The sequence below is a fragment of the Neovison vison genome, chromosome 2 (genome assembly GCF_020171115.1).
Source record: "Neovison vison isolate M4711 chromosome 2, ASM_NN_V1, whole genome shotgun sequence".
Taxonomy (NCBI): Eukaryota; Metazoa; Chordata; class Mammalia; order Carnivora; family Mustelidae; genus Neogale; species Neogale vison.
This window is the reverse complement of record NC_058092.1, coordinates 178,926,383-178,998,471: the sequence shown is the minus strand read 5'-3', so window position 1 is coordinate 178,998,471 and position 72,089 is coordinate 178,926,383.

Below are 72,089 nucleotides of genomic sequence, written 5' to 3'. Positions count from 1 at the left end.
TAGTTAGATTTGTAATGCATAGTGCTTTAGAGAGATAACACTTCCCCTTTTTAAAATCTTCCAGATAAGGTATCTCATATATTTGGCAGATGATTTCATCTGAATCTGGATCTCTTCCTTTGTAAAGAGGAAACAATACACTGTCATTTTTGCACTGATTCTTCCTTTTTCCAGTAAATGGTAGGTGTTACACTCCAATCATATTACTTAATATTTAATATTTACTACTGACTCTTCAGATGCACTATATTGTTTTACACAACTGGACTTCTGTTAATGTTCCTTTCTGTTTTTATTGTCTTCAACTGGCTTGTCTTTATGGCCAGCTAATGCATAGCATCTGTTTTCTACTATAATAAAGAGATTAAAATAATTTGATACGGTCCTGTCTGGGAGATGAGGAACTTCTGTAAGCTAAACATTTCATATTTTTATTTTAAATCTTTTTTAAAAGATTTTATTTATTTACTTGGCAGAGAAAGAGAGAGAGAACAAGTAGGAGGAGCAGTAGAGGGAGAGGAAGAAGCAGGTGTCCCACTGAGCAAGGAGCCCAATGTGGGACTCAATCCCAGGACTCTGGGATCATGACCTGAGCCGAAGGCAAACCCTTAACTGACTGAGCCCCCCAGATGCCCTCATATTTTTATTTTAAAAGAAGAAAGTAATCTTTTCAAAACTGTTTTTATAATTTCTTTATATTGAAGGGGAAAAGACACTGAGACTATTTTATTACCATACAATTTTCATGAGGGAATTTTTTGGTCACTTACAGTGACCTTACCATCAGAGCAAAAGAGAAGCATTACTTTTGAGCCTGGGTTCCCAACAACCCATATAGTCTCTACAGTTGATGAGACAATATCTATCCTTTGAACCAAATTACATTAATTTTAGGTGCCCTATTTCAATGTCTTAAATCAATATCAAGTCACAAGAAAGGTAAAGAAATTTACCTTTGCCCTCAATACAACCAATTTTCCTTAATACACCTTATACCCTTCTAGTTCTCAATGATGTTAAATTATTGGTGGAAAGGGGAGATTAGATTCTCTGAGAACCAAAAGGCTTTAAAAAAAATATATAGTTCATATTTGTTCCTTTTATGAATCTTAGAACAGCATAGCCTCTTTACAATTATCAATCAATTTATCCATCAAACAAATGCAGAAAAATCATAACCTTTAAAATTGTGAGGTCTCCTTGATCTTTAAAAAAAAAAAGTTACTCATTCATATTCTTTAGTTCCTGAGTAAATACCAAAATGTCTTCCAAAGAAAAAGAAAATAATAAAGAAAAGGAAAATGTTCTCAATCCTATTCTATGACTACACAAGGAAAAACAACCACATTTTAGAAGAGAAAGGACCCATTTGTTATGTGGGATGTTTTAATATTCAAACCACCCACGATTTGCTATTAAGCTCTTATCCAAACCAAAACTATAAACAGTTGCAAGAACTAATTAAGGCAGAATAAAGTATCTGATCCAAAGCCTCATTCATTGATTCAAAAAACATTTGATTACTAAATATATGTCAGCTCCTACATTAAGTATTAGGAGTACAAAGACGAGTAAGATGCTACCGCATTTCCCAAGACTTACCAATTCCCAGTCCTGTCTTCTTCCTTTCTCACTCCCTTATAGGGAACACTATTATTTAGAAATAGGATATCAAAACCAGTTCCAGCCCAGTTCAGCATTGTTTCCTGAATAGATCTCATTAAGGAAAGGCCTGATTTCTTCACTTTCCAAAAAAGACTAGAGGATTTATCACCTCAAGGATAGTTTTAATGGACAGATTTCTTTTGGTGCAGCTTTTAATGTAAGTTGTACCACTTACAGGATAATAGAGTACAAAATATTATAATCATTAATATTTAAGGTGACAGTTTGGCACTCAGCTTAAAATATTTTTTTCAAGGACACTTGAAATAAAGCCTTAGAAAGATGACAAGTGAGGCTATGACAAAATCTTTACAAGAAAAAATTGGCATCAATGTTAATCAGCAAAATCAATTACTTTTAGTGACAAGACAGTGAGCAAAGACAAGCAGTGCACACACATGCTGAACTTTTGAAAGCTGTCAAAGGCATGACTTTGTAAAATTGACTCTAAACAGAACAACTGAAGAAACCATGCCCAAATGTCTGAATTTCTATGGATTTGAGTTTTCCGGGGCAAGCCTGAAGATATGTCATAATTCTCTTGGCACTACTTATCAAGTTGATTAGTACCTTCTATTGAGTCCCTTATCCTTCTAGTGATTAAGAGTGTACATTGCAAACATTATCTCATGCAATCCTCCTAGTGATGATAGGAATTTTATATTAATTTTCCCATTTTACAGATAAGGAAACTGAACATGTCAATCTAAGAGTCTTGTCCACAGTCACACAGCTAGCAAATGGCCAGGCTGAGATTTAAACCCAAGGACATCTAGCAGCAGAACCCATGTTCTTCACCTACATGTAAATTATGGGAGTGCAAACCATAAGACTTGTTTTACTCCCTATATATAGACTCACTAAGCACACAAATAAGTTCGTTTTACTTCACTCCTTAATTTAAAAAGCATCATAGCTTACATTATTCTAGACACTCTCTTAAGCACTTTACTTAAAATATATTATTTAATATTCACAAAAATCCTGCAAGGTCAATACTATAGTCAACATCTTATAAGCAGGAAACCAAGACTCTGAAAGGTTAAATAAAATGACCAATTTCATGGGTAGAATCAGATTAACACTCAGATTGGTTGATTCCTAAATCTGTGTAATTCACATGACACTCAACTACTCTTGCCACCAATAAAGAAAAATAAAATAAAAGTACAGGTAATAATTACAAAAAACAAAACAAAAAAAAAACTAAAAGTTTGAGACTTCACAGCGGTTAGCTGCCAAATTTGGGTAAGGAGACATTCTGTTGGCAGAATTATGGAAACCCCAGGCATCTCTCCAACCCAGGCCTATGTGAAAAAAAACAAGAAAAGTCAATAAAGAATTAGTATCTTCTGATGAGCTCACACAGTATGGCAGGAACTTCACTTACATGGTAACATTTTATCTTCACAAAAGAGGAGTGTCTTCACTCTTATTTCCTTTTTGGGGAGGTGTAGAGTATTTTATTATGTCCTGACAGTCATGTGAAGTTAGACAAAGTATTAGCTTTCTTCCTCTGAGAAATGACCGGGTTAGATCAATGATATTCAGTCTTCCAGGTTTAGAATCCTGTCATTAGAATCAGGAGTATCCCATCCTTCCAACTTACTCAGCTAGTGCGGGCTAGGTTAGTGATGTGAAAGCTGAGCATCTGCTGGAGAACTAACTGAGGTGCTAAAAATCGAGTGCTCATGTGAAAATAACATAAAAAGCGAAACCATTCTGGGTGCTATGTGTAATAAATGTTCAATAAATATTTTGATGAATTTCACTGAGAAAATGAATAAACAAGATAGTGTTTTTTAAAAATAGTGTTTATAGTTATATGATTATTTTTAAATAAATAATTATATAAATTAATCAATACAAGTATTCAAGAAGCTGGGTAACTCTCTCAGAGATGCAATAAAAAATTTTTTTTTCATTGACATATTCCAATAGATTATATTTACTTAGAAGATTATTCATTTTATTCAGGTTTCACACTTAGAGCTTGCACAATTTAATCTTTTAATTTCCTCTGAATTATGTAGTTGCGTCTCTTTTATAATTTTTTAGTTGCTTATTGTTGCATTTACTGTTCTTGTATTTTTCCATTCTCTTGATTATATCAACTAATAGCTTATTTTATGATGTAGTTTCAAATAAATTGCTTTGGGTCTATTTATTGCATTTATTTCTATTTTCTAATTTATAGATTATGCTTTTTACTTATTCTGTAGGCTTCTCCTGGTTTTATTTTGTTGTTCTTTTTCTAACTTTCTGTGTTGAATGTTTAAGCCATTTACGATCATCTTTGTTTTTTGGGGTTTTTTGTTTTGTTTTGTTTTGTTTTACTGTAAGTATGGAGGGATGTTCATTTTCTCTGTGCAATGTTTGAGATAACTGGCAAATCTATGATAGATTGCATTCTCACCATCACTATTTCCTAGGTATTGTGTGCTTTGTGTTTAGATTTACCCTCTGATCAAGAGTTATTCATAAGAAGATTTGCTTAGTTCTGTTTTTAATTCCCAGCTAATAGAGTATTTTTGGTTTGATGATTACTATTTATTTCCTACTTGATTGCATTATGATCAGAAAATGTGTTTTAATACTCCTAGTATTTGAGTTCACTAAGATTTTCTTTGTTGTCTAATACATGAAGAATGTTTTGTGACTATTCCTAAGGTACTTGAAAATAAAATGTATTTTCAGGGTACACAACTTGACATAAATATGCTATATAAAATCACATAAATTATATATATTAATTAGGTATTAGATATTTCTTTAATAATATTTAGATACTCTTTGGTCTTACCTTTTTTTTTTTTTTAAAGATTTTATTTATTTATTTGAGAGAGAGAGACAGTGAGAGAGAGCACGAGCGAGGAGAAGGTGAGAGAGCGAAGCAGACTCCCCATGGAGCTGGGAGCCTGATGCGGGACTCGATCCCGGGACTCCAGGATCACGCCCTGAGCCGAAGGCAGTCGTCCAACCAACTGAGCCACCCAGGCGTCCCTGGTCTTACCTTTTGAAAAAGATCTATTTATTTACTTGAGAAAGAGAGAGTGTACAAGCAGGGGAAGGGGCAGAGGGAGAGGGAGAGAACAATTCTCAAGCAGACTCCTGGCTGAGCACAGAGTCCAGCAGTTCAGCAGCTCAATCCCAGGACCCTAAGACCATGACCTTAACCAAAACCAAGAGTCAGACACTTAACCAACAGAGCCACCCAGGTGCACCTAGCCTTACTTTTTAATCATCTTCATTGGTAATGGGCTGAGATGAATGAATGAAAGTATCCTACTAATAGTGTTTTGTATTTCTCATTTTACTTCATAAGTAAAATGGTGCATTGATCCATAGACCTGTACCCCTGGGGCAAATAACACATTATATGTTAATAAAAATAATTAATTAAAAAATATTTTAAAAATTTTAAATGGTGCATTGTTACTCAGAAAAGTTATAAATTAATCATGAGTCATACCCTTTGGTTATAATACAGTGTCATTTTTCTTTAATTTCTATATTTGGGGCATAAAACAACTTTAAGTGGCATTAAGATCATAATCCCTGCCTTATTTTTGTTTATATTTAGTAAGCTTTTGCCCATCCTTTTGTTGCTTTCTTTCAGTAACTTTCAGTTACTTTACATCTTGTTGTAAAGTACAGAATTGGTCTTTTTTGTAGTCTCATCTGAAGATCATTTTATTTTAATAACCTTTCTATATTTTATAACAAATATAACTGGTCTTAATGCTGTTACAGAAATCCAACTTTCCTTATCCACAACTTTGAAATCTAAAAATTTATACTTCTAAATTCATTTTAAGGTACCTAATCTAAAGTATAATGAGGTTAGTTATAATACTTTTAGCACACTTCCCTTGAAAATGTTTCCCAGAAAAAGTATTAATGTGTGCAATCACAGACCACTCCTCCAGATTTCACCAAAGATGTTGAAAAATATGTTATATGCATCATACTGTCTTCCTAACATCCGAACAATTCTAAAGCCTAAAATATAGTGCAGCCAAGGGACTTCGCATGAGAGAAGGTACAAATGTATAATCTTTATTTTCACCTGAAGCTTTAAAAAATAGTTTTAGTCCCACAATAGCCAAACTATGGAAAGAATCTAGATGCCCATCAACAGATGAATGGATAAAGAAGATGTGGTATAGATACATAATGGAATACTATGCAGCCATCAAAAGAAATGAAATCTTGCCATTTGCAATGACATGGATGGAACTAGCGGGTATTATGCAGAGCGAGATAAGTCAATCTGAAAAAGACAATTATATGATCTCTCTGATAGGAGGAATTTGAGAGGCAGGGCAGGGAGAGGGTGATTGGATTATGGACACTGGGAAGGCTATGTGCTATGGTGAGTGCTGTGAAGTGTCTAAGCCTGATGATTCACAGACCTGTACCCCTGGGACAAATAATACATTATATGTTAATAAAAATAATTCAATAATAATAAAAAATAGCTTTATTCTGTGGTCTGTTTTTGCATTTTTCTTTTGATATTTAAGACATATTTTTGGTCTAGTGATCACTGTTATAACTTGAAATAATATTAATCTTGGTCTCTAGATCATACTCATTAATTTCATTCTAGGATCAATGAAATTAGTGTATCTCCTCTTTTCCAGCTTTATTTGAGGTATAATTGAAAATAATTGTATAGATTTAACATGTACAACACGGTGATTTGATATATGTATACACTGTGAAATGAATACTATAATCAAGTTAGTTAACATTTTCATCATGTCACACAGTTGCCATTCTGTGTGTGTGGTATACACTTAAGATCTACTCTCTTAGCAAATTTCCAGGACACCATACCATATTATTAACTATAGTCACTATGTTGTACATGTGAACTCCAGAAGTTTTTCAAAACTGACAGTTTGTACCCTTTGTCCAACAAACATTCCCATTTTCCACAGACTGCAGCCTCTGGTATCACCATTTTATTCTTTGGTCTATGAGTTTGTCTTTTTTTGATTTCATGTAAACGTGTTGTCATACAGCATTTGTCCTTCTCTAGCTTATTTCACTCAGTATAATATCCTTGGGATTCATTCATGTTGTGGCAAATGGCAGGATTTCTTTCTTTTTATGGCTGACTAATATCCCTTTGTAAATATATACCACATTTGTGTTTCCATACATCTGTCTATAAACACTTATGCATGTCCATATCTTGGCTGTTGTGAAAAATGCTACAACAAACATAGGAGTGCAGATATCTCTTCAAGACACTGATTTAATTTCCTGCAGATGTATACTAAGAAGTGGCCCTGCGGATCATACGTAGTTCTATTTTTAATTTTTTGAGGAAACCCTATAGTGTTTTTCATAATTGCTATAAAATTTACATTCCTATCAATAATGTGGAGTTTTCTTTTCTCTACCTCTTTGGCAACACTTACCATTTCTTCTCTTTCTGATAACCGCTCTCCTAACAGATATGAGGTTATATCTTATGATGGTTTTCACTTTGATTTCCCTGATGCTGACTACCTTTTCATATACATACTGGCATTCTCTCTATATCTAATCTATATCTATATCTATATCTATATCTATCTATAGATAGATATAGCATCTCTCTATAGATGATGATATATACTTATCTCTTATAGAGAGAGATGTTATAAACTAATTTCTTAGACTGCCTCTGCTGCATCCCATAAACTTGGTGTGTGTATTTTCATTTTTATTGATCTTAAGACATTTTTTGATTCATCTTTTGATTTTGTCTTTGACTCATTGCTTGTCCAGGGGTATGTTGTTTAATTTCTGCATATTTGTGAATTTTCTAATTTACTTATTATTGATTTCTAGTTTCATACCATTTTGATTGGGAAAAAATGCTTGATATAACTTCAATCTTATTATATTTAAGGCTTACTTTGAAATGCAACATCTTATCTATCCTATAAAATGTTCTGTGTGTATTTAAGTAAGGTGCTATTGGTTAGAATATTCTGTGTATGTCTGTCCTGTCCACTTGGTCTTTGGTGTTATTCAAGTCCACTGTTTCTTTATTGATTTTCTGTCTCAGAAACCTATCCAAAGTTCCAAGTGGGGTATTGAAGTCCCACTATTGGTGCACTGCTTTCTATTTCTCCCTTTAGAGAGGACAATGTTTGCTTTAATTATTTAGGTAATCTAATGTGGAGTGTATGTATGTTTAGAATTATTATATCCTCTTAATAAATTGATCTATTTATCACCATTTAGTGACCTTCTTTGTGCTTTGTGACCCGTTTTGGCAGAAAGTCTATTTCATCTGCTATAAATGTAGCCATCCTTGATCTCTCGTGATTATCATTTTTGTGGACTAGCTTTTCCCATCCTTTCACTTTCGACCTATGTATGTCCTTAAAGCTAAAAGGAGATTTTTGTCCCACATTGTTGGATCTTGTTTTTTATTCATTAGGATGCTTTGTCTTTGATTGGATAATTTAACCCATTTGCACTTCAAGTAATTATTGATAGGTAAGGATTTGCTATTGCCATTTTGTTCCTTGTTTTCTGAGTGTTTTACAGTTTCTGTTCCTGTCTTCCTCTGCTTCTGGCTTCCTTTGTCATTTACTTTTCATAACAGTATGCTTGAATTTCTTTCTATCTTTCACATATCTACTAGATGTTTCTTCTTTGTAGTTACCATGAGGTCTATGTAAAAGACCTTATAGTTAAAAGCAGTCTATTCTAAACGGATAACTACTTACTTTCAATCTTATACAAAAACTCCATGCATTCAGGATGTGAAGCATTCAGGATGTGAATCATCAGTTATCTCTCCAAGGGATCCCCCCTAGTAACCAAGGGTAGCTTCATTCTGGAGAGATTTTCCCCAACATCAGGAGGCTACACTTCTTGGAAACATGCTGTGTAAAGGACAGTTTCTGCCACCAGCTGGTACACCATTCACCCTCTTTACAATAAACATGGAATTTAAGTTATGCATATCTTGTTGTGCCACACACTATGAAAACTGTGATTTCTTCTAGCTCTTTCTGAAGGCTTCTGAATCATCACTCTGCCATGCCTTTCTTGCTTCCTCCTGCCTGTTTGCCTATCTCCTTTATCTCAACCCATGTATTTTGGTGTCCAGAGTTTTAGTTTAGCTAAAAGTAGTTGCGATTTTTATTTTTCATTTTTGATCTTTTATCAGTTTTCAAGGAGAAAAAAAAAGGGAAATCGTGATTTGATACTATAACATTCATATTGAATGCCTCAGAAAATTCTGTTAAATATTGCCAACACATATGCCTATGTATATGTTTGGCAAGAATGAAGCAGATCAGTGTCCATCTGGTTCACTGCTGCATCCCCAGTACTGAGAATAATGCAAGTAAAAGATATTCAATAAGTACTTGTTAACATAATAACGTCTATGTACATATAAGCTTCTAGTCATTCATTTAAAATATCATCCTTTCTGGTGTCTTAATACAAAAGCTAAAAAGAATATGGCAAATATGTGCATATGAATAGAGCTCACACACTTAAAATTGAGTAAAATAAGACTGCTAAACATTACATGTAAGATTTACTTTAGGTTTTAAAGGAAAACCCAAGAAAATAATAGCTAATATCTACAACCACATAGGGATGCTTATGCATTTTTTAAAGGTTTGAAAAATGAGATTAGAGTGTGATCAAAGGGGCCTTTAGCTTTCCCTATCATACATCTTTCTAAAAAATGAGACTCGGTTTATACTACACTTGTGTAATTTGGAATCAACTTTAAAACCATATCCTATTTTCCCAGGAAATCATTCAGCTTACCTCTTTCTCTCTAGATTTTTGCCACAGATCAGATCTCAGAAGCAGCCTCGCTGGGAGAAGGAGATCTGTATGATGAGGTTTATGAGAGAATGCTCTTTGAGAACAACGTCTACTGGGGTGTGGAAAGATTTAAGCAAAGGGACAAGTTTGATGTGATGCAATTAGAGCACAGGCCTCAACCAGTCCCACAGATATTCTGCAGCCAGGATGACTGTTGAGAGTTTCCCTCCTGAGGAAAGTGGGATAGGTCATTAAATCCCAGCTTCAACCAGTCAGTGTAAGTGGGTTATGACTCTTTGGCTAAGAGCAATTCCCAGAGAGAGACTCATCTAAGAGCCGTCCGTCACCAAGATTCCCAGGAGCTAGGGCCGAGGTACTGGAATGTTCTAATCCTGATGTGGGAGTGAAGAAGAATCTGGAAAGCATCCACCAGTATGTAAGCTCTTAGAGAAGAGCAATTGGGACTTCACGGTCATTTTACCCCCAGCCTGTTGCTTACTTTCTGGCACATGACAGAGATTCAGTGAAAACTTCCTGGATAAATGAGTGAAATAACATGTCTGGTAACTATAAAACTCACTTTTATTTGAGTATAAAGAAAGAGATGAGTGATGAAAAATGAATCCAAAAGAAGTAAATAAGTAAACAAGTAAGTAAGGTTCTACTATGGTTAATGTTATCTGTCCACTTGACTGGGCCGTGGATGACCAGGTAGCTGGTTAAACATTACTTATGGGTATATCTATGGGGGTGTTTTAGGAAGAGATTAGCATTTGAATTGATGGATTGAGAAAGGCAGTTTGTCTTTCCCACTGTGGGTGCTAGGCATTATCCAATCTGTTTAAGACCTGAAGTGAACAAAAAAATAGAGGAAGGTCAAATTCTCTCTCTCTGCCTGACTATAGGACCTGAGACATAGGTCTTCTGCCCTTGGACAAAAACTTACATCATCACTGTTCCTGGTTCTCAGGGCTTTGGAATGAGGCTAGAATTTATATCACGACTTCTCTTGAGTCTCCAGAGTATAGGCAGATCACAGATTATGGAACTTCTCAACTTCCATAATTGTGTGAGCCAATTCCTTATAATAAATCATACACATATAGTGTCATACACAAACACACACACACACACACATATATGTATATCCTATTGGTTCTGTCTCTCTGGAGAATCCTAACTGATACAATAATTGATACCAAGAAGTGGGGCAGCAAATAACTAAAAATATGGACATGGCTTTGGAAGAGGGTGACAAGGCTGGAAGAAGTTTGAGGTGCATGCTAGATTAAAGTTGATATTGCTGAGAAGGAACTGCTAGACAATTCTGGTGAGAGCTCAGAAAGAAAAGAGGAAAGCTGGAGAGATCTTCCACTCTCCTAGAAAATACATAATCATGCACGCATTGGTGCAAATATGGACAGGAAAGATCATCCTGATGAGATCACCGATGGACATAAGAAACATGTTACTGGACAATGGAGAAAAGGTGATCCTTCTTATAAAGAACTTGGCCAAATTATATTGTGTTTTATTGTTTTGTGGAAGGTAGAACTTGTGATTTATGAAATCAGATATCTAGCAGCAAAGATTTCTAAAAAAAAAACATAGAAGGAGCAGATTGGTTCCTTCTGACTACTTACAGTAAATGCAAGAAGAAAGAAATCAGTTGAAGATAGAACTGTTAAGCAAAAAGGAATGAGAATATAAAAATTCTCAGCCTGTCCAGATTGCTGAGAAAACTCAAGGTATGGTCTCAAAACCACCAGGTAAGGAGACAGGATTGGTGTGAACCATGGACCTAACCATCCACCCCAGTAGAAACACTGCCAGTTTGTTAGAGACAAGATGAAATGAAGGAAGACTGCCAGACCTCTTAGATCCTACAGAACTGGAACATAGTGCTATTCAACTGCAAATATGCATTATTCTTTATGATAAGAGAGGAAGGACCCCAAACACAATGTAGAGATCTTCAAGGCTCTCATTCCCACCACAGGCCCAGAGGGTATGGGCCTGGTTGGGGGGAGGGGCTGCCTCCAGTTCAGTTTCAAAGGGCAAGATCACTGCCAGCAGAGCTGAGGGAGCACAGTCCCTACCCCAGTGGGTCCTAGAATTTGGACTGCCACCCTGGTGGGCCCACAGAGCACAGCATCAAGTCAAAGAGGATTGTTCTCAACTCGTACTATTTAACAGAGCTTGCCTTGCTAGATTTAAAACCTACTTGGGACTCACCACCCTTTTCTACTTTCTGATTTCTTTCTTTTAGAATGTCTACCTATGCCTGTCTCACCACTATATTGTGAAAGCACATAATTTAATAGGTCTAACTTTATAGGTTCACAGTTGGAGAAGAATTTTGCCTCACAATGAATTGTACCTGGAGTCTCATCCTTATCTGAATTAGATGCTATTTAGATAAGACTTTGGACTTTAGAGTTGATGCTGGAATTGATGAGGGAGTAGGAGGCTGGCTGAGGAGGGAGCAGGGGCTGGCGCCTTGCACCCCCTCTCCACCCACTCCCCTTAGTAATATGTGTGACATTCCTCAGGCACCCCTGACTGCCCTGAAAGAAGAACAAATGGTTATATTGCAGAGATCACAGTCCTGTAAGGCAGGAGTCTCCCTTTGTTTGCAAATGTCCCTGAGATTTACAAACAAAGAAGCTACCTTATCAGTAGCCCAATCTCCAAGGACACATAACTCAGTTCCTCAAGCCCTAATGCCACCCTCCCCTCCATAAGAAACCAAAGGAGGCTGAGGTAAAAAGAAATGTAAATAAAGTTAAATTTCTTCTAAACCCAAATCTCACTAACTAGGACACTTGATAGGAGAAATGTGAAGCTTTATCTCTAGATCTCCAAGATAATGTTGAGACTCATTCCCAAGCATATGGCCCATTGATACACATCTAAAGGGACTCACAAGAAGATTTTTATTACTAGTAATAAATAACCTTTCTCCCAACAATAACTAGCCCCTCAAGGTCCTGCAGACCTTGCTTCCAAAATTCCTAAGAGACTAACATCACCCCCTTTGTCCTCACCTACCCAACTCCTGTGTATATAACCAGACACTCCTCACAGGCTCGGGGCAGCCGCATCTCTGCCTGCCCACGGGTCCTGTCCCCGTGCTCTAATAAACCACCTTTTTGCACCAGAGACGTCTTAAGAATTCTTTCTTTAGCCGTTGGCTCCGAACCTCACCCCACCGAACCTCACCTAGGTTCGAGAACTTCATCAGAATGAGTTAAGACTTTGGAGGCTGTTGGGATGTACTAATTGTATTTGGCATGTAAAAAGGCCATGAATTTTGGGCAGCAGGGGTGGGATGCTATGGACTGAATGTTTATTCCTTTATAAATCACATTTATATTTATAAATCATATAAATCATGTTGAAACTGTAATCCCCAATGTGATGATATTTGGAGGTGGGACCTTTGGAAGGCTAATTAGCGTTAGATTATGCCCTGAGGGTGATACCCTCATGATTGGATTAATGTCCTTAAAAAAAAGAGGAAGAGACATGAAATTTTCTCTGGTATGTGAGGATACAGCAAAGAGGTGTTCATCTTTAAACCAGAAAGAGGGTTCTCGTCAAGAACCAAATGGTCAGTGCCAGATCTTGGTCTTTCCGCCTCTAGAGCTGTAAAAATTAAATATTGTTTAAGTCACCAGTCTATGGTATTTGTTACAACAGCCCAAACTGAGAAAGACAGGCCCCTGTAGCACAGTGATATTTATAGTCTGTGTTTAGCCCCAGTAAAGGGCATAGACTATATTTTATGCGCCTCAGGAATCCTTTGAAGGGTGTTAGCCAGTCTTATAATCAACTTTAGATTTTGGATTGATCACTTTGCCAACAATATAGATAAGAACAAAACAGAAGGAAACAGGATGATCCACAGCTTTTGAAATAGTTTGGATAAAAGTAAATGAAGCTCTGAAACAGAACAGCAGTAGTAGAAATAGGAAGAATTATTTTAAAAATAGTACTTGGTTCTGTGGAGGTGATAAGTTTTAGAATACAAGCAAGGTTCGGAGCCAGCAACCAATAAAGAATTCTTTTTTTTTTTAAAGATTTTATCCATTTACTTGACAGGCAGAGATCACCAGCAGGCAGAAAGAGAGAGGAGAAAGCAGGCTCCCCGCCGAGCAGAGAGCCCGACGCGACGCGGGGGCCGATCCCAGGACCCTAGGATCATGACCCGAGCCGAAGGCAGAGGCTTTAACCCACTGAGCCACCCAGGCGCCCCAATAAAGAATTCTTGAGGTGTCTTTGATGCAAAATGTAGATTTTATTAAAGCACGGGGGCAGGACCCATGGGCAGAAAGAGCTGCCCACGGGTAGCTGGTAATATAATATGGGGTAGGGGGAGGTCAGGAAAAGGATGGTTTCAAAAGAACTTTCATATGCTAAAGGAGACCTACAGGACACCTGAGGCCTTGCTGTTGTCAAGTTAAGGTTGCTTCCTCCCCTCTAGCAAGGCATTAACATTAAGATAATTGGAAACTTCCTGGAAGAATGTCACCCATGTCTCACCCAAGAGTGGGGAGTGGGGGAGGTTGCAGGGTGTCAGCTTTTGTTTTGTCCTCAGCCAGCCCTCTGTTCCCTCTTCAGAGGGGTAAGAGAGAGAGAAGAGTGTAAAATGAACCCCAAATTTTCCAGCTAGTGTGACTAGGTGCTGGAATTAAGTGAAATCTCAAACACAAGAAGATTATTAATTTTGGAAGAGGAAGTTCACTAAAAAACCCTTAAAACCAGAGAATGTCTTGCTCACCATTTATCCCTAGCCCCTAGCATAGTGCCGAGCATGAAGAAACATTATAAACAGAGAGATCATTAGGAGAGTCAGGAGAGCGGGTGAAGTGATATTTGAGGTCCCTTTCTAGTATATTATTGTATTAAATAGTAAGTGAGTCCTGCACAATATAAACTCTGGTCCTCTGAAATCACTTCTTACAGAAGTACCTAATAGTATGCCGGGCCCTTCAGAGGGAATGCTCAGAGGACATACTACAGAGGCCTTTAAATTTCAACAGAAATGCCTTGGGCTTCTGCAAAGACTTGATTCCAATAGAATTTGTCAAAAATGCTTTAAGTATTTTTAAAGCTGTACTTGAAAATACACACTCAACTGTGAACTAGAATCATATCTGAGCACTTTAGAGACCACCAATGTACTTATGTTTTTGTTTTTGATGGTGAGAGTAAATGTTATAAATTTGGACTTAAAGGATAAATCTACACTAGCATAATAACACTTTTATTTTTTATTTTATTTATTTTATTTTTTAATATTTTAGGAGTTGCTTTAAAATACAGAAAAGCACCAAGTTCGCCTTACCTCTTCATCTCACAAAGAAATTAAGGCTTGGAGAAGTAAAACAGTATGATCAGCACACATATCACATCAATGGAGGAGACAGAGCTGGAACCCAACTGTCCGAAACAAGAGGGCTTTTCACTGCACCACCAGGCTGGGAAAAGGTGGAATTTTCATTCAGAGAACTTCCTGCTACCGCTGTTAGGTAATTACCCTACCCCTGGTAGATAAAGTGATTGAGTGATTCCAACACATAAAGGTCCAGAAAGACCATACCACTTATCTAGGAAGCAAAAATTAAAGTCTATAAATTATACACGAGGGTAATGACTCTGATATAAAGAAGAGTCACAGTGAGCGAATTAAATTCTTGAGTCTGTAGAAACAGATTGATTACAAACACATTATTGAGGTGAAGGCCAGGCTGCTGAATAGAGAGGGAGAAAAAAGAGAATTTTTCTGCTTCTTTTCTTTTCTGAGGAAAAAATGCCTCTATTCTCAGTGTCTTTTGTAACCTCTGTTCAGAGATACCTTCCTTTTATCAGCCAAGTGTCATTCACCAAAACGTCCATGTGGAACATTCAGTCAGGGGGCAGGCCCTGAGCACCCTGAGCACTGAAGTCACAGAGAAGAAAAAGGCAGGTGCTTGCAGAGCTCACACATGAGAGCAGGGGAGGTCCTACCTCTCCCTCTTTATAACTGAGCCATTCCTATTTACCTCTGACTTCACTACTTTTTTCAGGACAATAAGAGGAATAATCAGTGAATGGATTGCTTCATTAGGCATAGTAATAACTCATTTATTTTGATCTATCCACAGTTTTTATTTTCAATTTCACTAACTCAACCAAGTCCTTCAACCACTGAGTACTATAATCTCAATATACTTTTTTTTGTGTTAGTTTGATTCTTCTCTACCTTTAAAAGATACTGTTTTTCTTTCTTCACAATTAAAAAAAAAAAGATTAAATTAGAAAAGGATAAGTATACTTTTTCCATAGAGAACCAGATAGTAAATATTTTAAGTTTTGCAAGCCATATGGTCTCTGTCGGATCTACTCAATTTTGCCATTGTAGCATAAAACTATAAAACTATCCATAGACAGGGGCGCCTGGGTGGCTCAGTGGGTTAAAACTATCCATAGACAATATGTAAATGAGTATGTCTGTGTTCCAATAAAACTTTATTTATGGACACTAAAATTTGAATTTCAAATAATTTTCACCTGTCACAAAATATTCTCTTTTTTCCCCCAACCACTGAAAAATGCTAAGGCATTCTTAGTTTGCACATTATACAAAATAGGCCAAATTTGGCCTGTGGATAATAGCTTGCCTACCCCTAAATTAAAACTTCAGCTTCATTAGCAAATTCTACCTACAGTAAAATTTTGATTCAAGGATTTTAGGGCAAAAACAACTATCTTAGAACCTACATGACTCCATGGAGGATTGAAACCACTTCTTATTTGAGCATGAGATGGTCAAGACACAGCATCTTTAGAAGGAAAACAGTCCAATTCAGGAAGAGCCCAGTACAAATGGCAATCAATATTGATTATGTTAAAAATAACCTTCAGTGGTTCTTTGTCCACATTTTTTGTCAGTGTAAAAGCAGCAGATTCTTGCTCATAAGGTTGCCAGCCTTGCTCATAGATCATGAGCTATGCCATCCTAGTTCGGAAATGGTTTCCTTAAATGGTTACTTGGTCAACTGCTGCTCATCAATTCATGGATTTAAAATAATAATAATAATAGTAATTCACTTACAAAATGAACAAACCTATTTATCACTCATCTACTACCTTGACTGCACCAATAAGAAACTTATACTATGGAGTTCAAATCAAAATTCCATCTTGGTTCACATAAACAGGATTCACAGAAAGAATAGCTCACACTTTGATAGACAGTTGTTCAAGTTTTAATTTCATAAGCCATGCAAATATCTTCAAGTCTTATCTAAGTTCCCACATTTAGGGAAGCTAGTAAAGATATGTAGGCATGCCTAAGTAAGGTACAGCTAAAGTCCAAACTCCAAAAACATCAAAATATTTTAATCAATGCATCAAGGAGAATTCATATATCTTGAAGAAACTAACAGAAACCTGTTATGCCATTCTCTCTAATTAGTACTTTGGAAAACCAGGTGTTGTTAGCACTTAGAGGAAAAGACACATATCCCTAAGCCCTGCTAATAAACCAACACTCGATTGGCTCTTTGAAAGATTTAACATCAACCAGCTGTTCAATATTAATGTCATCTTGCTTTATCTCATCCTTGGCTCGAATTTAGACTTTGAGTAGAACATTAGTTATAGTGATCAATCTTAAAAATTTAGAATCAGTTCACATTTGGGTAAATGTGATTTTCCCTTCTTCCTACAGCCAATGCATCAAAAGAAATATTCTTCTGCTTCAAATAAGTTAGGACCACCAAGGAGCTTGTAAATTGCAGAGCTAGAGTATGAACCCAAACCAACTGACCAATCTAGTGCTTTTAGCCATGCTACCCCAATGCCCCCTCTCTCTACCAGAGCTAGTTATCTTACATAAAAAAGCAAGAATAACTTTTAGGAGGATTTAACTCTCTAAGACACAGATTGGAAGCCCTGAGGTTGGCCTGTGATTGCAGAAATTGTGAAGAAGGGATGAAGTGAAAAATATTCCTGTGGCTGAAACAACCAAACTTGCTGGTTAGATTGAAGGCAATGAAAAAAGAAATGACAGAGATAAGAATAATATCTGTATTGATTACTATTGCATTCTACAAATATTTATTGAGCACCTACTATGTCTGGGACTGTGCTAGATATTAGGGAAGACACTGAATAAAATAGACCATGGCCTTGCCCTTCTGAAGCAAGATATTATTATTAATAGAAAGCATATTTTATAAACATAGTCTATGTCCAGAAGGGTATACTGAAAATTGATAACACCGTTGCTTAGGAGGGGCACAAGGTGGATGGAGACACAGGGACAGGAAGGAAACTTCATCAATACCTTTTCATACCTACTGAATTTTAAAATGTGAATCTATTATCTATTTTAATTTTTTTAATCAAGCAAAAAACTTTGAAACTTCATTCATATTCAGTGTTTCTCAAGAAATTATGTCATTCTGGGCATTCTTTCACCTGAAAAAGAATGTTTTTAGTTGTATCTTTTCAAGAACATTTGCTAAAATATTTCATCTGTAATACTTGGGCCTCTAAAAATTTTCAGTTTACTTTTCAATTTTTAGAGTAATTTCTGACCATTTATGTTCTGGCTAGTAAAGACTGAAATGACAGGCCTGAAATGACAGCTCAGATTGAGGGAAGAGTAAAAACTATAGAGAGTTTTATATGTGACTCACTGGGACCCACACCACCAGAGTGAGGTTTTCCCGGGGCCAGTAGGAGAATGTGGAATTAATACTTCAGCAAGACTGTTGCCCAGAGCCAGAGAGCTAGTAAGGCCAGGTAGGCTTGGTAAAACACAGAAATGAAAAACAGACCAAACGTGATACAAAGACTAGGAGGCAGAGGGTAAGCTGTATATCACAGAATCTACAAAGACAAGCTCAAGAGCTGATAGGGAATGGAAAAGTGGGTACAGGATTCTCCAGTGATTCCCATGAACACTATCAAGATATTATATGTTCACAGTTGTCTTTAGGGGCCAATGTGCACATACATCCAGTGAGTTAAGCTAGGGTAGAGAAGACAATTTTGCTACTAGAGATCTCAAGTTTCAAAGGGTGGAACACTATACAAGATCTCAAGGGCCATGGGAATAATTTGCTTAGCTTACTATCACTGGCTTTATTTAAATGTGCTATATGCTATACCATATGGTTTTATCTCCATCCTAATATTGTTAGGGTTTTTTTTTTAATATGTTATACTTTCCACCACTTATTTGTAAAACCATTATATATCACAAACACCTAGGATAACATGCAAAATGTCGTCAGGACTATATATTTAAATAAATACATTAACAGTAAGAAGCACACAGCCTCTTTGCTCTGTCAGACACAATGCTTTTTAAAATACTTTTTTTTTTAAACTTGAGTATGATTATTTTTGAATGAAACTTTTGTTTTGCCCATGACTAAGGTAGTACATGCTTATTAGTAAACAGTGAGAAAAAAAGAAAAAAGAAAAGGAAGGAAGGAGGGAGGTAGAAAGCGGGTAAGGGAAGGAAGAAGGGAAAGAGACAAAACATTTCCTGGTACAATGTTTGTGTTGTTCATGTTACTGTTTATATAATTTTTTACATTCATATACAGAATTTAAATGAATCCATGGATAGATGATAGATTATGCATCTGTGTGTTTTTTCTCCTAGACCTAGATGATTTCCTATTTTACTATAAACTTTCCTATAAAACCATTTTAATTTCTACATTAGAGTCCATTAATTATAGATTTGTAGAGGTTATACATATTTATAGTAGGCTGGCTTCCCTGGGAAGCACACTCTGACTCAGCTTAGGGTGCAAAAATTTAGGGATGAGTGCCCTTGAAGTAAACACTGCATGGCAAGGAGGGAGAGGAAGAAGGCAGGACTGAGCAGAGAGAAGTCAGGCTGTCATGGCCGCCCCACAGCAAGCTTGCACAACCCCACAGTGAACTCTGGCGCTGAGACTTGCCCCATGTTTGGCCTTTATACCCCAAATTTTATGTCATGTTACATGGGCTGTCTTGAGAAGGGTGTGTGACCTTCAGCAAGGGGGCTTCTGCAGCTACCTGGAGTCCTTCCGAAGAAAGCACTGTCAGTGGACACTGTCATTGTCTGTTGACAAGCAGCTAGGGCAACAGGTTCCTCCCTGTGGGGATATTTGGTCAGTGGATTACCACTTCCACCACAACATTCTATCTAATATAACTTATCATTTTTGTATTTTATATTCTCACCAATTTCTTTTATTAAAAACACCCTGTACCTATTTTTAAACATGTATTTAGGATTATTTCTTAGTTTATATTCTCAAATAAAATTCATTTTTTTATATTTTATATTATGTTTTATATATTTTTTACATTTATATATATTTTAAAATTTTATTTTATATTTTATATTTCTTAGTTTATATTCTCAAAGCCAGAATTACTCAGTTAAAATATTTTAACCATTTTAAGGTTCTTGAAACACACGACAAATTGCCCTCAAATAGTTGTTCCAGTTTGTATTCAAGCCAGTGGTACACTAGAACTGCCCATGTTCCAGGTTTTCCTGCTTAGGATATTTTAATCTAAACGTGATAATCTGACACAGGTTAACACATTAGGTCTTTCAAAATTTTCTTTCTATAGATTATTAATGAATTTTAACATTAATTGATGTTCCTTCAATCAATAATATAACCTCTGTTGCAAATTGCCAGTTCACACTCTGCCCACTTTCTTAACAGAGTATAGTATTTTCACTATCATGGATAGAACTTTTTTTAAGTTTTTATTAGATTCCAGTTAGTTAACATAGAATGTAAGATTACTTTCAGGTGTACAATATAGTGACTCAACACTTCCATGCAACACCTAGTGCTCATCACAAGTGCCCTCCTTCCTCCCCATCACCTACTTCACCCCATCCCCCACACAGCTCCCCTCTGGTAGCCATCAGTTTGTTCTCTGTGGTTAATAATCTGTTCTTGGTTTGCCTCTCTCTTTTTCCTTTTGTTCCTTTGTTTTGGTTCTAAAATTTTTCATATGAATGAAATCATATGGTATTTGTCTTTCTCTGACTGGCTTATTTTGCTTAGCATTATACTGTCTATCTCTATCCGTGTCATTGCAAATGTCATGGATAGAATTTAGAAGGGTTCACTCAAAAAAATATTCTAGTTCCAAAACTTGAAGTTAGTTAACTCAATATCCTCAATTTTTCTTCTCTTTTACTCAAACCACTTCATTCACTCATTTATATTATTTGATACTATATATTTTCTATCTTCCCTTCTGGCTAGCAAATTGGAGGGGAGAAAAGTATAACGCAAAATAGCATCATGCACAGTATAGTACAAGAGCATAAACCACAGAAAAAGTCTTAGGGAGATGCTCAAGGAAATTTATGGAAATACATTGATTTGATAGATGAATAAAAACATAGACAGATACCATCTAACAATACAGTATTTTCCGGTAGTTAAAATATAAACTCAAGAATTAAGTGATTTTCTTTTAAAATATAAGAGCAATTTTGGGCTTGTTATTAACTGACACAGTGTGCTTTGGAAATCAAGAATAAAAAGGCATTAGTAGATATTTATTTTCTCTGTGTAAGATTTTCATATCTTATTTTGCCACAAGAGCCTATTTGCATGGGGCCTCTACATTTTAATTCAATCAGTTGCAAATTAATTATCTAGGGAACAAAAAGTATTCCTGAGAGATGTTGTATGATTTCCATACTGCTTTTATTTTCATCTTTAAGTTTAAAAAAGAAAACAAAGTTAATGAAATTGTTAGTAATAATCCTCCTTTCATGTAATTTTTTAGACCTAATTATGAATTTTTTAGGTTTTTTTTTATAGTTAAGGTTCACTGCTATTCAAATGAACATCAATGTATTAATCATGACCTACACAAGTGGATGCGATAAACGCTAAGAATCAAAGAGAGCTGTAATAAGCAGTCTCCATACATAATATGATTTACAAATATTAAACGCAGCCCAGGCTTGCTTTCTTTTGGTGTCCTGGGCTTTATTTCTTCCCCTGTTATCTATCCTTCCCACCGAAAGTTAACTTTTACTTTTATCAATTTTTCACAATGGAATTCATTCCAACCACATGTCACTTTATTACAGGGTTATTGCTTGCAACTAAAAAGGTGCTGATTACAAAACGACTAAAATACTTAGCAAAGTAGGGACCCAGTTTACGTAGGCTTAGCAGAGTATCAAGGTGTTACTGAGCTCTCACATTCTTGTCAATGCTGTACATTTGCCAATGATTCAGAATCCATCTGCCTAGAGCACAGCTAAAAATGGGAGTTCAGAGGCTATGGATCTCCAGTCCCTGACAATAGTAATTTCAACCAGTTTTTCGGGGGGGGTGCTTTTTCATGTCTATTTATTATTCATTGCTCAAGTAACATAATTGTTTATTCGAACACTGGAAAGAAAAGAAGGGTGGTACAGTCAGTCATTAGGCAACAGGGAGGTTCTGATATTCCACAACCATGCAATGTGATGACTATCACCAGTGGTCATAAAACCTAAGTCAGAGACAAAGATGACAGTATCATTAAAACCAAAAGATTTCAAGGGAACAATAGACTCTGTCTCCCTTTCTCTGAGAGATCTGTCCAATTTCTCTGTAGCCTAAGAAATGGAAGCATTTTTCCTGCTTGCAAAGACATGCTGGTACTGGGATAAAAAACAGACTTGCTGCTCTATCTTGAAGTCTGTATGACAAATGCCCTGTGCACACATACATGTGTAAGAGTGTGCCTTGTCGTTTTGACAGTTCCCAGGCTTTACTTGCCTGACTTCCCAAACCCCCACAATAATGTCGAACTCATAGTCCGGACAATAGTCCAATGGTGGTAGATTCTTCCTACCCAGCTGCAGTCTTGGAGAAGCTGCCTCTGACAGCCTTAACTGAAAGTTCATAGTTTTCAGCCTTAGAAATAAACCAGGCCTTATCCTCCTTGAAATCAGAGATCAATAAGACTATTTGCATAGTGGTCTCAGAAAGACAGCAATTTTTTTTTAAAGATTTTATTTATTTATTTGACAGACAAAGAGCACAAGTAGGCAGAGAGGCAGGCAGAGAGAGGAGGAAGCAGGCTCCCCGCCTAGCAGAGCCCAATATGGGGCTTGATCCCAGGACACTGGGATCATGACCTGAGCCGAAGGTAGAGGCTTTAACCCACTGAGCCACCCAGGTGCCCCAAGACAGCAATTTTTTTTCTCTCCTCTTTGTTTTTAACGTGGCAATTTTACTGGCAGCTTAGCATTCTGTAATCAGAAAGTAGTTTAAAAGCATTCAAGATTATCTTTGATATTTAGAACCTTTTTCCCAACTGTATATCCCTTGGGCATCTGAAGGGCATAAGCCACAGCTATAGGGTTCTTTCTTGCTGACCCAATCAGAGCCCTGGTAATGAGGGAGAGCTCTTCAAGAAACCTTATGACCTATACCAGCTTATCTAATAAATGAGTATTAGTAACAAAGTAATTGATTCCTCAGGATACAAGCACATAAAGCATGTCAGCCTAAAATAAATTCTCCCTTTTGCCTTACAAAATATAAAAGGTATAGGGTTGATTTTAGAAAAGAAACAAATCCATGAATATAATATATAGCTGACATTATATATATATATATATATCCATCCCTATAGGAGGAAGTAGATTTATGGATTGCAATCCAATGGATAAGGTGACTTGAATGAAAAATGAAGGACATCTTCAAGGGCCAACCACTTAGTCTCAATTCTGGGACATAGCTAAGACCCAATAGCCATAAATCATGAGATGGAACAACAAATAGACACTCTCTCCACCATCGCCATACAGCAAATTCTCAGTAGGTGATGGGTTTCTTTTTATGTGTCTCATCCACCAAACCACAGTGAACTAAATGTAAACGTTCTGATGTTAACCCATAGAATGTGTCTGCTTTGAAATTGGTGGCTGCTTAATGAGCGCTTCTGGGCAATTATGATCTTCCTTTCGTGTAATTTTTTCAAATAAGGGAGTAGATTAGCCAGTTCTTATTAATATTTGTGAAGAGGATAGAGCCCTCTCTCTCTGACATGGTTCCCGCAATCACTTTAATTGACTTCTCATCTTGTCTGATCAAAACTGCTACTCTTAGTAAAGAATATGCGATGTAAGGGTCTTGGGTCTTGGTGAAGTTTCTCTTCGGAATGGCTTCAATAAGATAAGATGAGTATTTGGGGGGTCTCTCTACGATTATGCCACAGAAAATCCTGTCTGTGATTAGACAATGTCAAAAGGATCACAGTGGTGATAAAAGAGCGGTAGGCCCTAATCTGCTCTCCCTTTGTCTCAGAAAACTTCAACATTTCCCTTTTGAAACACAAATCCAATTTTGTCACTACGCAGCACAACAATGCACACACATAAAAATGTCCCACGCAATCCCCTTATATCACTGCTTAAAGCCCTTCAATGTCTTCTCTTTGTTTACATTACAAAATTTAAAATCCTTAATGACACCTCAGGATCTTACTTACCCCTCCAGGCTGATCTCAACCCAAATGCCCTGTTCTCTGTATTCCAGCCACACTTACCTTCTCTGAGTTCCTCAATGGAACACTCAGCCTCTCATCTCAGGAAAAATGACTCGGGAGAGCAGTCACCTTCCTTTTCCTACCATTACCTTGGCCACCTGACGTTATGTATCAAGTCTCCACTGAAATATCACTCTCAAAGCAAACTGAACTTCTAGTAAGTGGGGGAATAAGATTCATAGGAAGATGTTATGGGAAATTATGGTGGGGAAATTTAAATGTGTTAGGTTTAGTGAAGACAAAAAAGATTGAGTTCAGTGAAGATAGGGTGGACACTGAGAAAAACAGACAGGCTAAAAAGAACTCTTCTCCATTTCTGAAACCTTAAAAGAGAATTTGTTCAAGAATAACCTATGGATTAATTGACCATAGAGTTGAGGGTCCATATCTGGACTCTCTACTCTGTTCCACTGGCCTATGTGTCTGTTTTTATGCCAGTACCATGCTGTCTTGGTGATCACAGCTTTGTAATAAAGCTTGAAATCAGGTAAGGTGATGCCGCCAGCTTTATTTTTGTTTTTCAACATTTCCTTAGCGATTCGGGGTCTCTTCTGATTCCATACAAATTTTAGGATTATTTGCTCCAGCTCTTTGAAGAATGCCGGTGGAATTTTGATCGGAATGCCATTAAAAGTATAGATTGCTCTAGGCAGTATAGACATTTTAACAATGTTTATTCTTCCGATCCAAGAGCATGGAATGGTCTTCCATCTATTTGTGTCTTCTTCAATTTCTTTCAGGAGTGTTCTATAGTTCCTCAAGTACAGATCCTTTACCTCTTTAGTTAGGTTTATTCCCAGGTATCTTATGGTTCTTGGTGCTATAGTAAATGGAATCGATTCTCTAATTTCCCTTTCTGTATTTTCATTGTTAGTGTATAAGAAAGCCACTGATTTCTGCACATTGACTTTGTATCCTGCCACGTTGCTGAATTGCTGTATGAGTTCTAGTAGTTTGGGGGTGGAGTCTTTTGGGTTTTCCATATAGAGAATCATGTCATCTGCAAAGAGAGAGAGTTTGACTTCTTCATTACCAATTTGGGTACCTTTTATTTCTCTCTGTTGTCTGATTGCTGTTGCTAGGACTTCTAATACTATGTTGAACAAGAGTGGTGAAAGTGGGCATCCTTGTCTTGTTCCTGATCTCAATGGGAAGGCTGCAAGCTTTTTCCCATTGAGGATGATATTTGCTGTGGGTCTTTCATAGATAGATTTGATGAGGTTCAGGAATGTTCCCTCTATCCCTATACTTTGAAGCGTTTTAATCAGGAACGGATGCTGGATTTTGTCAAATGCTTTTTCTGCATCAATTGAGAGGACCATGTGGTTCTTCTCTCTTCTCATATTAATTTGTTGTATCACATTGATTGATTTGCGAATGTTGAACCATCCTTGTAGCCCAGGGATGAATCCCACCTGATCATGGTGGATAAATCTTTTTAATGTGCTGTTGGATCCTGCTGGCTAGGATCTTGTTGAGAATCTTGGCATCCATATTCATCAGTGATATTGGTCTGAAATTCTCCTTTTTGGTAGGGTCCTTGCCTGGTTTGGGGATCAGGGTAATGCTGGCTTCATAGAAAGAGTCTGGAAGTTTTCCTTCTGCTTCAATTTTTTGAAACAGCTTCAGGAGAATAGGTGTTATTTCTTCTTTGAAGGTTTGGTAGAATTCCCCAGGGAATCCGTCAGGTCCTGGGCTCTTGTTTTTTGGGAGGTTTTTGATCACTGCTTCAATCTCGTTATTAGATATCGGTCTATTCAGGTTGTCCATTTCTTCCTGGTTCAATTTTGGTAGTTTATATTTTTCCAGGAAGGCATCCATTTCATCTAGGTTGCTAAGCTTATTGGCATATAACTGTTCGTAATAACTTCTGATGATTGTTTCTACTTCCTTGGTGTTAGTTGTGATCTCTCCCTTTTCATTCATAATTTTATGAATTTGGGCTTTCTCTCTTTTCTTTTGGATTAGTGTAGCCAGTGGCTTATCGATCTTATTGATTCTTTCAAAAAACCAGCTTCTAGTTTCATTGATACGTTCTACTGTATCTCAGTCTCTTCAATAAATGGTGCTGGGAAAACTGGACAGCTATATGTAGAAGAATGAAACTCGACCATTCTCTTACACCGTACACAAAGATCAACTCAAAATGGATAAAAGACCTCAACGTGAGACAGGAATCCATCAGAATCTTAGAGGAGAACATAGGCAGTAATCTCTTTGATATCAGCTACAGCAACTTCTTTCAAGATACGTCTCCAAAGGCAAAGGAAACAAAAGCGAAAGTAAACTTCTGGGACTTCATTAAAATCAAAAGCTTCTGCACAGCAAAGGAAACAGTCAAAAAAACAAAGAGGCAACCCACGGAATGGGAGAAGATATTTGCAAATGACAGTACAGACAAAAGGTTGATATCCAGGATCTATAATGAACTCCTCAAACTCAACCCACACGAAACAGACAAACACATCAAAAAATGGGCAGAAGATATGAACAGACACTTCTCCAATCAAGACACTTTCTCCAATCAACAAATAGCTATCAGACACATGAAAAAATGCTCATCATCATTAGCCCTCAGGGAGATTCAAATTAAAACCACATTGAGATATCACCTTACACCAGCTAGAATGGCCAAAATTAACAAAACAGGAAACAACATGTGTTGGAGAGGATGTGGAGAAAGGGGAACCCTCTTACACTGTTGGTGGGAATGCAAGTTGGTGCAGCCTCTTTGGAGAACAGTGTGGAGATTCCTCAAGAAATTAAAAATAGAGCTTCCCTATGACCCTGCCATTGCACTCCTGGGTATTTACCCCAAAGACACAGATGTCGTGAAAAGAAGGGCCATCTGTACCCCAATGTTTATAGCAGCAATGGCCACGGTCGCCAAACTATGGAAAGAACCAAGATGCCCTTCAACGGATGAATGGATAAGGAAGATGTGGTCCATATACACTACAGAGTATTATGCCTCCATCAGAAAGGATGAATACCCAACTTTTGTAGCAACATGGACGGGACTGGAAGAGATTATGCTGAGTGAAATAAGTCAAGCAGAGAGAGTCAATTATCATATGGTTTCACTTATTTGTGGAGCATAACAAACAGCATGGAGGACAAGGGGCGTTAGAGAGGAGTAGGGAATTTGGATAAATTGGAAGGGGAGATGAACCATGAGAGACTATGGACTCTGAAAAACAGTCTGAGGGGTTTGAAGTGGCGGGGGGTGGGAGGTTGGGGTACCAGGTGGTGGGTATTATAGAGGGCACGGCTTGCATGGAGCACTGGGTGTGGTGAAAAAATAATGAATAATGTTTTTCTGAAAATAAATAAATTGAAAAAAAAAAAAAAAAAAAGAATAACCTATGGAGCACAGTGCAGCCGAGACTGAACTGTGAGGGCACCTCCCTTCCAGGGCCCCCTCTGCAGTATTGACTAAGAAGATGCAACACACAAATGAAGTCAGTAGGCACTAAGGGCAGAATAACAGGTGGCCCAGCTGCCTCGTCTTAGGGGGAAGCTCTGAAGGGGCATCTGGAAAGGGTCTGTCAAGTGCACAAAGCACAAGTTGATAAAAGAATGGACTTGGATGTAAATAAAAGATGGGCATGCACCTTAGAGCTACTGATGTTGTCCTGGTCAGATTATCTGCAAAGCCCCATCTATTCTGTCTGAGGCAAGGTTTCATGAAAGGAAGACCCAGGGCTCAGTGTATAGAGCTCATTTTCAAAAAGACTTGGTGAGTCAGATGGAGTTACTGGAAGTTTTGGAAGCTTCCTAAAGAGACTTGTTTTCTTCTTACTATCAACAGGAACCTACTTAATGGCTTGTTGTGATAAATACAAGAGGAGAGAAAATAAAGCACTGACCATAACTGTGGTTAAATGTTTATGCTAAGATTTTTAAAGCTTGGTCTCACTAACTGGACTCTTAAGTACCCAGTGAGTAGAATCTGTTCCACTCATGATTGTATCATTTGCTTACCATGTTGCCTAGAATATCACAGGCTGACTGGATGAGAGGCACAGAGAATCCATATAACTGTGGGTATTTTTCCACTTGATGCGGAACATAGAGGAATACCCCCCATACAAATTTGATGAGTACCAACAAGTATGTGGAAAAAGATACTCCAAGAAGAAATTTTCCACTTAATGGCAGCCATGGGGACAAGCTGATTTCCTTCCTCTCTCATAAAAATGTCTACCCACCATCCCTATCAACATACCACATTTTCATACAATGTATTGGGGTTGGAATTTGTGCAGTGAAGGAAGGGATTATTCTCTTTCTTTTTTTTTTTTTAAAGATTATTTATTTATTTATTTATTTATCTGACAGATAGAGATCACATGTAGGCAGAGAGGCAGGCAGAGAGAGAGAGGAGGAAGCAGGCTCCCTGCCACGGGACCCGATTCCAGGACCATGACCCGAGCCAAAGGCAGAGGCCCAACCCACTGAGCTACCCAGGCACTCCTGTTCTCTTTCTTATATAAGCTTTGTTTGTAGTGATTATTTTTGAGATATGGGAGACATACATACAGCAGCTCCTGGGATACTGAAGTAATCTACTATTAATTAAAGGGCTCCAAAACCTCTATGAAAATGACAAGACTTTGTTTCTTTTAACAAAGACCTCTAGAACACCCAGGTGACTGAAAATGGGAGTACAGACAGAAACCCTAAAGTGAAGAACTTCCTCTCTTGCTTTTCTCAAAGGGAATTTTCTCTTTTTCAAGATTTGTATTTATTTATTTGAGAGAAAAAGAAAAAACAAAACATGAGTGGGGTGAGGGGCAGTGGGAGAATCAGGCTTTCTGCTGAGCAGGGAGCCTGATGCTTAGGGGCTTGATCCCAGGGCTTTGGGATCATGACCTGAGCCGAAGGCAGATGCTTAACCAACAGAGTCACCTAAGCACTCAAGCACCTAAATACTCAGAGTTTATCAAGCTGAATAGAGGAAAATTAAGAGGACAAGAATTCTGCCCTAAAATCTCAAGGCATGTCCCAGCCTCTGGGTCTGGCCTAGTTCATCCCCACAATCACCTAATATCTTGCAGTAGGTGTGGCTCACAGACCAGCAGCATCCACATTACCAGAAAACTTAAGAAATACAGAATCTGCAACCTCACTTCATATCTACTGAAACTCAGTATGTTTTATCAGGCAATCCACATGCCCATTAAAATTTGAAAAGTACCGACCTGGAACCTATCCTGTATGATGGAGACCTTGGGTTTATGTGTTAGACTACATTTTAGAATATTTTTAAAGCTGAAATTTAAAATTGAGGGTGAAAAAAATGATTCTTGAGACACACGCAGATGAAAGAATTTCTTTTCATAGGAAGATACTAAAATTTAGAAAAGGTCAGAGACTATATCCTGCAGCTCCAAAAGGCAAATTCAAACTAGTCTAGCCAGAAAGAACAACAAAAGCATTAACCATTCCCTTCCAGGCCTTCGAACTTCAGATATTCTCACAGATAAGAAAGACAGAAGGAAAATGTTCTATCCACAGAGGAAAAGTCAAGAAGTCAGAAAAGGCCCAGTGCTCAAAAGATACTGTAAGAGAAGCCCAGAAATTAGAAACTGTACTCTTGGTAATGTAAAAATAGTAATTCTATTTTTCAACCCTCCTTTTTCTCTTACAGTGTACTTTAATTTTTTTTATCTGTAGATAGTTATACACATTTTGTATCATTCCTTATTTTCTCCATTAGATTATAAATTCCATAAAGAAAAGACAGTTCCTTACCTGCTCAAAATAGTTTTCAATTTTCCATAAAGATTTATTATATACCCTTTGACCACTCTCTAAATATAATGGATAATTAAATTTCCCCCAAGAATAAGCACATGATTCAATTTCTCTTGCAAAACTCTTCCTCCTTTTCCATATCCCCAATCCCTTCAGAACGAACCCACGTCACCACTTCAGAGAGATTTTTCCCTGGCTTCCCCACTCCCTCCTTTCTACTTAGAAAGCACTTTTCCCTTCCCTCCACTACAGCACTTAGACTGTGCTGTAAACTGCAGACCATCTGTCTCCATAATCTACTGTGATGTCCTTGAAGGCAATGCCATAATGCAGATGTAGTCAGAGCCTTCCAGCTTGAGTCAAACTTGAATAAATTATCTCATTTCACAGCCTATGTTGTCTGATACCATGCTCTCTTTATTCAGCGAATTTCTGCTGTTTCCACCAATGGTTCCTCAGTTTCTGGTTTATCTCTGTTCATGTGGTTTCTGTTTAGCGTTCATCCTAATTCATACATCAACTTCAGTTTTATGGATATTTGCCACAAGAAGTGAATCATATTCATGAGTGTAAGGATTTTGCTCAAGATTGACGCAATTTTTTCCCATCAGGTGACTTGTGCCTTCACGTTCTTCCATCATACACAGTCTGTGCTTAATCGTGTGACCTAAAACCCCAGGCAGTGCAATCCAGACCCCCAAACCAGAGTTGGGTTGACCTGTCTTCCTCAGCATTCAGAACGTCTGTGCAATAATTTTTTTTCCAGGCGTTATACTTTTACATGCCCAATTGCTCTGGTAATGTTTATTCAAAAAATTACTGCATAAATTGTCTTAAAACTGGAATGTGAAAGACTTGCTGAACTCTCAGTCATGTAAAATGAAATCCTTAGTCTTAGGATCTTTCCTTCAATCTCCCAAAGGAGGACAAATAAGCCAGCTTGTTTTCATATGGCTTTCTTTTGAATAAAACTTGTAATCACCCCCTCTAAACACAAGACAATGAAAAATGTGAAGAAAAAAATACCAAAAATGTACCTCGTTCGTCAAGATTCTGAGTTACTACCCACAGAAGTCATAGTATATCTGATCAGAATCAGAAACCCAGTTGGGTGTGCCTTTACACTGGTTGGAAGAGACACTAGGAGATATAGGCTGTTAGGGATGGCATTTTAGGAATGCAGAATTCACACTATGAATTATTAATAAGTGCAGTGATACCAAGAGATTTGAGGCAGCTACAAATAGCATTCCCTACATTTACCTAAGTATTAGACTGTGAAATGCCTAAAATGTCACATAAAGTAGTAGAAACTTTTTCAGTTAGGATTGGGACTCACTAAAATATTCAGTGCAATGGTATGACATCATCAAAGCTATCTTTTAAAAATCATTTCTGGCAAAAAGATAGGATTGGAAGCATGAGAGAATAAAAGGAGGAAGATGCGATATACAGACAAAACAATAATAAAAACCTGAAAAACAAAGAGTAATAAGGAACTAAAAATTATTGAGCATTTAATTCTCATGTAAACTTTGGTAGAGACTTCTAACACTCATCCTCATCTAATTGTCCCTTTTGTTAAACCCCAAAAGAGGATTTACTCTTTCGCGTATTTTTATGCATGACTAGTTCTGGCCAATGGGTTATAGCAGAAAATATGTCACTTCTGAGTCAAAGCATTTAAATGCTGGCCTGAGACCACCAGCCAATAATCCCTTTCCAAGCACTCTCTTTCCCAGCCACAATGGACAGTTGAAACACCCCTTGTAAAAGTATCCTTCGTTATCCTGGACCCAAAGTAACTGTGATATGCAGAGCCTTCTGCCAACCCAAGCAGGGTATGAATTGTGAACAAGATTAAAAAACCTGTGTTTGTTAAGCCACTAAGATTTTAGGGTTTGTTTTGTTTATTTAGCCACTGCATAAATTAGCTTAAACTGCTTTACCCAATAATCCTGTGGAAAAGCAACTGCCATCCTAATTTTCAGCTAGAGACAATGAGGCTCCGAGAGGTTATCCAAAGTCAACAAGGAAATGAGTACTGGAGCTGGAATTCATTTTGTTTTGTTGTTGTATGGTTGTGCAACCACTGGTTTGTTGTAATTATATCATGCTTGCTTTATGATGTGGGTGTGTGTGTACATATATATGTAATATATATAATATATAATATTTGTGTATATAATAGACATATATACAAATAGATACATAGGGGCGCCTGGGTGGCTCAGTGGGTTAAGACTCTGCCTTCCGCTCAGGGTCCTGGAATCAAGCCCCGCACGGGGTACCCTGCTCAACGGGGAGTCTGCTTCCCACTCCCCCTCTGCCTGACTCTCTGCCTACTTGTGATTTCTGTCAAATAAATAAATAAAATCTTTAAAAAAATAGATATATAGATACATAAATATATATATATATATATAAATTTTTGTGTAACACATATATGCAGATGATTTTTTTCTTTTAGAATATTTTTCTTGGCTTGACCCTTCCAATATTGTCAAATGCTTTCTAAAAAGACTATAATAAATAATATTTCTACCAGTAATACACAAAACTACTCTTTTTGTTGCATGCCTGCCTGCAAATGACATTATTCTGTTTAATTTTTCCCAATCTGATAACAATAAAGTGACATTTAATTATTATTTAATGCACATTTCCCTGACCTCTTCTGAATATGATCATCTTTCCTTATGTTTGTTAGATGAATTGTTCTTTATTAAGTCACTATTCATTTTTGTTGTCAAATTTTCTGTTGACATGTTTGATTCATTTTTGTTGTCATTTTTCTTTTCATTGTCAGTGTGTAAGGGCTCGTTCTATATAATATGTGTTAATCCCTTGTCATCTGTGTTGCAAATATATTTTACAAATCTACAGCTACTTTATTGACTTTGCTTATGGTTTCTATGCCATATAAAGCAATTAAAAATGTATATGGTAAAATTGTCTGTCTTTTAAAATTGTATTATGAAATATTACAGACAAACATATATGTACAAAAATAAAGTAAAAATTCATACCACCTACCTTAAAAAATAAAACACAAACAATATAGTTAGATTCCTGAAATGCACTTCTCTCCATCTTCCTTCCTCGATCCCAGAATTAACCACTATCCTGCATTTGGTATGTATGGTCTCTATGCATGTCCTTACATTTTCATCATTATTTCTAGTCTTGGGCTATGTATAGCACTGTTTTTCATATTCTAAATTTTTGAATAAATGTATTAATACTACATATATATTTTTCTTGACCTTCAGTTTTTTTGCCCTGGGCTATGCTTTTGACAATTTATCAATATTTAACTTTGTAATTCTAATTTATTAATTTTATCTGCAATATAGTATAATTTAGCATACCCTGACCCTTTTCTTTTTAAGAAACACTTAATTATTTCCAAATCTCTAATCATAAGCAATGTTGCAATCATCATTCTTGTGCTCATCTCCTGAGTACGTGTAAAAAATTTTCCAAAATTATATAGCTAGCAAAAAACTATTAGACTTTAGGGTTTGTACAAATTGCTTAATCACATGCTTTATCAATATACACTCCCACCTAAGAGTTTCTCTTGCTTCACATTTTCACAAACACTTGTTATAGTTAAATTTTTATATTATGGCAAATTTGATGAGTGTGAAATGATACATAATTGCAGTTTCATTAGTGTTTCCCTAAGTACTAATGAGGTCAAGCATTTTTCATATGTTTGTTAGCCACTAGAGGTTACTTCTTCTGTAATTTGATCACACAGTTTGCTTCCAGATTCTCTACTGTGTCATTTATGTTATTCTTACCGATTTTTAAGCTCTCTTTATCATGGATCTTAATCCTTTATGATCAACACAAATCTGTCTCCCAATCTGTGGCCTGTAGATGCATGCTTTTTCATTTCTTTTGAGAAAATAAAATTATAAATTTTATTATAACTAAGCTTATAAGTCATTTTAAAGTTTGCTATTTGCCATGTTTAAAAAAATATTTTTCTACCCCTAAAGTGATAAAAATACTCTTTCATTATTTTCTTCTAAATATTTTAAATTTGAGGTGTATGTATGAGATTGACTGATTTTACGTCTGAGAGGTAAGGGTCTATTTTTCACCAAATCCAATTACCAATTTCCCTAGAAACATTTCCTCTAGGTTTTCAAATTCGCTGCTAGAGAGTTGTAATAGCATTTACTTATTACTTTTAATGTCCCACAGTAATGATGATTACATCTCTTTTTTTTCTATTTTTTTTTAAAGATTTTATTTATTTATTTGACAGAGATCACAAGTAGGCAGGGAGGCAGAGAGAGAGAGGGAAGCACACTCCCTGCTGAGCAGAGAACCTGATGTGGGGCTTGATCCTAAAACCCTGGGGTCATGACCTGAGCCAAAAGCAGAGGCTTTAACCCACTGAGCCACCCAGGCACCCCTTTTTTTCTATTCTTATGTATATTTGTGCTCCCTCTCTTTTTGTTTAGCCATACTCAAAGAGCATTTTTTTAATTGGTTTTCCAAAAATAAAAAAAGTAAAAAAAAATTTAAAAACCACCAGAATCATCCTTCCAACTCTTTTGAAAGAATTAGTTCATATTTTGGTAACTTTAGGCTAGTTTTTGTTTAAAAATTCCTTTCTCCCTTATCCTTTTAGCTTGTTACTTGTTTTGTTATAATTTCTTTAAATTAAAACCAAGTTCCTTTATTATTTCTTTCTTCTTTAAAAATGGGATATTTAAAACTGTAAATGTTCTTCAGAGAATAATTTTTTGTATCTCAAAGATTTTACTATGAAGGATTTGGCGTCTTTTTATTTTCTAAGTAGTTTGTAAGTTCAATTTTAATTTCCTCCTTGAATCAAAAGTCATATTAAAATGTACTTCTTAATTTTCAAGTTGTTAAGGTATTTATATTAACCTTTACAAGTTTATATTAACCTTATTTCCAAGTTTATTGGATTGTGTTAAAAAAAATATAGCCTATAAAATTTCTACTTTTAAAATCTGTTGAGCTGCTTAAAGAGACAATATGATTCTATATATATGCCTATAAATAATAAATAATTTGGTTGTCATTAGTGAATAATAAGTAAATTCAGTTTATTGACTGTTTTTGCAAGTCCTAAGGGCATTACGTTTTTATTTCTACGGAATCTTCTACAGACCTCTAAATTCTGAAAATGATATACTGATGTGTTCCTCTGGGGTGATATGTTTAACAGCTATCCTTGTGTTTCTAAAGATTTTTCCTTTATATTTAGCTTTTATATTTCTTGGTAGAAACAGATTTACCTTGAGGTTACCTTTTTTATAAACTGTTCTTTTTATCATTATAAAGTCTCTCCTTACCATGTTTACACATTTCAGTCCTATCTTGCAGTTATATTTCTAATTCTTTTCATTTTTAGTTTATGTTTATCTCTTTGTTTATTCTTTAATTTCATACCTTTATTATTTTACTTTAATATTTTTGGTAAATAGTATAAAGCTGAGTTTTTTTTTAATAAGTTAGGCTATATCTTCTAATAGCAAAATTCAGTTCAAACTATTTAGTGTAGTTGTTGATATATTTGATTCTTTTCTATCCATTTTTATGTCTATTATTTATTTTCATTTGTTATTTTCTCTTTTTAATTTGATGATCAAGTTGCTATTCACTCCAGTTAATCTCTACTCTGGTTTTATTTTTAAAGCAATCTGACAGAATGTTGTTTTACCACTGAATTTAATACACTCTCATCAGTATAATGGTGGAAGTAGTAAATTCTGATCTTTCCATCTTTACATTAAGACAACATTTTGCTCATTTTATCTTTTTTATTTTTGATTTGATCAACTTTTCACTTTTATTGTTACATATTTCAGTTTTATTTTTAAAATTAATGTGACAGGATGTCTTTTAATGGTAGAATTTAACCCATTAAGATTTAGTATAATGGCTAATATACTCAATTTCATTTTTTTCATCTTTCTGATTGCTTTTGTTGTTCAAGTTTTTATGCATTCCAGAAGCTATTTATTCTAGCTTTTCCTCTGTAAATAGGGAGTCCTGTTGTACTATTACATTCTTTTTACAGGTTTCTTACCCCCCTACACCATATATACTTTTTTTTCCCTAGAATTACCTTTGAAGTATGTCCTCCTGTTGAAAGAATTCTTACTTAACATTTATATCACCCATTTGCAAACAGTCTAGGCTTTATCAAATTAGATATAACTACTAACTACACATGTATATATGTGTATGTTAACTGAAAGTATCATGCCCACCACTTATTTCCTTCACTGCCCTTTCCCCCCATCTTGAAATTTACATTCTAATTTCTTTGTGGTGGTGGTGGTGGTGGTGGTTGGTGTTAAGACTCTTTTTGAATATTTTCCTCTTGAGAGGTAAAAGGATCATGTATTTTCTCAATTCTTATATATCCATAAATATTACCCTTAAAGTGAATTATATCTCCCTGGGTAACAGGTTCTTAAGATACAAATGATGATTAATCTATTACCTTGCAGCTTCCAATATTTTGGATGGAAAATCTGAAGCTAGTTAAATAATTTTCTTTTGTTGGTACTGTTTATTTTTTATATAAATATACATATAAAATCCTGAATGCAGACTAGAGGCTTCTGGGGGGTAGAGTAGATTATTAATTTATTTAAAGTAAATAATGTGCCAGCTACTATATGCTCCAATTTCCCCCTTCTGGGCGATATTGTAAAAGTTAAATGTCACCCCATTTATACACTATCTCCATTGTAGTGAAGACTATTGAAAATATGGATTTCTACCTAAGATAAGAGAAAGAGGCAAGTGTCTACTTTCTCCTTTTGAGATTGTGTCCTTGGAAAAGTAATGAAAGGATTCTGAGTTCTGACTCTAACCCTTTGGAATGTAAATAGATTTCTCTAGGGAAAAGATAAGACCAGAGCCTCTAGCTTTGCAGCCTGTGGGTTTCTCCCTGCTCCTGGTGTCATTGCTGCTTGAAATGTAAGTACATGCCTCCTACCTCTGCACAGGTAAGTATTTCTGGAGTTCTTACTATCTAACTAGTTAACCTTTAGGCTTGTTTTTTAGGGCAGGTCCCACATTTCAGTAAAATTTATCTAGACAGCCCTAACTGTGCAGAAACATAAAAGTGTTTTCTCTACATCCCATAGGTATTTATTCTTTGTTTGCATGCTTAAGAGGTTTGTATGTATTCTTAGAATTCAGAATTCTGTCAACATATGTCTAAAAATATATCTGTTCTTATCAAATCTGCCCAAATTGGTACATTCTCTCATTCTGCAATTCAAGTATTTATCAAGTATGAGAACCTTCCCTCCTATTATTTATTTAAATAAATACCTCTCCTTCAGATGATCCTGTTCTTTTTATGAAACAGTGGTTATTCACATGTTTGTTCTAGATGTATTATCAAGGTCTTTTCTTTCATCATGATTTTAAAATATTTCTTTCACCTCATCTTCCAAGATATTAATTTGAGATACAATTAAAAATTGATTCTAAAATAAAGCAATGTAAAGAATTGGGGGTTTCGCTATACCCCTATCTCCTTCAGTGTGTTTGTTTATGATTTTTCTTGTTAAATTGTGAATAGTCTCTTTCAGCAGATCTATTTGACATTCCTCCCTCTGGCTGCTGGGCCCCCTAAATTTGTTATTTTCTTCTTTATCAGCTTGCTGGTATTCAAGTGCGATAGCTGCAGCACCCTAACTAGCAATAGCCTATAAGTAGGAAAAGGTACAGTCTTCCATATTCCTTGGGTCAACAGTAGAGTAGCAGATGGCTGTCAGTCACTCAGTAGATAATATGAGGAAGTCAATTTGTTTCCCAGTTTCCTAGCATATTCCCACCTCAAGAGTCGGGAAACTTGTCCCACTCACTCATCTCTTCCTGTATTTATTGAGAACTAAAATTATCAGGCAAGTTCATATAGGGCTGATATTAACTTTTACCAAGAGTCAAGATTTACTATATTCAGATCCTTTTCCTGGAATTCCATGATTTTGGCCCATGAAGAAGAAAAACAGTTCCAGTTATCCTCATCTGGATTCCCTTCCAGGGGCCAAGACTCAATTACTGCTAGCCCCAGTAGCTGCTTTGCTCAAGAGAGGAAGCTGGATTAAAATCAGGAGGGTAAGCAAAGCACAAATCTATGATCTGAACCTATTTCTTGAATGAAGAGAGCAGTAGCTGAGTCAAAGAAGCTGGATAAATTCAAAGACATAAGGAGACAAAATGAACAATATTTAACGATGGTTGTAGGTAGGAGGGGGAAGAATTTGGGATAATCAAAGACTTCTAGTTTGGAAAATTAGTTGAGTAAAGTAATCACAAAATAAGCTATGTCTCTCCACTAAATTCTCATTAGATCTTGGAGTTCATTTGCTGCTGAATTTTCTATGGTTCACATATTCTTTGAACTACGTATCTTCTTTGAAGGGGCAAAATACCTCTAATTACTGTCAAGAAGAGAGAAGGATATTTAAAAATATTTTTATCCACAGGCCTTCTTATGGTTAGAATTACCCTGATCCCAGTTTCCAATTGCATTCCCCCAACATAAGCCCTATCATCTTGCTGCCTATTAGGCCAATGCCAGCTGAGAGCCAGAGAATAATATTGTTGGCATAAAAATCAATCCCAATTTGAAGTTGAGAGTTTTTTTTTCTTAACTTCAGGTAAAGATGCACACCATGACACACTGTGATAAATTGCTTGGCATAGTGGTACTCAGAGTGCAATTTTACAAACCTAGCTTCAACACTTCAGAGAGTACTTTCAGATAGGGTTAATCAAGTCAACGGGATTACTGATACTTAATCAGTAAGAGAAGCATCACTGCTCACAGTTTCAAAATGCAGTCTGTCTTATCTTCTTATCTTTCACCATATTCCCGAGAAAGCATGGGATGCACAGCGGTTTTCGCTCTTTCTAAAAGTTACAAGACCATTCTATTAGCTTACTTGAGAGTTATATTTATCTATGTTCTTTTTGAACAGGAACTGTTTTTGAAGTGGAAATAGATGCGGTGTCCTTGTCAGTAGCGGCTTCTCAAAATAATAATAATAATAACAACAATAATGTTGTAACATCAAAAATGATAAACAATGCAGAGAAAGATTAAAGGCTGGGCACTAAATAACCCAGCTAAAGGAGAAGATAAAAGGAGTAAAAAGTAACTGGACAGACAAAACTCATTCTTTACTACAATAAATCCTAAACCAGAGGAGAGTTGAAATGTGGAGCAGCTCTTAGTTATTTCCTTATTTTCTCTCCATATTATTCCATAAAGAATTTAAGACTCCTCACATTAACTGGGAAAGATAACATAAGGGGGAAAAAGTAAATTAAAAGGGACATAATATAAGGATATGTGTAAATTTGAGTTAGAAATAAGTTTAATTATAAAATAGATAACTAGAACACCAACATGCTTGCCATAGAAAGTGATAAGTTTGACTGAGCTTTTCAGTATTCAACTCTAAAGGGGAAACACAATTCCCAGTACCTATCTATAGGAACTGTACAATTTTTGAGGAGGCCCATGATGATTCTGGTGGATAACATCCAGCAGGACTATCTCCAGAGATTCCTGGTAGAGTTGGCTGTGCAATGTAATAACCCGCATCCCAAACAGCACCCTCACACAATAGTCCTCAAGTATTCAGAAATCCTCCGTAAACACAATGGGATGCTGCATTGCCCCAATGCTTCTGCATCTTCAGAGAGTTCTTTCTGACCTTTCAGAAGTAGACTTCTGATACCCAGTGGGTTTTGAAAGAGGAAGCAGTAATGTTAACAAAAACTAAAACACACACATACACATACGAGAAAACAAACCCTGATAATTTGATGGTGAATTAACGCCTAAATTCAACTTCTTTGGGCTCAGCTACCTTTGGTTATGTTTCTGATTTTTCCAAGATGAAAAAAAAAAAAGAAAGAAAGAAAGAAAAGAAAAAGAAAACTTGGGTCTGGCACCAGGTTGGAGATGGGACAGAGGGTAACAAAGCCTCGCGAGACATTTCCAATCTACATTCTAAAACCCAGGACAGAGGATTACTCATTTTGAAGGAAAATTCCCAGGTTGGGCCTCAGAATCACGTAACAAAAACAAAATTATCTATTATCCTTAAACTAGAGAGTATAGAAGGAGAGATTTCAAATGAACAGGAAGGGAAGACCAAGGAAACAGAACTAACATTTTCTGAATCTGAATTCAATTTTGAATTATGGAGAAAGAAGCAAGAGGCCAGCAGCAGAAAGGGGGGTGGGGAATACAGAAATTCGATTACTGTTTACAAAAATCTTTAAAATTAGATAATGACAGATCATCAACACTAGGTAAGAAGATTCATATCAGTAAATACCAAAATAACAGAGTCGGGACACTATGTGAACAGATTACTACAATTTGCTTTCTCATATCAGCTCTCCATGTATTACCAGATCTTTATAAAGATGTGTGGATGGCTATCGGGTACCTCTTCCTTCTTCTCTAATCCTAGGTGTTAAATGCAGAAACCTGAGCAAAGATAAAATTGGGCAAAGGGGGACCTAAATATTTTTACACTGCTCTTTTAAGTTTTGTAATCTGAATGAATGCAAAGCAATTCATTTTAACTTCCTAGTCCCAACCCCCCTGGTGGTCTAGTGGTTAGGATTCGGCGCTCTCTCTCTAACTTCCTAGTCCCTCTGCTATCACTCTAGCTTTACCAATTTCTTCAGCCATTAACTTATTTTAGCCTCTGGCCAAAAAAAAGAAAAAGAAAAAGAAAAATCATGAATCATATCATATCTAAAACTAAGAGGATAAAAAAGAATTGGTCCTATCCATGACCCTAAGATCTACTCTCCATTAGAACTAACATCAGTCTTAGTCGTGTTGAAGGCCAGACATCCCTTGATCAATGGTGTCTAAGTAACTGTTCAGAACACAGAGATAACAGCAATGATGGAGACCAATCTCAGAGCCAAATCTCAAAGTGCATAAAGAAAGCAATGACAAAAACAAAACAAAACAACAGAGACTAGGCTGTGCAGGAATCTGAGTATCTGTTTCCCAGAAACGTTTTTTTTTCATTTAGGAAACCAAACCCGTCCTACCCCACCCCACCCCACCAAAAAGGAATGGGTTCGCCTAGCAATTAAAGAAGAGCAATTTCCTGCATTACCACCTGGTATAAAGATTTCAGAATTTCCAAATTAGAAGTCTAAATTTGAAGCGTTTTAGAAGTCAAAATCACTTGCAAGCCATTAAGGATGAATTGATTTTCCAATACAATAGTAGCAAACTAGAACCACTTCCTACTGCTTTGAGAACTCATCCTGTCATCAGATTCTGGCACTGAAGATTAAGAAACTTAAGAAAGACTTAGTAATTATAAGCTTCTAATTGCATACCTTGTTCTTATAAGATTATGTGGTCATTCTGAGACTGAGCAAACATTTTGAAAAGGCCTTACCAGGGAGCTGTACAGTCCTACTCCTGTCTTAGAAAATATCTGACTGAAGCATTTGGTAAAACCATCTCAACATCAGGATGCTTGCTCTGCCTTTTTCTAAACAAAAGCCCCATCGCAGGCAATCATCCCCAGCCAACCAGTCAGCTTTGCGCCATGCAACCTTTTAAATATTCTCTCTGTAGCAAGGTTTCTAAATTGGGCTGCTTTCAACAAGATACTAATAGATGTTCTGTGAGGAAAAAAATAAGTTTACATAGTCGACTAAGCTTGAGGCAGGCTGGTAAAACAAACTTAAATAGATTTCTTAATTACAGGATTTCTCTTGAGTATTTAGCCTCTCCTCCAAAAAGAGGCATCATTTAGCATCAGTTAAGCCCCTCCTCCCTTTGTTTTTACCCAGAACACTATTTTTATCTTCCAAACCCAATTCCCATGAATCATACTTAGGAAGAATATCTTTGAAAGATAGCAATAAGAAAGAGACTGTAGGGTAGGCATAGTATACCTCAGTGAGTGAAATGTACCTGTGTGACAGACACGTGATGCTAGAAGCTTCATTCCACAAGCCAATTCTACCTAATGACCAGCTTCTCAACTACCCTAGATGCAGAAATCTGATTGTAGGGTTCTGATGCCCCGTGTTCCAGGAATTAAGTCTGTTTCATACCCCTAATGAATAGCTGTCATCTTTACCATTTCAACCAACTTCAGTCAAGAGATGGGTTTGACATCTGTCCCCATCTGGCTCTGGGTACGAGAGTCCATCACTATATAGGTGGACAGGGAAGTAACATATCAGATTGTCAACCACAACCTGACTGGGTTGAATAATGCCCCTTAAGCATTAGGCTACCTTATTTTGAGAGCTCTAACTGCTATTCATGGAAACAATGAGCATGAATGAGAAGACAGGCCTGCCAAGTGCTCCGAAGCTGTTTTCTGAGATCTTTACCAATGAGGACTCACTATGACTCCAGCATCCCTTCTAGAGATGTCAAACAACAGTATTGTTTAGAAACACTTGGGAATTTGGGAGCTCTTGGGAAATAAGGATAAATTTTGCCCAATAAGAATAAATTTTGATTAGAACTTAACAAAAATATACAGGACAGAACCAACAGAACCAGGAAATGGTGTCTGTGGAGGTTAACAACTTATCCAAGGTCATATCTCTGGCACTCTTTCCAACACACCATGTCATTTAGTCCTTTTAATTTTTCTCTTCATTCAGGTAAAGCCTAATGTCCCTTCTTCACAGAGCCATGCCTAATCAACATATCTAAAGCATGTCTGTCCCCACCAACATATTTTTACTTCATACCAAGCATCACAATTTGAAATTCTTTTGTTTATGTCTTTAGTTTCTATCTTACCCCTTAGAGTAGAAGTTTACAACGCAGGTATCTTATTCTTTTTGTTTCACTTTATCCCAAAAACCCAAAATAGTGCCTGGCACTTATTAAAATTCAATTAAACCAGATGATCAAGGAAGAGAAATCCACACTTCCAGTTAGCAAAACTCCTAATTCCCAAGAGAGACTTCCTCTCTTAGCAACATTAAGTCTATAAAGGGCAACTAGGATATCTTAGTCCATGGGAATTTTAAGGAGATAACCATCTGCCTGAAATGATTAAAGGGGCTCTTCAATTTGGAGGCAGAAGGCTGAACCTCATGGCTGTCTAGGGGAACATCTGTTTATATCTATACTAACAAATCATTTCTATTCACCTTTTGTAACCTCGGTCTTGATCTCTCTGGCTTATAGCAGTTGAAAGGACCCAGACACTCTTCCAAATTTCTGTTCTGATGAATTGCCTCATGCATCTCATAATATTAATGTCCATGATTTTAGTTGACAACAATTCTGGTGTAATTGTTTAATTAATTAGTGGCAGACTCACATTGCTCACCTGATTTGTTTCAGAATATTTTTCATGATAAAAGAGATACAGCAAGAAAATAATGTAAATACAATGAAGTAAAACAAATCTTTAAATCACTGCAATTATTTGAAGTGTTGGAAATGTGTAACAGGGTTATATCTTTAAAACCATAAAAGACACTGAACTCTAGAAACAGCCTGAGGGTGGCTGGAGGGGTGGTGGGTAGGGGGAAGGGATAACTGAGTGATGGCCATTAAGGAGGGCACTTGATGTAATGAGCACAGTTGTAAATGTGTGTACTACTGACAAAATACTTTTACTTTTAACCTGGCCGTAAGAAAAATCGGTATGAAACATAAGACAACTTTGCTTAACATATGATCAAAGAAACGTAATAGAGGGCAAGGATTTAGGGCCTGTTAGGTTTAAGAAAAGAGGTTCAAGTTTGAAAAGACAAATGATAAGAACAGACCAATGAAACACGTGATTTAATTTCATGAATGCATCCCAATGTTGCCAGTCAAATAATATCCTTCAGTGCATGAAGTGAGGGATAAACTCATAAGATTTATTACACACAGTCCCCTCTGCTATTATATATCAGAATGTTTACTTTTCTCCTAAAATATGCAGAAAATTAAGGTTTTATTTAATTCAACTTATTTCAAATTATATAAATTAGCATTACATAGTCACTTTCGGGAAACAGACCACTCCCCAAAGGTTACCTTAGCCTAGACATATTCTAAGAACTATTCCAATGCTTCACAATTATGATTAACAAGAGCTTACTTGGGTATTATTACAAATGTATATTTGACCTTTTTGAAGAGTGTTCAGCCATGAAGTCACGTGATTTATTTTTATTTCTTAAGCACCATCATGGTCAGTATTACATATTTTAGGGCTTCTTTATTATTTCAAAATGGGTTTGATAACCTTAGAAAATTGCAAACTTTTAAGTTTGGGATTTTAAGTTCGGGATGTGCTATACTTTATTTTCTTCCAAATATTGGGAACAGTCCTGAATACATAGAAGCCAGAGACTTAACTATTATTTTAATTAAATTTTAAAACCTCATGAAAGCATTACCTAAATGAGTACTGGTTATTCTCTCCTTGAAATGGTGATATTCTATTTTGATTAGAAATTTGATATGTATATGTTGCCATCATTATTGTTTTTCTTCTATGGGATGTATGGATTATTAGATCACATTATTGGTAGCAAGGTCATTGTGATACATGGCATGTAGCCCATAGGATCTCCTCCATCCAAATCTACACTGTCACTAAGAGAGGCTTTCAACAAAGGCTTAAATATAATTTTCTCTAGGTACTTCGTTCAGTTATTTGATGAGATTTCTGTATATGTCTGGCTTGATTAATCAAAAATCAGACATTTGAAGGTTAATTGAGAAGGGATGCTGCACTCCTAGAACTAATAAGAAATTAAAATGAGATGGCAGGATAAAAGGGTAATATACAAAAGTCAATTGCTTTCCTATGTCAAAAATGAACAAGGGGAATTTGAAAATAAAAACACAATACCACTTAAATTAGCAGCCAAAAATGACTCATAAATTTAGCAAAATATACACAAGGTCTATATGAGGAAAACAACAAAACTAACAAATGAAATATAAGTAGAACCTAAATAAATGCAAAATATTCCATGTCCATGGATAGGAAGACTCAATATAGTCAAGATATCAGTTCTTGATATCAAGATATAGATTAATCTATAGATTAAATGCAATCCCAATAAAAAACCCAGCATATTTTATGAATACCAACAAATTCATTCTAAAGGTAATACAAAAGGCAAAAAACTCAGAATAGACACAACAGAATTGAAGGAGAAGAAAAAAGTTGGAGAACTATCACTACCTGATTTCAAGACTTACTATAAAGCTACAGTAATCAAGGCAGTGTGGCACTGGTGAAAGAATAGACAACGGATCAATGGAATAGAATGGAGACCCCAGAAACAGACCCCATAAATACATTTAACTGATCTTTGATAAAGGAACAAAAGCAATACAATGGGGCAAAGACAGTCTTTCCAACAAATGATGCTGAAGCAACTGGACACCAAGAAAGAAAGAAATGTATATATATATATAGAGAGAGAGAGAGAAAGAAAGAAAGAAAGAAAGAAAGAAAGAAAGGGGAAGGGAAGGGAAGGGAAGGAAGAAAAGAAAGAAAAGGAAAGAAAAAAAGAATCTATAATAATCTTCATTAAAATTAACTCAAAACAGATCATAAACCTAAAGGTAAAGATAAAATTATAAAACCTCTAGAAGTTAACACAAGAGAAAACCAAATGACTTTGGATAATGGCAAAGCCTTTTTAGATACAACACTAAAGACAATATCCATGAAGGAAATAATTGATAAGCTGGACTTCATTAAAATTATCAATTTTTACTCTGCAAATGATAATGTCAAGAAAATTATAAATAAAGCCACAGATTGGGAGATAACATTTGCAAAGACACATCTGATGAACAGCTCTTATCTAAAATATACAAAGAACTCTTCAAACTAAACAAAAAAAAAAAAACAACCCAATTTAAAAATCGGCCAGATAGATACCACACCAAAGAAAACATTCAGATGACAAAATAACTATATGAAAAGACGCTATCCATCTTATACCATCAAGGAAATACAAATTAAAACAATGAGATGCCACATTGCACCTACTAGAATGGCCAAAACCAGAATACTGACACCACCAATGCTGGCAAGAATGCAGAGCACCAAGAACACTAACCCAGTGTTGATGGGAATACAGAATGTTACAGCCACTTTGGAAGGTAGTTTGCTGGTCTCTTACAAAACTAAACATACTCTTACCCTGTGACCCACAATCACAGTCCTTGATATTGACCCAAATGAATTGAAAACTATGTTCAGACAAAAACCTTCACATTAACATTTATAGCATCTTTATTCATAATTCCCCAAACTTGAAAGCAACCAAGAGGTCCTTCAGTAAGTGAATGGATCCAGACAATAAATTATAACCCAGACAATAAATTATAATTCACCACTAAATGAAATGAGCTATCAAGCTATGGAAGAACCTTAAATGTATATTACTAACTGAAAGAAGCCAGACTGAAAAGGCTATATGACTTTCTGGAAAAGGGAAACCTATGGAAAAAATAAAAAGACCAGTGATGGTCAGGGGTGACAGGGCTGGGAGTGGGGGTGGTAGAGAGATGAACAGACAGACCACAGAGGATTTTTAGGGTAATGAAAATACTCTGTATGATATTTTAATGATGGAAACATGTCACTATACATTTGACCAAACCCATAGAATATATACAACACCAAGAGTGAACCCGGATGTAAGCGATGGGTGTTGGGTGATCGTGATGTGTCAATGTAGGTTTAACCTCAGTAAAGAGAAAAAAATAAATAAATTAAATAATATATAGTTATAGATTAAAGAGAGAGAGAGGGAGAGAGATTAATATATACCATTCTAGTGAGTGATGTTGATAATGGGGGAGGATAAATGGGAATTCTTTGTACCTTCCTCTTAATTTTACTGAAAACCTAAAACAAGTCCAAATTTTTAATTAAAAAGAAGATGGTAGGCAACCATGAGGGAAAAAGCATGAAGAAGAAATCCTCCTTTTCTTTAGAGTCTTCCCATTAAATGATCTATCAGTTGCAGTTAAAACCCCCAGCTCAGTTCCAGTCCCTCTAACCTTCATACACCCTGCACCACTCCCTGCTTGTCCAGCAACACTGAGTCTGTTTAGCCTGTAACACCACCATGTAACATCATGAGGGTCCAGTGGGGGTCAGAGGCACTAATACCGATGGACGGCCCACTGATTCCCTGCAGAAGCAGAGGCTGTCAACACCACGGACCTCAACAGGCAAGTGCTCCACTGATTAGCAGAGATACAGCAGTTTTTCACTTGACAGAGTGATAATGGAGGACTCCAGAGTTGAAACAGGAGAGTAATCTACTGCTGTGGTGAAAGCAAGCAAGCAAGCAAGCAAAAAAGCAAGCAAGAAAGAAAGGAAGAAAGAAAGGTAGGTAGGTAAAGAAAAGAAAAGAAATTCCTCATTCTGGAAACACAACTCCCAGGAGGAGAAAGAGAACTTGGGGAGGTATAAACGATAAGATTGTAGTTCTGATTCCACTATTAAGTAGAGGTATCTGGAGGGAAACTATTTAACCTCTGGCATCTCCACTAATAAGCAAAATTATAACAAAATGAAAACCATCTATGAAACTTTTATTATATGTCAGAAAATGTGCTAAACATTTCACATGTGTTATCTCATGGCAGCCCTTACAATTACCCTTTGAGTGTTCCTATTATTATCCCCATCTTACATATGTGGAAACTTGAGGTTTGGGGAGTATAACAAATTTCTTCAAGCTAGTAAGCGGTGGAGTTCTGGCAGTCAGAAACAACTAATAGCATCATCCTTGCATTCTTACCAAGATTGTGGACAAGCCCCAAGGAAACAATGGATATATAATGCTTAGAAATCCACTCCAATGAAGGAATGGCAATTAACCTCATGTAGCCTTACCCAAGTTTTCAAATGATAACGCAACACCTCTCATGTCTAACACTGCTCCAGTATTTTCTCATATCTCCCTTCTCTATCCTTGGTCTCTGATGGTCCTATTTGGATGGCAGGGAAAATGTGAAATTACAACAACTGTGGTGGCTTTCTCACGTCTTTCCCCAGCCACATTTAATACTTCTTTGTGGTGCTGCCACTTTCGTGAAAATGTTGGCATCTCTCTCACTTTTATCCCCCCCCCCACCAGTCATGAAGTCGAACAAACCAGTGAAGTTACTATTGGCTTACATAACCCTGTAGGTCAAAATTTTTCTTAATAATACATTTAGATCAGACACTAAAACAGGAAGAGGAATGATTCTTCTTTCTCAAGTCATACCATTTGCCTTTACCAAAAAGCATAGGAAGAGAGAAAAAAAATGCAGAGCTTACTACTCCTCAGGAATACAGTTATTTATCAATAAGTGGTCACTTCTAATTAAATGTGGCATTATGGAAACTTGGAATATCTCACTTCCACCAGATTTCTCCCACATTCAAACACAAACTTCTGATGTTATTACCCTCCCCCTGAGATAATTTCTTTCAATTAAAATATTGCCTCATATTAAAATATAGGAATATACTAGGATAATTGTTTATCAGTCCTCTTCATCATAATATATAGTCATTTTATAGTAGTTTATATCTGAAAGGAATTTTGTTACCAAAAATAATGGAAAGTGTGTAAGGAACCTCTGTAGTTCAAAGACAAGAGGTAGAGGACTGTCCAGGGCCAGCTCTGCTCCACTAGAGTGGTTTCCACTACCCAAAAAATCATGATAATCACATTATTTGTTTATACTTACAATACTACAGTCTTCCTATAGCACACATGATTTGATGTCCCTCTTATTGCAGAATGTTAGAGGAAAAGGGAACAACAGAGGACCTGCCTTGCTTGCAGAGGGACTAAGACTCCGTGTGGATTACAAAGAAGCTTTCAGAATCAGAGACCTGGCAGGTGGCCAGCTATGTGGTTGTGGCAGAAGTGATCACTTGGGTTCAAAATTTTGAATATCCCGTGGGCAACATAGGCGAATAAAATATAGATCTTGGAAACTGTGGGAGTACCGAAGAAAACACTGGCTTTGCCTCGGGCCCAATGAACAACAAAAATGCTCAGTTATAAATTAGGATCCTGGTAAAGGGAAGAGTGGCTCAGTGGAGTGATTTTTTTTTTCATTTTTATAAAAATGTGTTTTATTTTAAAATGTGTCTATAAAAGCAGAAATCACCCATAAAAATACAGATGACTCTGACATGTTAGCAAAATAGCATATAGCTGAACTTGAGTTTAGAAGTACTGTATGTTTGAGGGCATCTAGAAATCAGGGCCCAACTGGATCCTATCATCAGCCCTTGTCACTGATCTGTAAACAGTAATTTCATGTAGTATATTTAGCACTTTTTAACGAGTACAAAATCAAAACATAATCACTTCCTGTAGAACACTGCTTTGATTTAATCCTACACCCCACTGTCTTGTGGGCAGTGTAGTCGGAGCTGGGGTAACAACAGGAGAAACAGATTATCTGTGGGCAGGAAGCTGAATATTGGTCTGGGGGAAATGAAAAAGGCAGAGAACACAGAAAATGAGATGGGGGTTGGCATTACCCCGAGAGGCCAGTTATGTTCTCATAATACTTCTGTGGGAGGTGAAGGAGTTTTGTTCTGGTTTGCCATGGATTTACTGGCTGAACTAGACATGTTTACTTCTGTCTGTAATTTGTTCACCTCTAAAATAGGATATTACTTAATCCTTACTTCCTCAGGTGGTTACAAAAATATTTTCTGTGGTTTTGTAAATTAAAGGACCATAATGAGCTTGAAAACACATGAAATGTGGTAGGAAAGACACTGAACTTGAGGTCAGTATATTTGAAATTAGAGTTTAGCGAACCCTGGAGACAGGCTGTTTGGATCCCCATCTTTGCTCTACTGCTTATTAGCTGGGTGGTTTTGAGAAAATTACTCTATTTTTTTTTAAATAATAGTAGCCCTACTTCATATAATGTTGTGGGGATTAAACTAGTTAACATAGTGGGGCCTGGGTGGCTCAAACGTTTAAGCATCTGCCTTCAGCTCAGGTCATGATCTCCAGGTTTTGGGACTGAGCCAGGCTTCCAGCTGGCTTTCAGCTCGGTAGGGAATCTACTTCTGCCTCTCCCCCTTGCTTTTGCTCTCTCTGTCTGTCTCTCTCTCTCTCTCTCTAATGAATAAATAAAATCTTAAATAATAAGTAAATACATAAATGCTTAAATAAAACTAGCTAATATAGTTAATGCCTTACTTAGTATTATGCCTATTTCATAACATATGTCGAATATATCTGACATTAGACTTTAGTCCTAGAAACTCTGTTAATGCATTGTATGATATTGGCAAAGTTATTTCACTTCTTTGGGCTTCACTGTACAAATACTTAACATGAGATTTCAATTTCAAGTAGATGATTTCTAAAGTTCCTTCCAACGCTAAATTCATGACTAAATTATTTCCACTCATACAGATGAGTTGTACTGTGCATTGCAAATAAAGAGGTAAATATTGCGAACTTCTTAGTTGATAATGAAATAATATCATCAATGTCTTGGAAATGTGTTAAAAACCAAAAAATAATGGCTAATAAAACTGATAATGTCCATAGCAAAAGAAAATGAGACACTTAAAATAGTAAAAGACACATTCATTGTTCTCTTAATAAATGGTACAAAGCAAATATAAGTGACTTTATCACCATAAGTCAGTCTGACTGATTCTCTGAATCAAAGAAATAAGATTGTAATTAATGCACACCATTTACAAATATACAGAATGGAGACAATTCCTTAACCACTAGTTGCAAATCACAGTTTAGGAATTATACTCAATCATTTTAAATGGATTGAAATCCTTATATGTCAGCCGTGAAATTGGTCCTCTGAGCTCTCCCACACACAGCTCTTATACAAGGAACAGAGCCAGAAGCTTTTACGACCCCTGTGCACTGCTTTCTGCAGAAATAGCGGTTGCAGAGCTGTTTCATTGCCCTGCATGCTTCCTGGGAAAGAGCCTGTACCAGGTCACACCTAATCTTCATTGACTCCTCAAAAGCTTTAAAACCTACTTGTGATTTCTGCCTTGGAAATATGAATGCCAACTAGATCATATCCCTGACAGGTTAGCATCTCCCATTCTGCCAGGTAAGATTCTCCAAAACATTAACAGGAACTGTATTACAAAAATTCTCGGTGCTAAACGCAGCACTACATTTAACATTAATAATAATTGTTATTATGAGCAGAGAGCCTGATGCGGGACTCGATCCCAGGACCCTGAGATCATGACCTGAGCCGAAGGCAGTGGCTTGACCCACTGAGCCACCCAGGTGCCCCAAAGCATTCTTTTTTAACTCAGAAAACCCAAGCTATTTCCACACTTCTTCATTTGTCAGTAGGGTCATCTGGGCCCCCTCTTCTACCACACATCCTGAGCAAGGATTCCCTGACTTGTGGAATGTTAACCCAATCCTGTGTTCGATTCCCTGGGCCTTACGCTGCCCTCCCAGGGGGCAGCGTAAGTACATGCTTTATATGTTCTTCTGTGTCAGGTGCCACTTTATTCAGCCCTGGATTGTTTCTGGAACTGCAACCCTCTTAACATTCATCCCTCAGCTTCTTGCTTTATTTTATTTCTAATTATTAAATCTCTGACTAACTCGGGGATGGGGGGATGGTTTAGAATGTGATGTCCTCATTAGTCACATGTTCAGCCCCTTGTCTATTCAGGGATCTGTTCTCCACATCCTCTCCAAATAAAAGAGGAAGATGCTTGAAATTCCTTTAAAATTCATATAATCAAAATGCGAGATGCCTGTCTTTAGCTTGTAAGAACAACACAATAAAAGTGAGCTATTACATTCGAGTACTTGGAGCTCTTATGTAGGAACATTTTAGAAACAGGTTGCAACTACATGTCATAAGACCAAAGCTAACTTTATTTTCCAATTTGATGTAAAGTATCCTATACAAAACCCAATATATGCTTTCAGTAGTTTTTCTGCATTGATCTTAAAGCAATAATGTTTAGTGAGAATCTCAATGTTTTTCTTATACTCTCTATCAGAGTACTTGTTTCCAGTCCTTTTATAATAAAACATTAAGAATCTAGTTCATATCATACTACAACAATAAAGTTCTATAAAAACTGCAGGGAAATACATCTTCAGTGAGATTCCATCATCCCTTATTAATGCCATAATTGAGGGCTATAAATCTGTTTCTTATACAATTCATGCAATAAAATACTTAATGGATTGTGAATGACATGTTATAAAACTAAGCATTAAGTATTGCAATTTATATTTAAATGTGCTTCAGACATAAATAAATGCTCTATAAATAGTAGGCTTTCTCAAGTCAGAAGATATAACCTTCCATTTATTTCTAGCAGACTTGGGAGCACAATCACGACAGAGTGTGTTGTTGTCACCAAATTGTTATTGCATTTTGAATGAGATCTTGTTTTTGTTTTTGCTTACATTTAAAATTGTTTATCATTATTAAATTGTTCAAGAGCTATTCAAACAAAAGCAGCTTCAAGTATTGTCTTTATCAATGGAGCCCTGCAGAGAATGTCAGAATGTGTTTACCTGCCCTGAAATTGATTGTTTGGCTTTAGTAGTGTTGGTTGGTCCAAAATGAAGGTATGATGGAATAGAGTAAGAATGGGGCATGTGGAATCACAGAAATTTCTATCATCCACATCCCTTCTTTGTCCCTTTGTTTCACATCCTCACCAAATGGCCATTTTCTTGGGGGACATCATTGTGGCATTTACTGTGAAGTAAACCTGCAAGGGAGATACAACCTTTTTGGTCAACAGACTTTGGAGCAACCACCACTAACAGAACCTTTTAGATAAGTGGTATGGCCCAGGCGGGGCAAAGGATACCTCGTATAAGTGCTACTTATATATGAAATAAGTGCTTATTTCATGCTTATATGAAAATAAACTTTTAGATCCTGCCCAAAGTTTAACACCATTTCTGTTTGGTATCTGGTATGGAAAAATCAAATTGGAACACTGAAGCATGTTTCCTATGTATTGTGATATCACACAATACATAGGGCATACTTATGGGTATATGGTGGTTGTGTATGGATGTTATCTGAAATCCAGTCTCTGACTTTAGAAAATGTGGCAAACATAACTACTTTTGTGTATTCAAATTGACTCACTACATAAGAGAGGAGACAAGTATTGACCCAATACTATTTGCAAGATGAGAAACACCAGTTAAACACCAGTCCTACTAACCTGGGGAACTAAATGAACCAGAAATACCTAAACAGCAGTATATATAATGTACTGCCACAGCCAGAGTGTTGCATGTTGAGTCTGGGCCTGAGACTTGATTAATTCCACATTAATTCTACTCGGTATTTCATGCCCAACCACTCCAGAATCACATGTTCTCATGTTAGAAGTTGGAAAGAGAACAGGCCAGTGAAATCAGAAATGAACTCTAACATATTCTTAACACCCATCCATATCAACATATTCAGATCCATGAGCATTTTCATCCCTAGTTTGCTACTTTACCAACCCCATACTAGTCCTACTGTTCCAACCCCGAATATATATTCATCACATTGGAATCCCATGCCTACCCTACAATTTCATATTTTTCAAATACTATATTCCCTGGTATTGAGCTGAAGATCTCTATCTCTGGCAAAATTCTTCTCTGCTTTTCAAAAAAACAGACCAAGTTATGTGTAACCAGAAGCTAGTAAACAGCACCCATAGGTATCACTCCCTACCTACCTGTGTGTGGGCTCTCCTCTCTTGCTTTGCTCTCTCTCTCTCTCTCTTTACTGTTTCTCTCTCATGTTATTCAGCACCACAGACTGCCAATCATGGTTCCAGGTAGTCAGAAGAAGAACGGTATTTGTAAATCATACTATAGTTTGTAACTGTTAATTTCAGGTATAGTAACAGATTCTCAAAGCTACATATTATACATCTTATTTTGGAAGCAATGAAACAAACGTAGACAATCACGTTGACTCATCCGAGTTCTACCCACTAAAATATGTGCTCTGTAAGTAGGAATTTTTGTCTTTTTTTCCACTGTTGCACCTATGCATCTAGAAAAGCAACTGGCATGTAGTAGGCACTTTAATACTAATAATAATTAATAAATAAATAGTTGCTAGAATAAATCTCACGGCTGTAAATGACAGAGAAATACTGAATCCTGATCCTCTAAGTCTAGAAATCTGGTATGTTCAGAAAAACACAAGTGTTTGAGGCACAGAGATTGCCTTCAATTATAGATCCCAGCAGTTATGTGAGTTAAGTAACACCAATAATCTCTGTGCCTCTGTTTTGTCATCTGTAACACAGGCACAATATTTGTTGACAGGACATAAAGAGTTAAAGATTGAAGGGAGTTAGCACATCGCAGAGGCTGGAAAAAAATCTTACATTTGTTTCTTTTGGGTTTCTTTCCTTTTTTTTTATTTTCTCTCTCTCTCTCTCTCTCTCTCTCTTTTTTTTTTTAATACTACCATCTCTTTGTTTCTCCACCTCTTTTTTTCCTGGCTTTATTCATTCTTTATGTTCTAATTCCTTTACCTCTAGCAAACATACTCTACTAGATGGCTTAACTTAAAGATGACTCAAAAAAAAAAAAAAGAAAAAAAAAAAAAAAGGCTGCCCTCATTCCCCATGGCTACCACTTTGGATACATTCCCTGTGAAACCAGAACTTGAGGAAATGCCGGGGACTGTTTAAGAGGTTCACAAACACTGTGATCCTAGCAACTTGTGAAAATGAGCGCAGTCACTATATTTGTTTTGACAGGGGTTTGTTCTTTTTCAAACATTCATTTTGTAGTGGGGGTTCTGAGGATTTCCTCAAAAAAAAAAAAATATTCTAAACCCCCAACTCTTTCAAGATCTCTGTTGGTGGAGATTTCCCTTAATTTATCCTGGGTTGCTTAGCTTTTATTGGCCACCAGGTTCTCTGTCCCTTTCTCCTCTTTTTCTGGAGCCCTTTGAGTCTGTCACTCAGAAGAAAATGGAGTTGTCTGTACTGTTGGTTTTCCCCAGTCTGTCACCCTTAGGGATCTTTGCTCTGCTCTACTGATTTATCTTTTCCATAATAATAGCTTTTACCTTTTTGTCTAATTTTCAAAAATTGACCTTTCTGCAGTAGTGATTTTATGCTCCCATGTTTGGCCATTTGACCTTTTTAGTGGTTGTCCTTTTATGGGCTAATAATCAGTTTGAGGTGGTTAATCTGCCATTGTTAGTAGAGGCACATCAGCTGTTCTTTCTTTCTCCTTTATCATTATACTCTATTTGATTATTTCATTTTCAAATGTCTAATGTTGTGTTTAAAAAGTACTTCTCAACACCGTAAATTCCACACATTACACGGTTTTCCCTTCATCTAACCTATATTTTATGAGACCAGCAAAACGTGCTAATTAACTGCACCTGGAGGAGAATGGGCTCGATGCCACTCTCTAGAAGGGAACATGGAAAACTCCCATTTGACATATGAGCATCATTCTGGTTCCATTGAATCTGGACTTCAGTTAGAAAATCCGGGGCACCTTGGTGGGTCAGTCGGTGAGGCTTCTGCCTTCGGTCCAGGTCATGATCCCAGGGTGCTGGAATTGAGCCCCACATGGGGCTCACTGCTCAGCAGGGAGTCTGCTTCTTCCTCTCCTTCTGCCCCTGTTCATGTGCTCTCTCACACTCTCTCTCAGATAAATAAATAAATAAATCTTTTTTAAAAAATTCTATGTACAACACACATTGTCAGTCCAGTTCCATCAGATTTAGTAATGTCTTTACCTTGACCTTTGATTTCCTAATCATGAGAGAAAACAAGTACTGAATTACAGTTATCCGTTTTTTAAAATGAGTTCAAGCCTTTGACAAACTGTGAAAAAAGATATCTCTACCTCAGTGTCTTCCCAAATTCTCTACTATAGCCCACTTCCTCTACCCTGAATTCAATTATAGTGAAAAACCTCATCCTTCATTCTGACTCTCATGAACACTGCACCATGGTCCCCCTTTCAAATGTGCCCTACAGATACAGAACCACCCAACATACAACTCTCCTGACACTCCATCCCATCAAAGTCTATCAGATCATTCCCCTACTATTCTCTTCTCGTCCTTCTTGAGCCATTAAGTGACTCAATTTGATGTTAATAGCCATTAATGACTTAAAAGGTGACCTTTCTCAGGTGACTTCACTATATTATAAGAGGATTTCTAATGCTATAACCTGAAATGTTATAAAATGGTGGGAATTTCAGGTTTCAGGGTAGAGGAGCAAAGGGAACTATGTACGGATGATATGCTGCCTTACATCACCTTCCAATCACACTACGCAAAAAATTTTTGCTGTGAGCCTGAGCATGGCTGCCCCTGCTTACAGTAGCAGACTGCAACCAGATAAACTGTATAGCCCTAGCAGATTACTTCTGGTGGAATCTTGATAGACGAATCAACCTTCTTATCTTTGAAGGCATAGTGATTATGAGTTATTAGCTGACTTTCTGAATGCAAAAAAATGTCACTCTCTGACCGGGAATCCAGCCACATTAAGCAGAGCATTTTTTTAAAAAACCAATTAAATAAAAGGTTTAAATTTTCCATATAGTTTGAGGGGCTTAAATTTTTAATTCAAACTAATTTATCGAGCAATGGCACTTAAGAAAATGGAATGATGCAAAGCGACTTTTATCAGATGGTAAGTGGTTAAGAGAGAAAAATGCTGACAGATCAGCAGAGTTATCTAAAAAGCCTAAGAGGCAACCAGAGCCTTCCAGAGACCCAAGCCTGGCCAGGGAACAGAGATGAATGAGAGCAGAGATCAGAAAGCTCATCCTTACCCTTCTACCCATGGTGAGAGAAGACTCTCAGCGTGTGAGGTACCTGTCCCTAATCACATGTAAAACTGCAAAACTTGCAGGGTTACTTTGATATGAACAAGGTTAATGTGCTCCTCAAGATTAATTGTGACTTCACTGAGAAATTTATTGAGTATGAGGGAATCTGAAAGTGAAAGGAGGACCAAAAGCCTTGTTAGAGATTTATCACGAGAGGGTGATGGATGAAAGCCTTCAGAAACCAATAATAGGATTTTAAAGATTCACATAAGCAGCATTAAGGAGATCTCTGGTGCTTACCTTAGACAAACTAGGGCGGGTGGATGGATGACTACTACGGTTACAGCTGCGAGGGGAAGGGCAGCTGGTAATTTTGGAATGGGCGTCAAGAACTGCCTGTGCTTTGGTTAGGTCTGAATCCTGAGTCTCTCTATGTAACACTTCTTTAGATTTAGTTTTAGATCTTTTGTTACACAAACAACAAAGAAAACAAAAGAACCACCAGCAGGGCTGTTGACAGTGACAAGCATGGACTTTATAGTCAAACCGATCTGGGCTGGAGTCTCATCTGTACCATTCATCAACTGCACAGTCTTGGGCAATTCACCTAACTTCTGAAATCCTCTATTTCCTCAAAAGAATGACAGAAAAAAATAAGTATGCCAACTTTTATTTTTGTTATATTAAATGAGATAATGACTTTCAAGTGATCAGCAGAGTCCTTTAAACTACAAAAAAGAAAATGAGCCAATGTTTTCAGAATCATTTTGTTGTCGTCCTTCTCGGTGGTAATAGTAAAAGAAGTAAATACAGAAAAAAATAAAGGAGATGTGGACACTAAGTGTAAAACCTAGTGTACCCATCTCTGCTACAAGTATATTTGGTGAAGTAACTGGAAAATATATATTGGTTTTTTTTTTCCCTTTCATAGATAAACAGCCAGGTAATTATTTCCCCTCTTCTTTATCAGTAGGTTTATGGGTTATGAAAAATGTCTGTCATTACATCATTACTTCATATAGAACATGTTGCAATTAATTAGATCATGTTTATCTCACTTTTGGAAATTCACTGCAGCTTTACACGGGCTTGAAGAGACAACCCGGACTCAGTCAGCTATAGTATAGTGTGTTCCTTCAGAGGCAATTTTCTGTAGAAATTTCCACAGATGGCTAATACATGTGTGGATACTCGTTACCTTCAGTTTCAGCAGGAAATGTACTTTAATTTTGTCCATAAATTTTAGATTAAAGATGGTTTTTGAGGCCTGAAGTTCTTCATGCATTTACTGAACAATCCATTTCTTTCTGCTTTATACATTTTGCAGAAGGGTGAATTGAAATTTTAAAGGAAGCTTTTGGTCAGGATGCCTGAAGTAGAAGATTGTGATCACCTTTGATTGTGTAGACTTTATGCAAGCAAAGCTGCTTATTTTAGATATGAGGTCAAAGACTAATTCAGTACTTTCCTAGCCAGATGCCTTCCTTCCTTGGTTTTTCTTAGTCTCGTTTACCCATCCCTCTTCCTTTCCTTGACTTTGTCTCACTCTACACTCTACTGGGGATTTCATCATCTTGCAGGTGAATATCTTAAGTCTACTCTCTTCTTTCTGACCCCACACATCTATGAGCAACAGCCAACTGGAGATTTCTTGACTTCATGTCTCAATGGCAACACACTCATGTTTTCACTCAGTGATTTTTAAAAGCCTACCATAAACCAGACCATGTTCTAAGCCAAGGAGATATACTAAAGCTTACAATCTACTGAAGGGGAGTGTTAGTAATCAAATATTAACACACTAAAATACTCAGTCTGTAATAGATGACATTAAAGGTAAGCAAAAATAACTATAAAATATTTTAAAAGGAGATAAAACCAAGTCAGGAAAGACCACTTATCTTCCTCTAATGCTCCAAATCTCAATAAATGGCATCACCATATCCCAGATGCGCAGGCCAAAAAACCTAGAAGGATTTTTCATTCCTCCCTCTCCCACTTCCCTCATCCAGTTTGTGAGCAAAGCCTCGCAAGCACAGGTCTTGAATGTTTACAGATCGGTTCATATCTCTTTACCTCCAAGTCCAAGCCAAAATTACTCTTCCTAAGGGGTTGTCCTGCATCAATTCTTAGACGCCTTCAACCTAGGTCCAGGACATCAACCACAGTAATCCTTTTTTTTTAAAGATTTTATTTATTTATTTGACAGACAGAGATCACAAGGAGGCAGAGAGTCAGGTAGAGAGAGAGAGAGAGGTGGAAGCAGCCTCCCTGCTGAGCAGCGGGCCAGATCCTAGGATCCTGGGATCGTGACCTGAGCCAAAAGCAGAGACTTTAAGCCACTGAGCCACCCAGGCGCGCCCCCACCCGCCGCAGTAATCCTTTTAAATATGCATGATTTTTAGCCAATGAAGAGGGCTAAGTAGTGATCCTAGGCTCCCTTCCTCCCACAGATGCACCAAATGTGCAGCTACACAGGGAACACCAGCCTCTGAAAAAACCCTAAGAACTGTCTCCTAGGCAGGAGGCAGAGGAGGAGGAGAGAAGGAGAGAAGTCCCCCATGGAAGCGGATAGCAGAGGCTGGGACACAGTCTCATCAAAGACCTCATCCCCCCGCTGCGAACCACAGTCAGGAGAGAACACAAGACCAGATCCTCCCCCTGAGGAGTGAAGGGTTTGAACCCCACACCAGGCACCCCCAACGGTTAAGACCCACGCCTGTGAGACAAGCCCCAGGAACACGGAGCTTTGGAAACCAACAGGGCTGCAGCCACAGACCCTTAAGTCCATAATGAACGGAGAACCGGCTCTCCAAGGCCTCGGACTCACCTGCCCAGGGCCCAGCGGAGAAGCGCCCGTCGAGAGGCGCCCAGACTTCCAGCCACTAAGCTTAGGCAAGGGCCTGAGCTCACTGCGCGCACCGGGGCAGGCCTGCGCACCGCACCAGCTGTCTGGGCGCTCTCCCTCGGCTTAGGCCAGGGGCGGGCGCCCCCCTTTTCCTTCCTCCCTGCGGGCCCGTCTGCACACTGTTCCTTGCTCCATTCCAGCTGGCAGCCTCATCTTAGCACTCCAGCCATCGCGCACCCTCTCTCTCTCTCTCTCTGTTTTTTAATGCTAAGGTTTTGTTTGGTTTTGCTCTCGGAGCAGAGGCCGCTCCCATGCTCCGGGCAGCCGCGGCCGCCATGTGTGCTCTCCGCCCGCTGCCCCGCTGCAGCCGGTGGCTTCTCCTGGGTTCCCCAAACCCGGCTGCCGTCCAGTCCGCACGCCTTGGCTGCCCGGCTCCGGAGACCAGGGGCGCTTGCCATCCTGGGTGCCACAGACTGTCACAGGTGGAGAGACAGCTCTTTCCGCCCCCACGTGGTGGAGAGCTGATGGCCCCCTGAAAGGCACCCCGGCGTCGGGGTTGCCAAACCCGCCCTTTTGCTGGTCCCAGAGCTTCAGCTGGACCGGCAGGGTTCTGATTTGGCACATAACTAAGAGGCTACTGACGCTGCAGTGGCTCCAAAACTGACATAACGTAGGGAAACCTGGCCCCTTGGAGCCTAGGTTTTCTCTGCCAATCGCTCCCCATAGTAAACGAGGGCAATGTGGCCAAGGCTCTGAGTAACCTCAGCTGCTAAGTTCCAGCCACGAAAGATGCTGTTTGGTTTTTATTTATTTATTTATTTATTTTTATTTGACAGAGAGCCAACAAGGGAGGAAACACAAGCACGGGGAGTGGGAGAGGGAGAAGCAGACTCCCTAAGCATAGAGCCCGATGCGGGGCTCAATCCCAGGACCCTGAGATCATGACCTGAGCCGAAGGCAGAGGCTTAACCCACTGAGCCACCCAGGTGCCCCTAAGATGCTGTTTTTAATTACCATTGCTTAATGCATGTCTTAAAATCCAGTAGCAGGATCCTGCCTTTGGACATACAGTAGGGGAAGATAAAAATGTCTTCAAAAAATATTTCCTATCATTTCTAGGAGACCGTGTACTGTAGTTTAGAATAAATATACATATGTATATAAGTCTGTGTGTATTTGTCGCTGTGCATATACATAGGTATATATGCAGATATATTCATATATTGTGATATACTATATAGGAATATGCATACATATATGTGTGTATATATACACACACATATAATACTCATTATATATACACGTACATAGATATGCATGACGTGTGTGTATGTATGTACACAAACCATATATAATGTTTATTATATATGTATTTGGGTATTTGAACATAAGATTAACCTGATTTGTAATGGAAAATGACTAAATTCTAAATTCAAGTTAAGTGAGCTCAAAAGAGAATGAAACCTATTTTTACTAAAGCATAATTTCATATTTACTACATTTCCTTATTATTTCAGGCCCAGAAGTAATAACTATTTCTAAATCTTTACCTTATGTCTAAAAATGTGCCAGAACTCATTTTGAAGAATGGTTATTTATTAATAACAAGTTATCTAAATTATTTGAGATTTCACATTAAGTAGAAACCCAAATAGTTTGTCAGATGAGGTCTGGAAGAATTTCTAAGTAATGATACATATAACTAAAATAAACCAACAAAACAGGGCCTGAATCATCTTCACTACCAAATTCGCTTGCTCTTGGTAGAGAAGTTAGGGTTGGGGAAGGCAAAATGATAGCTAACACTATGTCCAGCCAACAGCTCCATCCAACCTGCCGCCATTTATTACCTTGATCTAATCTTTCAAACAAGGTAATCCAAACCATTGGTATAAACCTTGGAAGACTCTGGATATCTGAACAATTATGAGCAGTGGAACAAAAGGGGAAGTTCTCATGGAAGCATGAGAGAGTTGAAAGAATGATATCAGATTCCATTTTTTTATAATTTTATTTTCTAGAAAGAAAATTGGCTCCAGTTAGCTCAGATTTAAATGACTGTTTTCTTCTGTTTATCTGGGTTTATCTGTTTTTTTTTTTCTTTTTTTTTCCAATTTATTTATTTTCAGAAAAACAGTATCCATTATTTTTTCACCACACCAAGTGCTCCATGCAAGCTGTGCCCTCTATAATACCCACCACCTGGTACCCCAACCTCCCACCCCCCCGCCACTTTAAACCCCTCAGACTGTTTTTCAGAGTCCATAGTCTCTCATGGTTCATCTCCCCTTCCAATTTACCCAAAAGCACATACCCTCCCCAATGTCCATAACGTTCCCCCATTCTCCCAACCCCCCTCCCCCCAGCAACCCACAGTTTGTTTCGTGAGATGAAGAGTCACTTATGGTTTGTCTCCCTCCCTATCCCATCTTGTTTCATGGATTCTTCTCCTACCCACTTAAGCCCCCATGTTGCATCACCACTCCCTCATATCAGGGAGATCATATGATAGTTGTCTTTCTCCGCTTGACTTATTTCGCTAAGCATGATACGCTCTAGTTCCATCCATGTTGTCGCAAATGGCAAGATTTTGTTTCTTTTGATGGCTGCATAGTATTCCATTGTGTATATATACCACATCTTCTTGATCCATTCATCTGTTGATGGACATCTAGGTTCTTTCCATAGTTTGGCTATTGTGGACATTGCTGCTATAAACATTCGGGTGCATGTGCCCCTTTGGATCACTACGTTTGTATCTTTAGGGTAAATTCCCAGTAGTGCAATTGCTGGGTCATAGGGCAGTTCTATTTTCAACATTTTGAGGAATCTCCATGCTGTTTTCCAGAGTGGTTGCACCAGCTTGCATTCCCACCAACAGTGTAGGAGGGTTCCCCTTTCTCCGCATCCTCGCCAGCATCTGTCATTTCCTGACTTGTTGATTTTAGCCATTCTGACTGGTGTGAGGTGATATCTCATTGTGGTTTTGATTTGTATTTCCCTGATGCCGAGTGATGTGGAGCACTTTTTCATGTGTCTGTTGGACATCTGGATGTCTTCTTTGCAGAAACGTCTGTTCATGTCCTCTGCCCATTTCTTGATTGGATTATTTGTTCTTTGGGTGTTGAGTTTGTTAAGTTCTTTATAGATTTTGGACACTAGTCCTTTATCTGATATGTCGTTTGCAAATATCTTCTCCCATTCTGTCAGTTGTCTTTTGGTTTTGTTAACTGTTTCCTTTGCTGTGTAAAAGCTTTTGATTTTGATGAAATCCCAAAAGTTCATTTTTGCCCTTGCTTCCCTTGCCTTTGGCGATGTTCCTAGGAAGATGTTGCTGCGGCTGGGGTCGAAGAGGTTGCTGCCTGTGTTCTCCTCAAGGATTTTGATGGATTCCTTTCTCACATTGAGGTCCTTAATCCATTTTGAATCTATTTTTGTGTGTGGTGTAAGGAAATGGTCCAATTTCATTTTTCTGCACGTGGCTGTCCAGTTTTCCCAACACCATTTATTGAAGAGGCTGTCTTTTTTCCATTGGACATTCTTTCCTGCTTTGTCGAAGATTAGTTGACCATAGAGTTGAGGGTCTATTTCTGGGCTCTCTATTCTGTTCCATTGGTCTATGTGTCTGTTTTTGTGCCAGTACCATGCTGTCTTGATGATGACAGCTTTGTAATAAAGCTTGAAGTCCGGAATTGTGATGCCACCAACTTTGGCTTTGTTTTTCAATATCCCTTTGGCTATTCGAGGTCTTTTCTGGTTCCATATAAATTTTAAAATTATTTGTTCCATTTCTTTGAAAAAGATGGATGGTACTTTGATAGGAATTGCATTAAATGTGTAGATTGCTTTAGGTAGCATAGACATTTTCGCAATATTTATTCTTCCAATCCAGGAGCATGGAACATTTTTCCATTTCTTTGTGTCTTCCTCAATTTCTTTCATGAGTATTTTATAGTTTTCTGAGTATAGATTCTTAGCCTCTTTGGTTAGGTTTATTCCTAGGTATCTTATGGTTTGGGGTGCAATTGTAAATGGGATTGACTCCTTAATTTCTCTTTCTTCTGTCTTGTTGTTGGTGTAAAGAAGTGCAACTGATTTCTGTGCATTGATCTTATATCCTGACACTTTACTGAATTCCTGTATAAGTTCTAGCAGTTTTGGAGTGGAGTCTTTTGGGTTTTCCACATAGAGTATCATATCATCTGTGAAGAGTGATAATTTGACTTCTTCTTTGCCGATTTGGATGCCTTTAATTTCCTTTTGTTGTCTGATTGCTGAGGCTAGGACTTCTAGTACTATGTTGAATAGCAGTGGTGATAATGGACATCCCTGCCGTGTTCCTGACCTTAGTGGAAAAGCTTTCAGTTTTTCTCCATTGAGAATGATATTTGCGGTGGGTTTTTCATAGATGGCTTTGATGATATTGAGGTATGTGCCCTCTATCCCTACCCTTTGAAGGGTTTTGATCAGGAAGGGATGCTGTACTTTGTCAAATGCTTTTTCAGCATCTATTGAGAGTATCATATGGTTCTTGTTCTTTCTTTTATTGATGTGTTGTATCACATTGACTGATTTGCGGATGTTGAACCAACCTTGCAGCCCTGGAATAAATCCCACTTGGTCGTGGTGAATAATCCTTTTAATGTACTGTTGAATCCTATTGGCTAGTATTTTGGTGAGAATTTTTGCATCTGTGTTCATCAAGGATATTGGTCTATAGCTCTCTTTTTTGATGGGATCCTTGTCTGGTTTTGGGATCAAGGTGATGCTGGCCTCATAAAATGAGTTTGGGAGTTTTCCTTCCATTTCTATTTTTTGGAACAGTTTCAGGAGAATAGGAATTAGTTCTTCTTTAAATGTTTGGTAGAATTCCCCCGGGAAGCCGTCAGGCCCTGGGCTTTTGTTTGTTTGGAGATTTTTAATGACTGTTTCAATCTCCTTACTGGTTATGGGTCTGTTCAGGCTTTCTATTTCTTCCTGGTTCAGTTTTGGTAGTTTATATGTTTCTAGGAATGCATCCATTTCTTCCAGATTGTCAAATTTGTTGGCGTAGAGTTGCTCATAGTATGTTCTTATAATAGTTTGTATTTCTTTGGTGTTAGTTGTGATCTCTCCTCTTTCATTCATGATTTTATTTATTTGGGTCCTTTCTCTTTTCTTTTTGATAAGTCTGGCCAAGGGTTTATCAATTTTATTAATTCTTTCAAAGAACCAGCTCCTAGTTTGGTTGATTTGTTCTATTGTTTTTTTGGTTTCTATTTCATTGATTTCTGCTCTGATCTTTATGATTTCTCTTCTCCTGCTGGGCTTAGGGTTTCTTTCTTGTTCTTTCTCCAGCTCCTTTAGGTGTAGGGTTAGGTTGTGTACCTGAGACCTTTCTTGTTTCTTGAGAAAAGCTTGTACCGCTATATATTTTCCTCTCAGGACTGCCTTTGTTGTGTCCCACAGATTTTGAACCGTTGTAGTTTCATTATCATTTGTTTCCATGATTTTTTTCAATTCTTCTTTAATTTCCCGGTTGACCCATTCATTCTTTAGAAGGATGCTGTTTAGTCTCCATGTATTTGTGTTCTTTCCAAACTTCCTCTTGTGGTTGAGTTCTAGCTTCAGAGCATTGTGGTCTGAAAATATGCAGGGAATGATCCCAATCTTTTGATACCGGTTGAGTCCTGATTTAGGACCGAGGATGTGATCTATTCTGGAGAATGTTCCATGTGCACTAGAGAAGAATGTGTATTCTGTTGCTTTGGGATGAAATGTTCTGAATATATCTGTGATGTCCATCTCATCCAGTGTATCATTTAAGGCCTTTATTTCCCTGTTGATCTTTTGCTTGGATGATCTGTCCATTTCAGTGAGGGGAGTGTTAAAGTCCCCTACTATTATTGTATTATTGTTGATGTGTTTCTTTGATTTTGTTATTAATTGGTTTATATAGTTGGCTGCGCCCACGTTGGGGGCATAGATATTTAAAATTGTTAGATCTTCTTGTTGGACAGACCCTTTGAGTATGATATAGTGTCCTTCCTCATCTCTTATTATAGTCTTTGGCTTAAAATCTAATTGATCTGATATAAGGATTGCCACTCCTGCTTTTTTCTGATGTCCATTAGCATGGTAAATTCTTTTCCACCCCCTCACTTTAAGTCTGGAGGTGTCTTCGGGTTTAAAATGAGTTTCTTGGAGGCAACATATAGATGGGTTTTGTTTTTTTATCCATTCTGATACCCTGTGTCTTTTGATTGGGGCATTTAGCCCATTAACATTCAGGGTAACTATTGAGAGATATGATTTTAGTGCCATTGTATTGCCTGTAAGGTGACTGTTACTGTATATTGTCTCTGTTCCTTTCTGATCTACCACTTGTAGGCTCTCTCTTTGCTTAGAGGACCCCTTTCAGTATTTCCTGTAGCGCTGGTTTGGTGTTTGCTAATTCTTTCAGTTTTTGTTTGTCCTGGAAGCTTTTAATCTCTCCTTCTATTTTCAATGATAGCCTAGCTGGATATAGTATTCTTGGCTGCATGTTTTTCTCGTTTAGTGCTCTGAAAATGTCATGCCAGCTCTTTCTGGCCTGCCAGGTCTCTGTGGATAAGTCAGCTGCCAATCTAATACTTTTACCATTGTATGTTACAGACTTCTTTTCCCGGGCTGCTTTCAGTATTTTCTCTTTGTCACTAAGGCTTGTAAATTTTACTATTAGGTGACGGGGTGTGGGCCTATTCTTATTGATTTTGAGGGGCGTTCTCTGAACCTCCTGAATTTTGATACTCGTTCCCTTTGCCATATTGGGGAAATTCTCCCCAATAATTCTCTCCAGTATACCTTCTGCTCCCCTCTCTCTTTCTTCTTCTTCTGGAATCCCAATTATTCTAATGTTGTTTCATCTTATGGTGTCACTTATCTCTCGAATTCTCCCCTCATGGTCCAGTAGCTGTTTGTCCCTCTTTTGCTCAGCTTCTTTATTCTCTGTCATTTGGTCTTCTATATCGCTAATTCTTTCTTCTGCCTCATTTATCCTAGCAGTGAGAGCCTCCATTTTTGATTGAACTTCATTAATAGCTTTTTTGATTTCAACTTGGTTAGATTTTAGTTCTTTTATTTCTCCAGAAAGGGCTTTTATATCTCTGGAGAGGGTTTCTCTAATATCTTCCATGCCTTTTTCAAGCCCGGCTATAACCTTGAGAATTGTCATTTTGAACTCTAGATCTGACATATTACCAATGTCTGTATTGATTAGGTCCCTAGCCTTCGGTACTGCCTCTTGTTCTTTTTTTTGTTGTGAATTTTTCCGCCTTGTCATTTTGTCCAGCTAAGAGTATATGAAGGAGCAAGTAAAATACTAAAAGGGTGGCAACAATCCCAGGAAAATATGCTTTAACCAAATCAGAAGAGATCCCAAATCGTGAGGGGGGATTTCTCCCCCCTCACGATTGGGTGAGGGATCTCCTCTGATTGGGATCTCCTTTGATTGGGATCTCCCAATCTCTTCTGATTGGGATCTCCCAATCTCTTCTGATTGGGATCTCTTCTGATTTGGGGATAAAAAGAGGTTCAAAAAGAAAGAAAGAAAAAAAGAATTAAAAAAAAAGAGATTGAATTAAAAATTCAATCAAGAATTTAAAAAAGAATTAAGAAAAAAAAGATTGAAGAGATTAGGATCTCTTCTTTCAGAAAGTGGTTGTTTTTCTGTTTCTAGAATTGCTGTTCTTCTTCTCCTCGATCTGCCGATGGATTTGCAGGTGTTTGCAATCTTTAGATAAGCTCTCTAGCTGATCTCCTGCTAGCTGAGGTAGTCTCAGCCTGCTACTTCTCCGCCATCTTGACTCCTCTCTGGGTTTATCTGTTTATCTGGGTTTGGCTAATAACAATTGCACAGGGTTACTTCCCCTTTGTGGGCTGCTGCTAGATCCACACATCACAGGTTAGTCCACAAATCATTGTTTTAGAAGAGTAGGTAAAGTAAGTTTTATTTCTGGTTTCCATTAGAATCACCCGGTATTTAAAAATATATATACAGGTGTCTGGGCCCTATCTAAGACATACTGGGCATGGAGCCTACATATATACACGTCTTTAAGGTTCCAATGGTAATTTTGATGAACATCCACCATTAAGAACTTACAATTAGGTGATCTCTAAGTCTCTTCCAACTGTATAGTCTATAATTTCTTCGAAATACTCATTTAAAACCAGTCTATTTTTTACGTGAAATCATATACACTCTCCCAGAACAGTCAATTGTGATGAACTCTCTAAAGAAGTAAGTTTCAAAAGTAATTGTAAGAAAAATGCCTTCAAAACAAGTAAGAGAAAAGCCATCAGTGGTTTAAATGATTAGGAGAATTTTCTTCTCCCCAAACAATAAGGCATCTGAAGCTGGGTAGTTGCTGATGTTGACTCAGAAGCTCAGTGAGGTTGAAGTGATCTTCTGGTCACAAGATGGTTTTGCATTTCCAACAATCCTGGCTTCATTTGAGGCAGGAAGAAGAGAGAAATCAAGAAAGGATGGGCAGCTATAACCATCTCCTTTAAGCAGGAAAACAAAAGCTTTAACAGGTACTTTCTGGGTAGATTTCCAATCAGGTCTTACTGACAGAACAGGTTCTTAAGACCAAATCATGTAAGACATCCTAAGAATTGGTTTGGACCAGCCATAATCTATGGTCAGGGCCAAACACACTAGTCACATTAGCTAAAATCATAAAAATGATAATATTCTGGTTAAGAAGGAAGAGTTGGATATAGAGTAGAAAAATGTTGCAAATAATTTAAGTCAACTCTAATGAAAAAAAAAAAAAACAAAGTTCAATTATATTTTGTTATAGAATATAATAACAATCTACCATAATATATGAAAAATGTTCATGTCTTTATGTAATTGTTGAAGAATAACTTCTTGTGATAAATGTGACATTTTGACAAATGTAATCATCAATATAACAAGTTTGTATCTTATCTTCAAAAGTAATTATTTTGAAAGACAGCATTGATTGGATACATAAGTTGTGTTAATCATTTATACCACATATATTCAGTCTATGACCTTATTGTTTTAATGTTAAAACCACTGCTAAACCAAGGTTTTCATTCAAAAGGAAATAAATCAAGAGTAGATGTGATTGTTTTATTTAAAAATCACCAAAAGAGTGACTCCTGGGTGTTCAGGCGGTTAAGCTTCTGCCTTCGGCTTGGGTCATGATTGCAGCGTCCTGGGATCCAGCCCCACATCAGGGTCTCTGCTCAGCGGGAAGGTCTGTTTATCCCTTTCCTTCTGCCTGCCACTCATCCTGCTTGTGCTCTGTCTCTCTGTCAAATAAGTAAATAAAATATTTATTAAAATAAAGTAAAATAAAATCACCAAAAGAATCTAAAAATCCATCAGACCCCATTGTTCAATTTGGATACATATCATTTGCTTTAGTCATCTAATTTCTTAAAATTGGAAAAGAAGACAAAAAGTATCTAGACATTTGTTTGTTTGTTGTCTTTAACAGCATAAATTGCTTTAACTAGTTTAACTGCCCAATACTAAAAGATTGTTATACAAAATATACATCATATTGTCATATGATAGAATTAACATTTCCTGATTAAAATTACTTAATAATAAAGGAGACTACAGAATGACCTGGAGATGATAAGTGTATTCAATGAGCAAAGAAAGCACCTAATTATGGTGCAGTATGTTCCAAATTGTTTAAATAATAATTAATGTATTGAGAACACACTAAATATACCAGGCTTAAGGTTTTGCATGTATTCTATTCATTAGGGTCTCACAAATGTAGGAGGAAGTTTCTATTACCCTCCCATCTTACAGATGAAGTAACAGTCTTAAAACAGTTTTGGAACTTGCTCAAAATACATAGCTTACAAACAGCAGAACTAGAATTTGAACCCAGGAAGTATGGTTTCAAAAAACAGATTTATATACCTAGAAGAAAAAAAAATTTTTTTGAAAAAACAAACAAACAAAAAAAGCACCAAAAGAATAACAAAATTATGTTTGGGTGGTGAGATTACAGTATGCTTTTTATATTTTCCAAAATTTTTGGAGTATTTATTGACTCTAGTCAGAAAATACAATGAGTATGTGATAGGCTTTCAAATCTAGTAATCACTTAATAAGCTTTCTAACCTCGTTTGATAGGCTATCAAATAAGCCACGCTCTCCTCAGCAACTACTGATAATATAAACTCTACAGAGTGTTACTCTTCTTCACTGAGAGATAAGACCTTTCTAAAATCACAACTCATGAAAACTAACAGTTTCATGCACAGTATCTCTTATAAAGTCTGCCTTAAGATCAATAATCTTACTACACAGACATCATGAAGTCAGTTCACTGGAAGGTAATAAAATTCATGAAGATTTGTCTTTTGTTTCATGAAACCAAGAAAGAAGAAATTAAAGATCCAAAACATATGCTCAGAAACTAAATATATTTAATTTAATTAACTACTTATTGTACACCCAGTAGAAGAACCATGGATATCTATAAATAGTGGCTTATAAAAGGATTTCCAAGATATCATTAGCAAGTAAAAAAAAAAAAAAAAGAATAAAAACAACACAAAAAGAAAATTTCCAGATATTTTTAAAAATTTCTAAATATGTAAGTATGTATTATAAATAAGTAAAAGAAAATGGTCTGAAGATGTAATTTTTTTATTTTTTATTTTTAGTGTTCCAAGATTCATTGTTTATACACCACACCCGGTGCTCCATGCAATAGGAGCCCTCCTTAATACCCACCACCAGGCTCACCCAACCCCCACCCGCCCCCAAAACCCCGTTTGTTTCTCAGTGTTCACAGTCACTCATGGTTTGTCTCACCCTCCGATTTCCCCCAACTCACTTCTCCTCTCCTTCTCCTAGTGTCCTCCACGTTATTCCTTATGCTCCATAAGTAAGTGACACCATATGATAATTGACTCTCTCTGCTTGCATTTTTAAAAACTTGTCCCCTAAGTTCACAGTGCATCCCTGCCAAGGAAGGGAGTGAAACTGGTGTAGAAGGACAAGCACAAGGGGAGAGTTTTCAGCTTTTACTATGCATAGGACTGCTTTATTCCAAGTTTTCAAAATAATATATTAAACATATTTATATTATGCAATTTTAAAGAAATATAACAAACGAATACAGATTCTTAAAATTGCCATCACTCACAGTCATCCTACTTACCATAATTTATTTGTATTGTTGTTTTATATATCTCAATAATGACTCCTTTATGGACTATAGTATGTATTTGTCCAGGAGAATTTTAGAAAAAACAAAGGGATAATTTATTTACCTCTGTAACTCTAATAGAAGCAAAACTGAATATACTTACCTTTGCTTTTAAAAATAAAAGAAAATTAAGGGGCGCCTGGGTGGCTCAGTGGGTTAAAGCATCTGCCTTCGGCTCAGGTCATATCTGAGGATCCTGGGATGGAGCCCCGCATCCCATCCCCGCATCCCATCCCCGCATCCCATCCGGCTCTCTGCTCAGCAGGGAGCCTGCTTCCTCCTTTCTCTCTCTCTGCCTGCCTCTCTGCCTACTGTGATCTCTGTCTGTCAAACAAATAAATAAAATCTTTAAAAAAAAATAAAAAGAAAAATAAAAGAAAATTATTGTGCCATATGCAAATATTTTTGACTATTAACTACTATCGTAAAAAGAAAATATGAATTTAAAAAAAATAAGCAGAGGAAAATAGATGTAATTTATAATGGAAAATTTGTGTTATAACCTGTGCAGCAAGACAATTTAGATATACTGATTATGTAGTTACATCCATACTTACTAAGCCTATTGGTCCCAGCACCAAGTTATTATTCTATCATACTTTTTCTTCTTTCAAAAGTACTTCTTCCTAAATGAAAATTGGAGTGAAAAATAATCATGTATATGATTCCTGTTTTTCTTCTCGAAAAGTTCAAACTACTATCTATTCATATTTTACAAATGCATGAAAACTTACAATCAGTATTAATTACTAACTAGGAAAAAAGTATCACAATGTATTTAAGGTACATTGAAGAATTTTAAGGTAAATTGAATATAATTATTGCTTACTTTCTAAATTGCATAAATAATTTTAAATTTTCCATAGAGAAACTATAAAGACCATTTAACAGATAAAAAATATGAGGTCTAGGGGCATCTGGGTGGCTCAGTGGGTTAAAGCCTCTGCCTTCAGCTCAGGTCATGATCCCGGTGTCCTGGAATCGAGCCCCACATCGGGCTCTCTGCTCAGCTGGGATCTTGCTTCCTCCTCTCTCTCTCTTTGCCTGCCTCTCTGCCTACTTGTGATCTTTGTCTGTCAAGCAAATAAATAAAATCTTAAAAAAAAATCAATCTGAGGTCTAGAAAGCAATTGATCTAAATGTATAGAGCTAGTTACTGTCAAAGCTTGGATAAAAGATTGTGTGTTAACAGATGGAGCATCATTGGAAATAAACTTTCAGGAAAAAATATAACTTATTTAAAAATAATAGATGACTGATGCAACATGGGGGCTTAAGTGGGTAGGAGAAGAATCCATGAAACAAGATGGGATAGGGAGGGAGACAAACCATAA